The sequence below is a fragment of the Eupeodes corollae genome, unplaced genomic scaffold (genome assembly GCF_945859685.1).
Source record: "Eupeodes corollae unplaced genomic scaffold, idEupCoro1.1 scaffold_64, whole genome shotgun sequence".
NCBI lineage: Eukaryota > Metazoa > Arthropoda > Insecta > Diptera > Syrphidae > Eupeodes > Eupeodes corollae.
In genome coordinates, this window is record NW_026605252.1 from 69,123 (window position 1) to 141,211 (window position 72,089).

The window sequence follows — 72,089 nt, forward strand, 5'->3', positions numbered from 1 at the left end:
TTATAGATATAGATGAGTCATTTTGGAGCATCCTGAAGGATTTTTGATGTTCTAGACGAAAATCAAATCACACCCAAAACCATCACCTGATCCTTCCCAACCCCCAAAATCGATCAAGACTTCAAAATAGATACTTGACATGTACTAGAAAAAGATACTCCTAATCAAGATCTATCATTATAGATATAGATGAGTCATTTTGGAGCATCCTGAAGGATTTTTGATGTTCTAGACGAAAATCAAATCACACCCAAAACCATCACCTGATCCTTCCCAACCCCCAAAATCGATCAAGACTTCAAAATAGATACTTGACATGTACTAGAAAAAGATACTCCTAATCAAGATCTATCATTATAGATATAGATGAGTCATTTTGGAGCATCCTGAAGGATTTTTGATGTTCTAGACCAAAATCAAATCACACCCAAAACCATCACCTGATCCTTCCCAACCCCCAAAATTGATCAAGACTTCAAAATAGATACTTGACATGTACTAGAAAAAGATATTCCTAATCAAGATCTATCATTATAGATATAGATGAGTCATTTTGGAGCATCCTGAAGGATTTTTGATGTTCTAGACGAAAATCAAATCACACCCAAAACCATCACCTGATCCTTCCCAACCCCCAAAATCGATCAAGACTTCAAAAAAAATACTTGAAATGTACTAGAAAAAGATACTCCTAATCAAGATCTATCATTATAGATATAGATGAGTCATTTTGGAGCATCCTGAAGGATTTTTGATGTTCTAGACGAAAATCAAATCACACCCAAAACCATCACCTGATCCTTCCCAACCCTCAAAATCGATCAAGACTTCAAAATAGATACTTGACATGTACTAGAAAAAGATACTCCTAATCAAGATCTATCATTATAGATATAGATGAGTCATTTTGGAGCATCCTGAAGGATTTTTGATGTTCTAGACGAAAATCAAATCACACCCAAAACCATCACCTGATCCTTCCCAACCCCCAAAATCGATCAAGACTTCAAAATAGATACTTGACATGTACTAGAATAAGATACTCCTAATCAAGATCTATCATTATAGATATAGATGAGTCATTTTGGAGCATCCTGAAGGATTTTTGATGTTCTAGACGAAAATCAAATCACACCCAAAACCATCACCTGATCCTTCCCAACCCCCAAAATCGATCAAGACTTCAAAATAGATACTTGACATGTACTAGAAAAAGATACTCCTAATCAAGATCTATCATTATAGATATAGATGAGTCATTTTGGAGCATCCTGAAGGATTTTTGATGTTCTAGACGAAAATCAAATCACACCCAAAACCATCACCTGATCCTTCCCAACCCCCAAAATCGATCAAGACTTCAAAATAGATACTTGACATGTACTAGAAAAAGATATTCCTAATCAAGATCTATCATTATAGATATAGATGAGTCATTTTGGAGCATCCTGAAGGATTTTTGATGTTCTAGACGAAAATCAAATCACACCCAAAACCATCACCTGATCCTTCCCAACCCCCAAAATCGATCAAGACTTCAAAATAGATACTTGACATGTACTAGAAAAAGATACTCCTAATCAAGATCTATCATTATAGATATAGATGAGTCATTTTGGAGCATCCTGAAGGATTTTTGATGTTCTAGACGAAAATCAAATCACACCCAAAACCATCACCTGATCCTTCCCAACCCCCAAAATCGATCAAGACTTCAAAATAGATACTTGACATGTACTAGAAAAAGATACTCCTAATCAAGATCTATCATTATAGATATAGATGAGTCATTTTGGAGCATCCTGAAGGATTTTTGATGTTCTAGACGAAAATCAAATCACACCCAAAACCATCACCTGATCCTTCCCAACCCCCAAAATCGATCAAGACTTCAAAATAGATACTTGACATGTACTAGAAAAAGATACTCCTAATCAAGATCTATCATTATAGATATAGATGAGTCATTTTGGAGCATCCTGAAGGATTTTTGATGTTCTAGACGAAAATCAAATCACACCCAAAACCATCACCTGATCCTTCCCAACCCCCAAAATCGATCAAGACTTCAAAATAGATACTTGACATGTACTAGAAAAAGATACTCCTAATCAAGATCTATCATTATAGATATAGATGAGTCATTTTGGAGCATCCTGAAGGATTTTTGATGTTCTAGACGAAAATCAAATCACACCCAAAACCATCACCTGATCCTTCCCAACCCCCAAAATCGATCAAGACTTCAAAATAGATACTTGACATGTACTTGAAAAAGATACTCCTAATCAAGATCTATCATTATAGATATAGATGAGTCATTTTGGAGCATCCTGAAGGATTTTTGATGTTCTAGACGAAAATCAAATCACACCCAAAACCATCACCTGATCCTTCCCAACCCCCAAAATCGATCAAGACTTCAAAATAGATACTTGACATGTACTAGAAAAAGATACTCCTAATCAAGATCTATCATTATAGATATAGATGAGTCATTTTGGAGCATCCTGAAGGATTTTTGATGTTCTAGACGAAAATCAAATCACACCCAAAACCAACACCTGATCCTTCCCAACCCCCAAAATCGATCAAGACTTCAAAATAGATACTTGACATGTACTAGAAAAAGATACTCCTAATCAAGATCTATCATTATAGATATAGATGAGTCATTTTGGAGCATCCTGAAGGATTTTTGATGTTCTAGACGAAAATCAAATCACACCCAAAACCATCACCTGATCCTTCCCAACCCCCAAAATCGATCAAGACTTCAAAATAGATACTTGACATGTACTAGAAAAAGATACTCCTAATCAAGATCTATCATTATAGATATAGATGAGTCATTTTGGAGCATCCTGAAGGATTTTTGATGTTCTAGACGAAAATCAAATCACACCCAAAACCATCACCTGATCCTTCCCAACCCCCAAAATCGATCAAGACTTCAAAATAGATACTTGACATGTACTAGAAAAAGATACTCCTAATCAAGATCTATCATTATAGATATAGATGAGTCATTTTGGAGCATCCTGAAGGATTTTTGATGTTCTAGACGAAAATCAAATCACACCCAAAACCATAACCTGATCCTTCCCAACCCCCAAAATCGATCAAGACTTCAAAATAGATACTTGACATGTACTAGAAAAAGATACTCCTAATCAAGATCTATCATTATAGATATAGATGAGTCATTTTGGAGCATCCTGAAGGATTTTTGATGTTCTAGACGAAAATCAAATCACACCCAAAACCATCACCTGATCCTTCCCAACCCCCAAAATCGATCAAGACTTCAAAATAGATACTTGACATGTACTAGAAAAAGATACTCCTAATCAAGATCTATCATTATAGATATAGATGAGTCATTTTGGAGCATCCTGAAGGATTTTTGATGTTCTAGACGAAAATCAAATCACACCCAAAACCATCACCTGATCCTTCCCAACCCCCAAAATCGATCAAGACTTCAAAATAGATACTTGACATGTACTAGAAAAAGATACTCCTAATCAAGATCTATCATTATAGATATAGATGAGTCATTTTGGAGCATCCTGAAGGATTTTTGATGTTCTAGACGAAAATCAAATCACACCCAAAACCAACACCTGATCCTTCCCAACCCCCAAAATCGATCAAGACTTCAAAATAGATACTTGACATGTACTAGAAAAAGATACTCCTAATTAAGATCTATCATTATAGATATAGATGAGTCATTTTGGAGCATCCTGAAGGATTTTTGATGTTCTAGACGAAAATCAAATCACACCCAAAACCATCACCTGATCCTTCCCAACCCCCAAAATCGATCAAGACTTCAAAATAGATACTTGACATGTACTAGAAAAAGATACTCCTAATCAAGATCTATCATTATAGATATAGATGAGTCATTTTGGAGCATCCTGAAGGATTTTTGATGTTCTAGACGAAAATCAAATCACACCCAAAACCATCACCTGATCCTTCCCAACCCCTAAAATCGATCAAGACTTCAAAATAGATACTTGACATGTACTAGAAAAAGATACTCCTAATCAAGATCTATCATTATAGATATAGATGAGTCATTTTGGAGCATCCTGAAGGATTTTTGATGTTCTAGACGAAAATCAAATCACACCCAAAACCATCACCTGATCCTTCCCAACCCCCAAAATCGATCAAGACTTCAAAATAGATACTTGACATGTACTAGAAAAAGATACTCCTAATCAAGATCTATCATTATAGATATAGATGAGTCATTTTGGAGCATCCTGAAGGATTTTTGATGTTCTAGACGAAAATCAAATCACACCCAAAACCATCACCTGATCCTTCCCAACCCCCAAAATCGATCAAGACTTCAAAATAGATACTTGACATGTACTTGAAAAAGATACTCCTAATCAAGATCTATCATTATAGATATAGATGAGTCATTTTGGAGCATCCTGAAGGATTTTTGATGTTCTAGACGAAAATCAAATCACACCCAAAACCATCACCTGATCCTTCCCAACCCCCAAAATCGATCAAGACTTCAAAATAGATACTTGACATGTACTAGAAAAAGATACTCCTAATCAAGATCTATCATTATAGATATAGATGAGTCATTTTGGAGCATCCTGAAGGATTTTTGATGTTCTAGACGAAAATCAAATCACACCCAAAACCAACACCTGATCCTTCCCAACCCCCAAAATCGATCAAGACTTCAAAATAGATACTTGACATGTACTAGAAAAAGATACTCCTAATTAAGATCTATCATTATAGATATAGATGAGTCATTTTGGAGCATCCTGAAGGATTTTTGATGTTCTAGACGAAATCAAATCACACCCAAAACCATCACCTGATCCTTCCCAACCCCCAAAATCGATCAAGACTTCAAAATAGATACTTGACATGTACTAGAAAAAGATACTCCTAATCAAGATCTATCATTATAGATATAGATGAGTCATTTTGGAGCATCCTGAAGGATTTTTGATGTTCTAGACGAAAATCAAATCACACCCAAAACCATCACCTGATCCTTCCCAACCCCCAAAATCGATCAAGACTTCAAAATAGATACTTGACATGTACTAAAAAAAGATACTCCTAATCAAGATCTATCATTATAGATATAGATGAGTCATTTTTGGAGCATCCTGAAGGATTTTTGATGTTCTAGACGAAAATCAAATCACACCCAAAACCATCACCTGATCCTTCCCAACCCCCAAAATCGATCAAGACTTCAAAATAGATACTTGACATGTACTAGAAAAAGATACTCCTAATCAAGATCTATCATTATAGATATAGATGAGTCATTTTGGAGCATCCTGAAGGATTTTTGATGTTCTAGACGAAAATCAAATCACACCCAAAACCATCACCTGATCCTTCCCAACCCCCAAAATCGATCAAGACTTCAAAATAGATACTTGACATGTACTAGAAAAAGATACTCCTAATCAAGATCTATCATTATAGATATAGATGAGTCATTTTGGAGCATCCTGAAGGATTTTTGATGTTCTAGACGAAAATCAAATCACACCCAAAACCATAACCTGATCCTTCCCAACCCCCAAAATCGATCAAGACTTCAAAATAGATACTTGACATGTACTAGAAAAAGATACTCCTAATCAAGATCTATCATTATAGATATAGATGAGTCATTTTGGAGCATCCTGAAGGATTTTTGATGTTCTAGACGAAAATCAAATCACACCCAAAACCATCACCTGATCCTTCCCAACCCCCAAAATCGATCAAGACTTCAAAATAGATACTTGACATGTACTAGAAAAAGATACTCCTAATCAAGATCTATCATTATAGATATAGATGAGTCATTTTGGAGCATCCTGAAGGATTTTTGATGTTCTAGACGAAAATCAAATCACACCCAAAACCATCACCTGATCCTTCCCAACCCCCAAAATCGATCAAGACTTCAAAATAGATACTTGACATGTACTAGAAAAAGATACTCCTAATCAAGATCTATCATTATAGATATAGATGAGTCATTTTGGAGCATCCTGAAGGATTTTTGATGTTCTAGACGAAAATCAAATCACACCCAAAACCAACACCTGATCCTTCCCAACCCCCAAAAATCGATCAAGACTTCAAAATAGATACTTGACATTTACTAGAAAAAGATACTCCTAATCAAGATCTATCATTATAGATATAGATGAGTCATTTTGGAGCATCCTGAAGGATTTTTGATGTTCTAGACGAAAATCAAATCACACCCAAAACCATCACCTGATCCTTCCCAACCCCCAAAATCGATCAAGACTTCAAAATAGATACTTGACATGTGCTAGAAAAAGATACTCCTAATCAAGATCTATCATTATAGATATAGATGAGTCATTTTGGAGCATCCTGAAGGATTTTTGATGTTCTAGACGAAAATCAAATCACACCCAAAACCATCACCTGATCCTTCCCAACCCCCAAAATCGATCAAGACTTCAAAATAGATACTTGACATGTACTAGAAAAAGATACTCCTAATCAAGATCTATCATTATAGATATAGATGAGTCATTTTGGAGCATCCTGAAGGATTTTTGATGTTCTAGACGAAAATCAAATCACACCCAAAACCATCACCTGATCCTTCCCAACCCCCAAAATCGATCAAGACTTCAAAATAGATACTTGACATGTACTAGAAAAAGATACTCCTAATCAAGATCTATCATTATAGATATAGATGAGTCATTTTGGAGCATCCTGAAGGATTTTTGATGTTCTAGACGAAAATCAAATCACACCCAAAACCATCACCTGATCCTTCCCAACCCCCAAAATCGATCAAGACTTCAAAATAGATACTTGACATGTACTAGAAAAAGATACTCCTAATCAAGATCTATCATTATAGATATAGATGAGTCATTTTGGATCATCCTGAAGGATTTTTGATGTTCTAGACGAAAATCAAATCACACCCAAAACCATCACCTGATCCTTCCCAACCCCCAAAATCGATCAAGACTTCAAAATAGATACTTGACATGTACTAGAAAAAGATACTCCTAATCAAGATCTATCATTATAGATATAGATGAGTCATTTTGGAGCATCCTGAAGGATTTTTGATGTTCTAGACGAAAATCAAATCACACCCAAAACCATCACCTGATCCTTCCCAACCCCCAAAATCGATCAAGACTTCAAAATAGATACTTGACATGTACTAGAAAAAGATACTCCTAATCAAGATCTATCATTATAGATATAGATGAGTCATTTTGGAGCATCCTGAAGGATTTTTGATGTTCTAGACGAAAATCAAATCACACCCAAAACCATCACCTGATCCTTCCCAACCCCCAAAATCGATCAAGACTTCAAAATAGATACTTGACATGTACTAGAAAAAGATACTCCTAATCAAGATCTATCATTATAGATATAGATGAGTCATTTTGGAGCATCCTGAAGGATTTTTGATGTTCTAGACGAAAATCACACCCAAAACCATCACCTGATCCTTCAAAACCCCCAAAATCGATCAAGACTTCAAAATAGATACTTGACATGTACTAGAAAAAGATACTCCTAATCAAGATCTATCATTATAGATATAGATGAGTCATTTTGGAGCATCCTGAAGGATTTTTGATGTTCTAGACGAAAATCAAATCACACCCAAAACCATCACCTGATCCTTCCCAACCCCCAAAAATCGATCAAGACTTCAAAATAGATACTTGACATGTACTAGAAAAAGATACTCCTAATCAAGATCTATCATTATAGATATAGATGAGTCATTTTGGAGCATCCTGAAGGATTTTTGATGTTCTAGACGAAAATCAAATCACACCCAAAACCATCACCTGATCCTTCCCAACCCCCAAAATCGATCAAGACTTCAAAATAGATACTTGACATGTACTAGAAAAAGATACTCCTAATCAAGATCTATCATTATAGATATAGATGAGTCATTTTGGAGCATCCTGAAGGATTTTTGATGTTCTAGACGAAAATCAAATCACACCCAAAACCATCACCTGATCCTTCCCAACCCCCAAAATCGATCAAGACTTCAAAATAGATACTTGACATGTACTAGAAAAAGATACTCCTAATCAAGATCTATCATTATAGATATAGATGAGTCATTTTGGAGCATCCTGAAGGATTTTTGATGTTCTAGACGAAAATCAAATCACACCCAAAACCATCACCTGATCCTTCCCAACCCCCAAAATCGATCAAGACTTCAAAATAGATACTTGACATGTACTAGAAAAAGATACTCCTAATCAAGATCTATCATTATAGATATAGATGAGTCATTTTGGAGCATCCTGAAGGATTTTTGATGTTCTAGACGAAAATCAAATCACACCCAAAACCATCACCTGATCCTTCCCAACCCCCAAAATCGATCAAGACTTCAAAATAGATACTTGACATGTACTAGAAAAAGATACTCCTAATCAAGATCTATCATTATAGATATAGATGAGTCATTTTGGAGCATCCTGAAGGATTTTTGATGTTCTAGACGAAAATCAAATCACACCCAAAACCATCACCTGATCCTTCCCAACCCCCAAAATCGATCAAGACTTCAAAATAGATACTTGACATGTACTAGAAAAAGATACTCCTAATCAAGATCTATCATTATAGATATAGATGAGTCATTTTGGAGCATCCTGAAGGATTTTTGATGTTCTAGACGAAAATCAAATCACACCCAAAACCATCACCTGATCCTTCCCAACCCCCAAAATCGATCAAGACTTCAAAATAGATACTTGACATGTACTAGAAAAAGATACTCCTAATCAAGATCTATCATTATAGATATAGATGAGTCATTTTGGAGCATCCTGAAGGATTTTTGATGTTCTAGACGAAAATCAAATCACACCAAAACCATCACCTGATCCTTCCCAACCCCCAAAATCGATCAAGACTTCAAAATAGATACTTGACATGTACTAGAAAAAGATACTCCTAATCAAGATCTATCTTTATAGATATAGATGAGTCATTTTGGAGCATCCTGAAGGATTTTTTATGTTCTAGACGAAAATCAAATCACACCCAAAACCATCACCTGATCCTTCCCAACCCCCAAAATCGATCAAGACTTCAAAATAGATACTTGACATGTACTAGAAAAAGATACTCCTAATCAAGATCTATCATTATAGATATAGATGAGTCATTTTGGGAGCATCCTGAAGGATTTTTGATGTTCTAGACGAAAATCAAATCACACCCAAAACCATCACCTGATCCTTCCCAACCCCCAAAATCGATCAAAACTTCAAAATAGATACTTGACATGTACTAGAAAAAGATACTCCTAATCAAGATCTATCATTATAGATATATATGAGTCATTTTGGAGCATCCTGAAGGATTTTTGATGTTCTAGACGAAAATCAAATCACACCCAAAAACCATCACCTGATCCTTCCCAACCCCCAAAATCGATCAAGACTTCAAAATAGATACTTGACATGTACTAGAAAAAGATACTCCTAATCAAGATCTATCATTATAGATATAGATGAGTCATTTTGGAGCATCCTGAAGGATTTTTGATGTTCTAGACGAAAATCAAATCACACCCAAAACCATCACCTGATCCTTCCCAACCCCCAAAATCGATCAAGACTTCAAAATAGATACTTGACATGTACTAGAAAAAGATACTCCTAATCAAGATCTATCATTATAGATATAGATGAGTCATTTTGGAGCATCCTGAAGGATTTTTGATGTTCTAGACGAAAATCAAATCACACCCAAAACCATCACCTGATCCTTCCCAACCCCCAAAATCGATCAAGACTTCAAAATAGATACTTGACATGTACTAGAAAAAGATACTCCTAATCAAGATCTATCATTATAGATATAGATGAGTCATTTTGGAGCATCCTGAAGGATTTTTGATGTTCTAGACGAAAATCAAATCACACCCAAAACCATCACCTGATCCTTCCCAACCCCCAAAATCGATCAAGACTTCAAAATAGATACTTGACATGTACTAGAAAAAGATACTCCTAATCAAGATCTATCATTATAGATATAGATGAGTCATTTTGGAGCATCCTGAAGGATTTTTGATGTTCTAGACGAAAATCAAATCACACCCAAAACCATCACCTGATCCTTCCCAACCCCCAAAATCGATCAAAACTTCAAAATAGATACTTGACATGTACTAGAAAAAGATACTCCTAATCAAGATCTATCATTATAGATATATATGAGTCATTTTGGAGCATCCTGAAGGATTTTTGATGTTCTAGACGAAAATCAAATCACACCCAAAACCATCACCTGATCCTTCCCAACCCCCAAAATCGATCAAGACTTCAAAATAGATACTTGACATGTACTAGAAAAAGATACTCCTAATCAAGATCTATCATTATAGATATAGATGAGTCATTTTGGAGCATCCTGAAGGATTTTTGATGTTCTAGACGAAAATCAAATCACACCCAAAAGCATCACCTGATCCTTCCCAACCCCCAAAATCGATCAAGACTTCAAAATAGATACTTGACATGTACTAAGAAAAAGATACTCCTAATCAAGATCTATCATTATAGATATAGATGAGTCATTTTGGAGCATCCTGAAGGATTTTTGATGTTCTAGACGAAATCAAATCACACCCAAAACCATCACCTGATCCTTCCCAACCCCCAAAATCGATCAAGACTTCAAAATAGATACTTGACATGTACTAGAAAAAGATACTCCTAATCAAGATCTATCATTATAGATATAGATGAGTCATTTTGGAGCATCCTGAACGATTTTTGATGTACTAGACGAAAATCAAATCACACCCAAAACCATCACCTGATCCTTCCCAACCCCCCAAAATCGATCAAGACTTCAAAATAGATACTTGACATGTACTAGAAAAAGATACTCCTAATCAAGATCTATCATTATAGATATAGATGAGTCATTTTGGAGCATCCTGAAGGATTTTTGATGTTCTAGACGAAAATGAAATCACACCCAAAACCATCACCTGATCCTTCCCAACCCCCAAAATCGATCAAGACTTCAAAATAGATACTTGACATGTACTAGAAAAAGATACTCCTAATCAAGATCTATCATTATAGATATAGATGAGTCATTTTGGAGCATCCTGAACGATTTTTGATGTACTAGACGAAAATCAAATCACACCCAAAACCATCACCTGATCCTTCCCAACCCCAAAATCGATCAAGACTTCAAATAGATACTTGACATGTACTAGAAAAAGGTACTCCTAATCAAGATCTATCATTATAGATATAGATGAGTCATTTTGGAGCATCCTGAAGGATTTTTGATGTTCTAGACGAAAATCAAATCACACCCAAAACCATCATCTGATCCTTCCCAACCCCCAAAATCGATCAATACTTCAAAATAGATACTTGACATGTACTAGAAAAAGATACTCCTAATCAAGATCTATCATTATAGATATAGATGAGTCATTTTGGAGCATCCTGAAGGATTTTTGATGTTCTAGACGAAAATCAAATCACACCCAAAACCATCACCTGATCCTTCCCAACCCCCAAAATCGATCAAGACTTCAAAATAGATACTTGACATGTACTAGAAAAAGATACTCTTAATCAAGATCTATCATTATAGAATATAGATGAGTCATTTTGGAGCATCCTGAAGGATTTTTGATGTTCTAGACGAAAATCAAATCACACCCAAAACCATCACCTGATCCTTCCCAACCCCCAAAATCGATCAAGACTTCAAAATAGATACTTGAAATGTACTAGAAAAAGATACTCCTAATCAAGATCTATCATTATAGATATAGATGAGTCATTTTGGAGCATCCTGAAGGATTTTGATGTTCTAGACGAAAATCAAATCACACCCAAAAACCATCACCTGATCCTTCCCAACCCCCAAAATCGATCAAGACTTCAAAATAGATACTTGACATGTACTAGAAAAAGATACTCCTAATCAAGATCTATCATTATAGATATAGATGAGTCATTTTGGAGCATCCTGAAGGATTTTTGATGTTCTAGACGAAAATCAAATCACACCCAAAACCATCACCTGATCCTTCCCAACCCCCAAAATCGATCAAGACTTCAAAAAAGATACTTGACATGTACTAGAAAAAGATACTCCTAATCAAGATCTATCATTATAGATATAGATGAGTCATTTTGGAGCATCCTGAAGGATTTTTGATGTTCTAGACGAAAATCAAATCACACCCAAAACCATCACCTGATCCTTCCCAACCCCCAAAATCGATCAAGACTTCAAAATAAATACTTGACATGTACTAGAAAAAGATACTCCTAATCAAGATCTATCATTATAGATATAGATGAGTCATTTTGGAGCATCCTGAAGGATTTTTGATGTTCTAGACGAAAATCAAATCACACCCAAAACCATCACCTGATCCTTCCCAACCCCCAAAATCGATCAAGACTTCAAAATAGATACTTGACATGTACTAGAAAAAGATACTCCTAATCAAGATCTATCATTATAGATATAGATGAGTCATTTTGGAGCATCCTGAAGGATTTTTGATGTTCTAGACGAAAATCAAATCACACCCAAAAACCATCACCTGATCCTTCCCAACCCCCAAAATCGATCAAGACTCAAAATAGATACTTGACATGTACTAGAAAAAGATACTCCTAATCAAGATCTATCATTATAGATATAGATGAGTCATTTTGGAGCATCCTGAAGGATTTTTGATGTTGTAGACGAAAATCAAATCACACCCAAAACCATCACCTGATCCTTCCCAACCACCAAAATCGATCAAGACTTCAAAATAGATACTTGACATGTACTAGAAAAAGATACTCCTAATCAAGATCTATCATTATAGATATAGATGAGTCATTTTGGAGCATCCTGAAGGATTTTGATGTTCTAGACGAAAATCAAATCACACCCAAAACCATCACCTGATCCTTCCCAACCCCCAAAATCGATCAAGACTTCAAAATAGATACTTGACATGTACTAGAAAAAAGATACTCCTAATCAAGATCTATCATTATAGATATAGATGAGTCATTTTGGAGCATCCTGAAGGATTTTTGATGTTCTAGACGAAAATCAAATCACACCCAAAACCATCACCTGATCCTTCCCAACCCCCAAAATCGATCAAGACTTCAAAATAGATACTTGACATGTACTAGAAAAAGATACTCCTAATCAAGATCTATCATTATAGATATAGATGAGTCATTTTGGAGCATCCTGAAGGATTTTTGATGTTCTAGACGAAAATCAAATCACACCCGAAACCATCACCTGATCCTTCCCAACCCCCAAAATCGATCAAGACTTCAAAATAGATACTTGACATGTACTAGAAAAAGATACTCCTAATCAAAATCTATCATTATAGATATAGATGAGTCATTTTGGAGCATCCTGAAGGATTTTTGATGTTCTAGACGAAAATCAAATCACACCCAAAACCATCACCTGATCCTTCCCAACCCCCAAAATCGATCAAGACTTCAAATAGATACTTGACATGTACTAGAAAAAAGATACTCCTAATCAAGATCTATCATTATAGATATAGATGAGTCATTTTGGAGCATCCTGAAGGATTTTTGATGTTCTAGACGAAAATCAAATCACACCCAAAACCATCACCTGACCTTTTCCCAACCCCCAAAATCGATCAAGACTTCAAAATAGATACTTGACATGTACTAGAAAAAGATACTCCTAATCAAGATCTATCATTATAGATATAGATGAGTCATTTTGGAGCATCCTGAAGGATTTTTGATGTTCTAGACGAAAATCAAATCACACCCAAAACCATCACCTGATCCTTCCCAACCCCCAAAATCGATCAAGACTTCAAAATAGATACTTGACATGTACTAGAAAAAGATACTCCTAATCAAGATCTATCATTATAGATATAGATGAGTCATTTTGGAGCATCCTGAAGGACTTTTGATGTTCTAGACGAAAATCAAATCACACCCAAAACCATCACCTGATCCTTCCCAACCCCCAAAATCGATCAAGACTTCAAAATAGATACTTGACATGTACTAGAAAAAGATACTCCTAATCAAGATCTATCATTATAGATGTAGATGAGTCATTTTGGAGCATCCTGAAGGATTTTTGATGTTCTAGACGAAAATCAAATCACACCCAAAACCATCACCTGATCCTTCCCAACCCCCAAAATCGATCAAGACTTCAAAATAGATACTTGACATGTACTAGAAAAAGATACTCCTAATCAAGATCTATCATTATAGATATAGATGAGTCATTTTGGAGCATCCTGAAGGATTTTTGATGTTCTAGACGAAAATCAAAATCACACCCAAAACCATCACCTGATCCTTCCCAACCCCCAAAATCGATCAAGACTTCAAAATAGATACTTGACATGTACTAGAAAAAGATACTCCTAATCAAGATCTATCATTATAGATATAGATGAGTCATTTTGGAGCATCCTGAAGGATTTTTGATGTTCTAGACGAAAATCAAATCACACCCAAAACCATCACCTGACCTTTCCCAACCCCCAAAATCGATCAAGACTTCAAAATAGATACTTGACATGTACTAGAAAAAGATACTCCTAATCAAGATCTATCATTATAGATATAGATGAGTCATTTTGGAGCATCCTGAAGGATTTTTGATGTTCTAGACGAAAATCAAATCACACCCAAAACCATCACCTGATCCTTCCCAACCCCCAAAATCGATCAAGACTTCAAAATAGATACTTGACATGTACTGGAAAAAGATACTCCTAATCAAGATCTATCATTATAGATATAGATGAGTCATTTTGGAGCATCCTGAAGGATTTTTGATGTTCTAGACGAAAATCAAATCACACCCAAAACCATCACCTGATCCTTCCCAACCCCCAAAATCGATCAAGACTTCAAAATAGATACTTGACATGTACTAGAAAAAGATACTCCTAATCAAGATCTATCATTATAGATATAGATGAGTCATTTTGGAGCATCCTGAAGGATTTTTGATGTTCAAGACGAAAATCAAATCACACCCAAAACCATCACCTGATCCTTCCCAACCCCCAAAATCTATCAAGACTTCAAAAAAGATACTTGACATGTACTAGAAAAAGATACTCCTAATCAAGATCTATCATTATAGATATAGATGAGTCATTTTGGAGCATCCTGAAGGATTTTTGATGTTCTAGACGAAAATCAAATCACACCCAAAACCATCACCTGATCCTTCCCAACCCCCAAAATCGATCAAGACTTCAAAATAGATACTTGACATGTACTAGAAAAAGATACTCCTAATCAAGATCTATCATTATAGATATAGATGAGTCATTTTGGAGCATCCTGAAGGATTTTTGATGTTCTAGACGAAAATCAAATCACACCCAAAACCATCACCTGATCCTTCCCAACCCCCAAAATCGATCAAGACTTCAAAATAGATACTTGACATGTACTAGAAAAAGATACTCCTAATCAAGATCTATCATTTTAGATATAGATGAGTCATTTTGGAGCATCCTGAAGGATTTTTGATGTTCTAGACGAAAATCAAATCACACCCAAAACCATCACCTGATTCTTCCCAACCCCCAAAATCGATCAAGACTTCAAAATAGATACTTGACATGTACTAGAAAAAGATACTCCTAATCAAGATCTATCATTATAGATATAGATGAGTCATTTTGGAGCATCCTGAAGGATTTTTGATGTTCTAGACGAAAATCAAATCACACCCAAAACCATCACCTGATCCTTCCCAACCCCCAAAATCGATCAAGACTTCAAAATAGATACTTGACATGTACTAGAAAAAGATACTCCTAATCAAGATCTATCATTATAGATATAGATGAGTCATTTTGGAGCATCCTGAAGGATTTTTGATGTTCTAGACGAAAATCAAATCACACCCAAAACCATCACCTGATCCTTCCCAACCCCCAAAATCGATCAAGATTAAAATAGATACTTGACATGTACTAGAAAAAGATACTCCTAATCAAGATCTATCATTATAGATATAGATGAGTCATTTTGGAGCATCCTGAAGGATTTTTGATGTTCTAGACGAAAATCAAATCACACCCAAAACCATCACCTGATCCTTCCCAACCCCCAAAATCGATCAAGACTTCAAAATAGATACTTGACATGTACTAGAAAAAGATACTCCTAATCAAGATCTATCATTATAGATATAGATGAGTCATTTTGGAGCATCCTGAAGGATTTTTGATGTTCTAGACGAAAATCAAATCACACCCAAAACCATCACCTGATCCTTCCCAACCCCCAAAATCGATCAAGACTTCAAAATAGATACTTGACATGTACTAGAAAAAGATACTCCTAATCAAGATCTATCATTATAGATATAGATGATAGATAATCAAGATCTATCATTATAGATATAGATGAGTCATTTTGGAGCATCCTGAAGGATTTTTGATGTTCTAGACGAAAATCAAATCACACCCAAAACCATCACCTGATCCTTCCCAACCCCCAAAATCGATCAAGACTTCAAAATAGATACTTGACATGTACTAGAAAAAGATACTCCTAATCAAGATCTATCATTATAGATATAGATGAGTCATTTTGGAGCATCCTGAAGGATTTTTGATGTTCTAGACGAAAATCAAATCACACCCAAAACCATCACCTGATCCTTCCCAACCCCCAAAATCGATCAAGACTTCAAAATAGATACTTGACATGTACTAGAAAAAGATACTCCTAATCAAGATCTATCATTATAGATATAGATGAGTCATTTTGGAGCATCCTGAAGGATTTTTGATGTTCTAGATGAAAATCAAATCACACCCAAAACCATCACCTGATCCTTCCCAACCCCCAAAATCGATCAAGACTTCAAAATAGATACTTGACATGTACTAGAAAAAGATACTCCTAATCAAGATCTATCATTATAGATATAGATGAGTCATTTTGGAGCATCCTGAAGGATTTTTGATGTTCTAGACGAAAATCAAATCACACCCAAAACCATCACCTGATCCTTCCCAACCCCCAAAATCGATCAAGACTTCAAAATAGATACTTGACATGTACTAGAAAAAGATACTCCTAATCAAGATCTATCATTATAGATATAGATGAGTCATTTTGGAGCATCCTGAAGGATTTTTGATGTTCTAGACGAAAATCAAATCACACCCAAAACCATCACCTGATCCTTCCCAACCCCCAAAATCGATCAAGACTTCAAAATAGATACTTGACATGTACTTGAAAAAGATACTCCTAATCAAGATCTATCATTATAGATATAGATGAGTCATTTTGGAGCATCCTGAAGGATTTTTGATGTTCTAGACGAAAATCAAATCACACCCAAAACCATCACCTGATCCTTCCCAACCCCCAAAATCGATCAAGACTTCAAAATAGATACTTGACATGTACTAGAAAAAGATACTCCTTATCAAGATCTATCATTATAGATATAGATGAGTCATTTTGGAGCATCCTGAAGGATTTTTGATGTTCTAGACGAAAATCAAATCACACCCAAAACCAACACCTGATCCTTCCCAACCCCCAAAATCGATCAAGACTTCAAAATAGATACTTGACATGTACTAGAAAAAGATACTCCTAATTAAGATCTATCATTATAGATATAGATGAGTCATTTTGGAGCATCCTGAAGGATTTTTGATGTTCTAGACGAAAATCAAATCACACCCAAAACCATCACCTGATCCTTCCCAACCCCCAAAATCGATCAAGACTTCAAAATAGATACTTGACATGTACTAGAAAAAGATACTCCTAATCAAGATCTATCATTATAGATATAGATGAGTCATTTTGGAGCATCCTGAAGGATTTTTGATGTTCTAGACGAAAATCAAATCACACCCAAAACCATCACCTGATCCTTCCCAACCCCCAAAATCGATCAAGACTTCAAAATAGATACTTGACATGTACTAGAAAAAGATACTCCTAATCAAGATCTATCATTATAGATATAGATGAGTCATTTTGGAGCATCCTGAAGGATTTTTGATGTTCTAGACGAAAATCAAATCACACCCAAAACCATCACCTGATCCTTCCCAACCCCCAAAATCGATCAAGACTTCAAAATAGATACTTGACATGTACTAGAAAAAGATACTCCTAATCAAGATCTATCATTATAGATATAGATGAGTCATTTTGGAGCATCCTGAAGGATTTTTGATGTTCTAGACGAAAATCAAATCACACCCAAAACCATCACCTGATCCTTCCCAACCCCCAAAATCGATCAAGACTTCAAAATAGATACTTGACATGTACTAGAAAAAGATACTCCTAATCAAGATCTATCATTATAGATATAGATGAGTCATTTTGGAGCATCCTGAAGGATTTTTGATGTTCTAGACGAAAATCAAATCACACCCAAAACCATCACCTGATCCTTCCCAACCCCCAAAATCGATCAAGACTTCAAAATAGATACTTGACATGTACTAGAAAAAGATACTCCTAATCAAGATCTATCATTATAGATATAGATGAGTCATTTTGGAGCATCCTGAAGGATTTTTGATGTTCTAGACGAAAATCAAATCACACCCAAAACCATCACCTGATCCTTCCCAACCCCCAAAATCGATCAAGACTTCAAAATAGATACTTGACATGTACTAGAAAAAGATACTCCTAATCAAGATCTATCCTTATAGATATAGATGAGTCATTTTGGAGCATCCTGAAGGATTTTTGATGTTCTAGACGAAAATCAAATCACACCCAAAACCATCACCTGATCCTTCCCAACCCCCAAAATCGATCAAGACTTCAAAATAGATACTTGACATGTACTAGAAAAAGATACTCCTAATCAAGATCTATCATTATAGATATAGATGAGTCATTTTGGAGCATCCTGAAGGATTTTTGATGTTCTAGACGAAAATCAAATCACACCCAAAACCAACACCTGATCCTTCCCAACCCCCAAAATCGATCAAGACTTCAAAATAGATACTTGACATGTACTAGAAAAAGATACTCCTAATCAAGATCTATCATTATAGATATAGATGAGTCATTTTGGAGCATCCTGAAGGATTTTTGATGTTCTAGACGAAAATCAAATCACACCCAAAACCATCACCTGATCCTTCCCAACCCCCAAAATCGATCAAGACTTCAAAATAGATACTTGACATGTACTAGAAAAAGATACTCCTAATCAAGATCTATCATTATAGATATAGATGAGTCATTTTGGAGCATCCTGAAGGATTTTTGATGTTCTAGACGAAAATCAAATCACACCCAAAACCATCACCTGATCCTTCCCAACCCCCAAAATCGATCAAGACTTCAAAATAGATACTTGACATGTACTAGAAAAAGATACTCCTAATCAAGATCTATCATTATAGATATAGATGAGTCATTTTGGAGCATCCTGAAGGATTTTTGATGTTCTAGACGAAAATCAAATCACACCCAAAACCATCACCTGATCCTTCCCAACCCCCAAAATCGATCAAGACTTCAAAATAGATACTTGACATGTACTAGAAAAAGATACTCCTAATCAAGATCTATCATTATAGATATAGATGAGTCATTTTGGAGCATCCTGAAGGATTTTTGATGTTCTAGACGAAAATCAAATCACACCCAAAACCATCACCTGATCCTTCCCAACCCCCAAAATCGATCAAGACTTCAAAATAGATACTTGACATGTACTAGAAAAAGATACTCCTAATCAAGATCTATCATTATAGATATAGATGAGTCATTTTGGATCATCCTGAAGGATTTTTGATGTTCTAGACGAAAATCAAATCACACCCAAAACCATCACCTGATCCTTCCCAACCCCCAAAATCGATCAAGACTTCAAAATAGATACTTGACATGTACTAGAAAAAGATACTCCTAATCAAGATCTATCATTATAGATATAGATGAGTCATTTTGGAGCATCCTGAAGGATTTTTGATGTTCTAGACGAAAATCAAATCACACCCAAAACCATCACCTGATCCTTCCCAACCCCCAAAATCGATCAAGACTTCAAAATAGATACTTGACATGTACTAGAAAAAGATACTCCTAATCAAGATCTATCATTATAGATATAGATGAGTCATTTTGGAGCATCCTGAAGGATTTTTGATGTTCTAGACGAAAATCAAATCACACCCAAAACCATCACCTGATCCTTCCCAACCCCCAAAATCGATCAAGACTTCAAAATAGATACTTGACATGTACTAGAAAAAGATACTCCTAATCAAGATCTATCATTATAGATATAGATGAGTCATTTTGGAGCATCCTGAAGGATTTTTGATGTTCTAGACGAAAATCACACCCAAAACCATCACCTGATCCTTCAAAACCCCCAAAATCGATCAAGACTTCAAAAAAGATACTTGACATGTACTAGAAGATCTATCATTATAGATATAGATGAGTCATTTTGGAGCATCCTGAAGGATTTTTGATGTTCTAGACGAAAATCAAATCACACCCAAAACCATCACCTGATCCTTCCCAACCCCCAAAATCGATCAAGACTTCAAAATAGATACTTGACATGTACTAGAAAAAGATACTCCTAATCAAGATCTATCATTATAGATATAGATGAGTCATTTTGGAGCATCCTGAAGGATTTTTGATGTTCTAGACGAAAATCAAATCACACCCAAAACCATCACCTGATCCTTCCCAACCCCCAAAATCGATCAAGACTTCAAAATAGATACTTGACATGTACTAGAAAAAGATACTCCTAATCAAGATCTATCATTATAGATATAGATGAGTCATTTTGGAGCATCCTGAAGGATTTTTGATGTTCTAGACGAAAATCAAATCACACCCAAAACCATCACCTGATCCTTCCCAACCCCCAAAATCGATCAAGACTTCAAAATAGATACTTGACATGTACTAGAAAAAGATACTCCTAATCAAGATCTATCATTATAGATATAGATGAGTCATTTTGGAGCATCCTGAAGGATTTTTGATGTTCTAGACGAAAATCAAATCACACCCAAAACCATCACCTGATCCTTCCCAACCCCCAAAATCGATCAAGACTTCAAAATAGATACTTGACATGTACTAGAAAAAGATACTCCTAATCAAGATCTATCATTATAGATATAGATGAGTCATTTTGGAGCATCCTGAAGGATTTTTGATGTTCTAGACGAAAATCAAATCACACCCAAAACCATCACCTGATCCTTCCCAACCCCCAAAATCGATCAAGACTTCAAAATAGATACTTGACATGTACTAGAAAAAGATACTCCTAATCAAGATCTATCATTATAGATATAGATGAGTCATTTTGGAGCATCCTGAAGGATTTTTGATGTTCTAGACGAAAATCAAATCACACCCAAAACCATCACCTGATCCTTCCCAACCCCCAAAATCGATCAAGACTTCAAAATAGATACTTGACATGTACTAGAAAAAGATACTCCTAATCAAGATCTATCATTATAGATATAGATGAGTCATTTTGGAGCATCCTGAAGGATTTTTGATGTTCTAGACGAAAATCAAATCACACCCAAAACCATCACCTGATCCTTCCCAACCCCCAAAATCGATCAAGACTTCAAAATAGATACTTGACATGTACTAGAAAAAGATACTCCTAATCAAGATCTATCATTATAGATATAGATGAGTCATTTTGGAGCATCCTGAAGGATTTTTGATGTTCTAGACGAAAATCAAATCACACCCAAAACCATCACCTGATCCTTCCCAACCCCCAAAATCGATCAAGACTTCAAAATAGATACTTGACATGTACTAGAAAAAGATACTCCTAATCAAGATCTATCATTATAGATATAGATGAGTCATTTTGGAGCATCCTGAAGGATTTTTGATGTTCTAGACGAAAATCAAATCACACCCAAAACCATCACCTGATCCTTCCCAACCCCCAAAATCGATCAAGACTTCAAAATAGATACTTGACATGTACTAGAAAAAGATACTCCTAATCAAGATCTATCATTATAGATATAGATGAGTCATTTTGGAGCATCCTGAAGGATTTTTGATGTTCTAGACGAAAATCAAATCACACCCAAAACCATCACCTGATCCTTCCCAACCCCCAAAATCGATCAAGACTTCAAAATAGATACTTGACATGTACTAGAAAAAGATACTCCTAATCAAGATCTATCATTATAGATATATATGAGTCATTTTGGAGCATCCTGAAGGATTTTTGATGTTCTAGACGAAAATCAAATCACACCCAAAACCATCACCTGATCCTTCCCAACCCCCAAAATCGATCAAGACTTCAAAATAGATACTTGACATGTACTAGAAAAAGATACTCCTAATCAAGATCTATCATTATAGATATAGATGAGTCATTTTGGAGCATCCTGAAGGATTTTTGATGTTCTAGACGAAAATCAAATCACACCCAAAACCATCACCTGATCCTTCCCAACCCCCAAAATCGATCAAGACTTCAAAATGGATACTTGACATGTACTAGAAAAAGATACTCCTAATCAAGATCTATCATTATAGATATAGATGAGTCATTTTGGAGCATCCTGAAGGATTTTTGATGTTCTAGACGAAAATCAAATCACACCCAAAACCATCACCTGATCCTTCCCAACCCCCAAAATCGATCAAGACTTCAAAATAGATACTTGACATGTACTAGAAAAAGATACTCCTAATCAAGATCTATCATTATAGATATAGATGAGTCATTTTGGAGCATCCTGAACGATTTTTGATGTACTAGACGAAAATCAAATCACACCCAAAACCATCACCTGATCCTTCCCAACCCCCAAAATCGATCAAGACTTCAAAATAGATACTTGACATGTACTAGAAAAAGATACTCCTAATCAAGATCTATCATTATAGATATAGATGAGTCATTTTGGAGCATCCTGAAGGATTTTTGATGTTCTAGACGAAAATGAAATCACACCCAAAACCATCACCTGATCCTTCCCAACCCCCAAAATCGATCAAGACTTCAAAATAGATACTTGACATGTACTAGAAAAAGATACTCCTAATCAAGATCTATCATTATAGATATAGATGAGTCATTTTGGAGCATCCTGAACGATTTTTGATGTACTAGACGAAAATCAAATCACACCCAAAACCATCACCTGATCCTTCCCAACCCCCAAAATCGATCAAGACTTCAAAATAGATACTTGACATGTACTAGAAAAAGATACTCCTAATCAAGATCTATCATTATAGATATAGATGAGTCATTTTGGAGCATCCTGAAGGATTTTTGATGTTCTAGACGAAAATCAAATCACACCCAAAACCATCATCTGATCCTTCCCAACCCCCAAAATCGATCAATACTTCAAAATAGATACTTGACATGTACTAGAAAAAGATACTCCTAATCAAGATCTATCATTATAGATATAGATGAGTCATTTTGGAGCATCCTGAAGGATTTTTGATGTTCTAGACGAAAATCAAATCACACCCAAAACCATGGACTTCACAACTTATTTTGTTTTCAAAAAAAACATATCGAGGAACATTCAAATTTTGTAGTGAGTGAAGATCATTGATGAATTGACGCCATTCTGCTTCGATTGCTTCTGGAATGGAGTCATCCCAATCCAGCTTTTCTATCCAAAGCTGCTGGAGAACTATCTTTGCTCGAATGATGATGGGACTAAGCAAACCCATTGGATCAAAAAGTGAAGACGCAAGTGAGAGAATCGATCTTTTAGTATACCTCGTATATGTTTGGTTCGGTTTGTACGAAAAACTGAACTGATCAGTACTAGGATTCCAAGCTATACCTAAAGTACTTGTAAGGTTTGATTCGGTAAGCTTAAATTCTTTTCTTGTAGGTTCTTGAATCAAGGAACAATGATTGCTGTTCCATTTTGACAGCTCAAATCCAGCAGAATTCAAGATGGCGATTACTTCGTTCCTTTTGCGAGTTAACGTTTCTAAATCATCTGCCCCAGTTAGCATATCGTCCACATAAAAGTCTGTTCTAAGACATGAAGCACCTAAACTGAAGCGATCTTGGTTGGTATCTGCCAAGAATTTCAAGCAACGAATTGCCAGGAACGGAGCCGATGAAGTACCATATGTGATGGTGTTTAGTTGGTATGTTTTTATAGGAGTTTGTGGATTTTCTCTCCACAAAATGTATTGCAAACTTCTATGCGATGGATGAACCAAGACTTGTCGATACATTTTGACTATGTCTGCAGTCAAGGCATATCTGTATAATCGAAAACGAAGTAATGTGATGAGAAGTTCATCCTGTATTGTAGGACCGACCATGAGGATTCCGTTTAAGGAAATTTGCGAAGAAGTGCGACAAGACGCGTCGAAAACTACGCGTAATTTTGTAGACACGCTATCAGGACGTACTACACATTGATGTGGCAAATAATAATGAGTTTGTTCAAGATTTGGATTGGATACCAGCGACATATGACCTAAAGACTCATATTCTTTCATGAAGTCGACATATTGTGTTTTCAAAGCTGTATTTTTAGATAATCTGCGCTCAAGAGATAAAAACCTTCGAAATGCGATGTCATAAGAAGCTCCAAGACAAGAAGGATCTTTCTTCAAAGGCAGTTGAACCATAAGACGACCACTTGGAAGAACCTCCACAGTATTTCTGAAATGATATTCACATTCAGTTTGCTCCTCAGACCATTTGCATTTGAGATCCTGAATCTCTTCTAGTTCAAAGAATTTTTCAACGTATCTATGAAGTGAATCTTCTTTTGAATTGATGAAGCATGATTTTCTCTTGTTGTTGAGTTCTGTCCTGTATCTTCCCGATACAATCCATCCTAGAGCTGTTTTTTGCAATGACGGCAGTCCGTTGCCCAGTTTAACTTGACCTGATTCGAGTAATTCAAAAAATGCTTCTGCCCCTAACAACAAATCTATTTGACCAGGTTGATTAAAACTCTCATCGGCAAGCTCTGAGTTCAGCGGAAGATTCCAATTGCTAACATTAAGCGCTGCTTCAGGCTGATATCCAGTGATTGATGGGGCGACTAAAAATTCAAGAGTTATTTCAAAATTGGAATATCTTGAGCGAATTGTAGTTTGTGTTTGATGTTTTGTTTTTGTTTCTGTTGTACCAATTCCTATGATGTCCACTACCTTTTTGTCCTTTTGTAGTCCAAGTGAGTTAGCGAATTTCTCATTTATAAAATTTACCTGAGAACCTGAATCAAGTAGAGTCCTACCCAACTGAAAACCTCCTGATGCATCTTTTACGAGAACTAAAGCAGTTGCCAGTATGACTTGCCCTTCAGGAATACGCTCCCTTTCCAGTGCCGAGTGCACTGCAGCTGACGAAGTTGGCTGAGGTGTGTGTTGTTGAGCATCAGTACCAACAATAACAGGATCTGTTTTATTTCTATGTAAAAGACTATGATGTGGTTGTTTACAAACTTGACACTTAAAATGCGATGGACATCTAGAAACATTATGCCCTTTAACTAAGCAATTCAAACATAGACCTAATTTTTTGGATTTCCAAAAGCGATCCATGACCGACAGCTCGAGAAAAGTTTTACAACTTGTAATCGAATGGGTCTTGTCTCCGCAATGAGTGCAGGATCGTTGGCTAACAGCTAGCGAAGTTTGAGGTCGATGATGGTTCACGAAAGTTGGCCTTGATTTGATGGCTGGTTTTAAAGTTGAATCCGAACGACTTTGTTTACTATCTCTAGCCTCCAGGAACTGACACCGTTTGTTGAGCACGCTTGCACATTCCTTCCATTCAGGCAACTTCCTGTAGTCAAGTTGCTCATCCCATTTAGACTGTGTGTCTTGGTCCACCTTTGATATGGCAATGTGGATTATAATTGCATTGCATATATTTTCGTATGAACCTATCGAAAGCAAGGAACTGAATAGTGCAGAAATATCGTCCACTAAACTCCGTAACGAAACTGAAGAAGCCTTTGAAACCTTTGGTAATTCAATAAGTTGCGAAATGTATTCTAAGAAGATCAGACAGTCATTATCATAACGATCCTTTAAACTTTGAAGCGCTTTCGAATAATTATCTTCTGTAACTTGATAGGCCTTAACCGTACCAAGAGCTTGATCGGTCAGACACGACAACAAATAATTAAATTTCTCAATTTTTGTTAAACTTGAATCGTTTTCTACAAGATTGTTAAAAGAATTTATAAAGTTCTTGTAATCCGAATATTTCCCACTGAACCTTGGTAAACGTTGTTTCGGAAGATGGCTAGTTGAATGTGGAATACCTAAAGTCATATCTGCAACACTACTCCGCCTGTTTGTTCCCAAAAGTGAAAGAATTTTTGTTTTTGCTGTGATATATAAATCTTCTATTTCACCTCTACTAGTGTCATTAGGAACTAAAACTTCAATTTTTGTTTGATAAACCAAAATTTGTTTGAAATAGGATTCTAAAATCCCAAGGCGGCACTCCAACTCAGTTGCAGTTAAGACGTTTGAACTGGATTCCACGATATTTTTAATACCTGATCCTTCCCAACCCCCAAAATCGATCAAGACTTCAAAATAGATACTTGACATGTACTAGAAAAAGATACTCCTAATCAAGATCTATCATTATAGATATAGATGAGTCATTTTGGAGCATCCTGAAGGATTTTTGATGTTCTAGACGAAAATCAAATCACACCCAAAACCATCACCTGATCCTTCCCAACCCCCAAAATCGATCAAGACTTCAAAATAGATACTTGAAATGTACTAGAAAAAGATACTCCTAATCAAGATCTATCATTATAGATATAGATGAGTCATTTTGGAGCATCCTGAAGGATTTTTCATGTTCTAGACGAAAATCAAATCACACCCAAAACCATCACCTGATCCTTCCCAACCCCCAAAATCGATCAAGACTTCAAAATAGATACTTGACATGTACTAGAAAAAGATACTCCTAATCAAGATCTATCATTATAGATATAGATGAGTCATTTTGGAGCATCCTGAAGGATTTTTGATGTTCTAGACGAAAATCAAATCACACCCAAAACCATCACCTGATCCTTCCCAACCCCCAAAATCGATCAAGACTTCAAAAAAGATACTTGACATGTACTAGAAAAAGATACTCCTAATCAAGATCTATCATTATAGATATAGATGAGTCATTTTGGAGCATCATGAAGGATTTTTGATGTTCTAGACGAAAATCAAATCACACCCAAAACCATCACCTGATCCTTCCCAACCCCCAAAATCGATCAAGACTTCAAAATAGATACTTGACATGTACTAGAAAAAGATACTCCTAATCAAGATCTATCATTATAGATATAGATGAGTCATTTTGGAGCATCCTGAAGGATTTTTGATGTTCTAGACGAAAATCAAATCACACCCAAAACCATCACCTGATCCTTCCCAACCCCCAAAATCGATCAAGACTTCAAAATAGATACTTGACATGTACTAGAAAAAGATACTCCTAATCAAGATCTATCATTATAGATATAGATGAGTCATTTTGGAGCATCCTGAAGGATTTTTGATGTTCTAGACGAAAATCAAATCACACCCAAAACCATCACCTGATCCTTCCCAACCCCCAAAATCGATCAAGACTTCAAAATAGATACTTGACATGTACTAGAAAAAGATACTCCTAATCAAGATCTATCATTATAGATATAGATGAGTCATTTTGGAGCATCCTGAAGGATTTTTGATGTTGTAGACGAAAATCAAATCACACCCAAAACCATCACCTGATTCTTCCCAACCACCAAAATCGATCAAGACTTCAAAATAGATACTTGACATGTACTAGAAAAAGATACTCCTAATCAAGATCTATCATTATAGATATAGATGAGTCATTTTGGAGCATCCTGAAGGATTTTTGATGTTCTAGACGAAAATCAAATCACACCCAAAACCATCACCTGATCCTTCCCAACCCCCAAAATCGATCAAGACTTCAAAATAGATACTTGACATGTACTAGAAAAAGATACTCCTAATCAAGATCTATCATTATAGATATAGATGAGTCATTTTGGAGCATCCTGAAGGATTTTTGATGTTCTAGACGAAAATCAAATCACACCCAAAACCATCACCTGATCCTTCCCAACCCCCAAAATCGATCAAGACTTCAAAATAGATACTTGACATGTACTAGAAAAAGATACTCCTGATCAAGATCTATCATTATAGATATAGATGAGTCATTTTGGAGCATCCTGAAGGATTTTTGATGTTCTAGACGAAAATCAAATCACACCCAAAACCATCACCTGATCCTTCCCAACCCCCAAAATCGATCAAGACTTCAAAATAGATACTTGACATGTACTAGAAAAAGATACTCCTAATCAAGATCTATCATTATAGATATAAATGAGTCATTTTGGAGCATCCTGAAGGATTTTTGATGTTCTAGACGAAAATCAAATCACACCCAAAACCATCACCTGATCCTTCCCAACCCCCAAAATCGATCAAGACTTCAAAATAGATACTTGACATGTACTAGAAAAAGATACTCCTAATCAAGATCTATCATTATAGATATAGATGAGTCATTTTGGAGCATCCTGAAGGATTTTTGATGTTCTAGACGAAAATCAAATCACACCCAAAACCATCACCTGATCCTTCCCAACCCCCAAAATCGATCAAGACTTCAAAATAGATACTTGACATGTACTAGAAAAAGATACTCCTAATCAAGATCTATCATTATAGATATAGATGAGTCATTTTGGAGCATCCTGAAGGATTTTTGATGTTCTAGACGAAAATCAAATCACACCCAAAACCATCACCTGATCCTTCCCAACCCCCAAAATCGATCAAGACTTCAAAATAGATACTTGACATGTACTAGAAAAAGATACTCCTAATCAAGATCTATCATTATAGATATAGATGAGTCATTTTGTAGCATCCTGAAGGATTTTTGATGTTCTAGACGAAAATCAAATCACACCCAAAACCATCACCTGATCCTTCCCTACCCCCAAAATCGATCAAGACTTCAAAATAGATACTTGACATGTACTAGAAAAAGATACTCCTAATCAAGATCTATCATTATAGATATAGATGAGTCATTTTGGAGCATCCTGAAGGATTTTTGATGTTCTAGACGAAAATCAAATCACACCCAAAACCATCACCTGATCCTTCCCAACCCCCAAAATCGATCAAGACTTCAAAATAGATACTTGACATGTACTAGAAAAAGATACTCCTAATCAAGATCTATCATTATAGATATAGATGAGTCATTTTGGAGCATCCTGAAGGATTTTTGATGTTCTAGACGAAAATCAAATCACACCCAAAACCATCACCTGATCCTTCCCAACCCCCAAATCGATCAAGACTTCAAAATAGATACTTGACATGTACTAGAAAAAGATACTCCTAATCAAGATCTATCATTATAGATATAGATGAGTCATTTTGGAGCATCCTGAAGGATTTTTGATGTTCTAGACGAAAATAAAATCACACCCAAAACCATCACCTGATCCTTCCCAACCCCCAAAATCGATCAAGACTTCAAAATAGATACTTGACATGTACTAGAAAAAGATACTCCTAATCAAGATCTATCATTATAGATATAGATGAGTCATTTTGGAGCATCCTGAAGGATTTTTGATGTTCTAGACGAAAATCAAATCACACCCAAAACCATCACCTGATCCTTCCCAACCCCCAAAATCGATCAAGACTTCAAAATAGATACTTGACATGTACTAGAAAAAGATACTCCTAATCAAGATCTATCATTATAGATATAGATGAGTCATTTTGGAGCATCCTGAAGGATTTTTGATGTTCTAGACGAAAATCAAATCACACCCGAAACCATCACCTGATCCTTCCCAACCCCCAAAATCGATCAAGACTTCAAAATAGATACTTGACATGTACTAGAAAAAGATACTCCTAATCAAAATCTATCATTATAGATATAGATGAGTCATTTTGGAGCATCCTGAAGGATTTTTGATGTTCTAGACGAAAATCAAATCACACCCAAAACCATCACCTGATCCTTCCCAACCCCCAAAATCGATCAAGACTTCAAAATAGATACTTGACATGTACTAGAAAAAGATACTCCTAATCAAGATCTATCATTATAGATATAGATGAGTCATTTTGGAGCATCCTGAAGGATTTTTGATGTTCTAGACGAAAATCAAATCACACCCAAAACCATCACCTGACCTTTCCCAACCCCCAAAATCGATCAAGACTTCAAAATAGATACTTGACATGTACTAGAAAAAGATACTCCTAATCAAGATCTATCATTATAGATATAGATGAGTCATTTTGGAGCATCCTGAAGGATTTTTGATGTTCTAGACGAAAATCAAATCACACCCAAAACCATCACCTGATCCTTCCCAACCCCCAAAATCGATCAAGACTTCAAAATAGATACTTGACAAGTACTAGAAAAAGATACTCCTAATCAAGATCTATCATTATAGATATAGATGAGTCATTTTGGAGCATCCTGAAGGACTTTTGAGGTTCTAGACGAAAATCAAATCACACCCAAAACCATCACCTGATCCTTCCCAACCCCCAAAATCGATCAAGACTTCAAAATAGATACTTGACATGTACTAGAAAAAGATACTCCTAATCAAGATCTATCATTATAGATATAGATGAGTCATTTTGGAGCATCCTGAAGGATTTTTGATGTTCTAGACGAAAATCAAATCACACCCAAAACCATCACCTGATCCTTCCCAACCCCCAAAATCGATCAAGACTTCAAAATAGATACTTGACATGTACTAGAAAAAGATACTCCTAATCAAGATCTATCATTATAGATATAGATGAGTCATTTTGGAGCATCCTGAAGGATTTTTGATGTTCTAGACGAAAATCAAATCACACCCAAAACCATCACCTGATCCTTCCCAACCCCCAAAATCGATCAAGACTTCAAAATAGATACTTGACATGTACTAGAAAAAGATACTCCTAATCAAGATCTATCATTATAGATATAGATGAGTCATTTTGGAGCATCCTGAAGGATTTTTGATGTTCTAGACGAAAATCAAATCACACCCAAAACCATCACCTGACCTTTCCCAACCCCCAAAATCGATCAAGACTTCAAAATAGATACTTGACATGTACTAGAAAAAGATACTCCTAACCAAGATCTATCATTATAGATATAGATGAGTCATTTTGGAGCATCCTGAAGGATTTTTGATGTTCTAGACGAAAATCAAATCACACCCAAAACAATCACCTGATCCTTCCCAACCCCCAAAATCGATCAAGACTTCAAAATAGATACTTGACATGTACTAGAAAAAGATACTCCTAATCAAGATCTATCATTATAGATATAGATGAGTCATTTTGGAGCATCCTGAAGGATTTTTGATGTTCAAGACGAAAATCAAATCACACCCAAAACCATCACCTGATCCTTCCCAACCCCCAAAATCTATCAAGACTTCAAAATAGATACTTGACATGTACTAGAAAAAGATACTCCTAATCAAGATCTATCATTATAGATATAGATGAGTCATTTTGGAGCATCCTGAAGGATTTTTGATGTTCTAGACGAAAATCAAATCACACCCAAAACCATCACCTGATCCTTCCCAACCCCCAAAATCGATCAAGACTTCAAAATAGATACTTGACATGTACTAGAAAAAGATACTCCTAACCAAGATCTATCATTATAGATATAGATGAGTCATTTTGGAGCATCCTGAAGGATTTTTGATGTTCTAGACGAAAATCAAATCACACCCAAAACCATCACCTGATCCTTCCCAACCCCCAAAATCGATCAAGACTTCAAAATAGATACTTGACATGTACTAGAAAAAGATACTCCTAATCAAGATCTATCATTATAGATATAGATGAGTCATTTTGGAGCATCCTAAAGGATTTTTGATGTTCTAGACGAAAATCAAATCACACCCAAAACCATCACCTGATCCTTCCCAACCCCCAAAATCGATCAAGATTTCAAAATAGATACTTGACATGTACTAGAAAAAGATACTCCTAATCAAGATCTATCATTATAGATATAGATGAGTCATTTTGGAGCATCCTGAAGGATTTTTGATGTTCTAGACGAAAATCAAATCACACCCAAAACCATCACCTGATCCTTCCCAACCCCCAAAATCGATCAAGACTTCAAAATAGATACTTGACATGTACTAGAAAAAGATACTCCTAATCAAGATCTATCATTATAGATATAGATGAGTCATTTTGGAGCATCCTGAAGGATTTTTGATGTTCTAGACGAAAATCAAATCACACCCAAAACCATCACCTGATCCTTCCCAACCCCCAAAATCGATCAAGACTTCAAAATAGATACTTGACATGTACTAGAAAAAGATACTCCTAATCAAGATCTATCATTATAGATATAGATGAGTCATTTTGGAGCATCCTGAAGGATTTTTGATGTTCTAGACGAAAATCAAATCACACCCAAAACCATCACCTGATCCTTCCCAACCCCCAAAATCGATCAAGACTTCAAAATAGATACTTGACATGTACTAGAAAAAGATACTCCTAATCAAGATCTATCATTATAGATATAGATGAGTCATTTTGGAGCATCCTGAAGGATTTTTGATGTTCTAGACGAAAATCAAATCACACCCAAAACCATCACCTGATCCTTCCCAACCCCCAAAATCGATCAAGACTTCAAAAAAGATACTTGACATGTACTAGAAAAAGATACTCCTAATCAAGATCTATCATTATAGATATAGATGAGTCATTTTGGAGCATCCTGAAGGATTTTTGATGTTCTAGACGAAAATCAAATCACACCCAAAACCATCACCTGATCCTTCCCAACCCCCAAAATCGATCAAGACTTCAAAATAGATACTTGACATGTACTAGAAAAAGATACTCCTAATCAAGATCTATCATTATAGATATAGATGAGTCATTTTGGAGCATCCTGAAGGATTTTTGATGTTCTAGACGAAAATCAAATCACACCCAAAACCATCACCTGATCCTTCCCAACCCCCAAAATCGATCAAGACTTCAAAATAGATACTTGACATGTACTAGAAAAAGATACTCCTAATCAAGATCTATCATTATAGATATAGATGAGTCATTTTGGAGCATCCTGAAGGATTTTTGATGTTCTAGACGAAAATCAAATCACACCCAAAACCATCACCTGATCCTTCCCAACCCCCAAAATCGATCAAGACTTCAAAATAGATACTTGACATGTACTAGAAAAAGATACTCCTAATCAAGATCTATCATTATAGATATAGATGAGTCATTTTGGAGCATCCTGAAGGATTTTTGATGTTCTAGACGAAAATCAAATCACAACCCAAAACCATCACCTGATCCTTCCCAACCCCCAAAATCGATCAAGACTTCAAAAAAGATACTTGACATGTACTAGAAAAAGATACTCCTAATCAAGATCTATCATTATAGATATAGATGAGTCATTTTGGAGCATCCTGAAGGATTTTTGATGTTCTAGACGAAAATCAAATCACACCCAAAACCATCACCTGATCCTTCCCAACCCCCAAAATCGATCAAGACTTCAAAATAGATACTTGACATGTACTAGAAAAAGATACTCCTAATCAAGATCTATCATTATAGATATAGATGAGTCATTTTGGAGCATCCTGAAGGATTTTTGATGTTCTAGACGAAAATCAAATCACACCCAAAACCATCACCTGATCCTTCCCAACCCCCAAAATCGATCAAGACTTCAAAATAGATACTTGACATGTACTAGAAAAAGATACTCCTAATCAAGATCTATCATTATAGATATAGATGAGTCATTTTGGAGCATCCTGAAGGATTTTTGATGTTCTAGACGAAAATCAAATCACACCCAAAACCATCACCTGATCCTTCCCAACCCCCAAAATCGATCAAGACTTCAAAATAGATACTTGACATGTACTAGAAAAAGATACTCCTAATCAAGATCTATCATTATAGATATAGATGAATCATTTTGGAGCATCCTGAAGGATTTTTGATGTTCTAGACGAAAATCAAATCACACCCAAAACCATCACCTGATCCTTCCCAACCCCCAAAATCGATCAAGATTTCAAAATAGATACTTGACATGTACTAGAAAAAGATACTCCTAATCAAGATCTATCATTATAGATATAGATGAGTCATTTTGGAGCATCCTGAAGGATTTTTGATGTTCTAGACGAAAATCAAATCACACCCAAAACCATCACCTGATCCTTCCCAACCCCCAAAATCGATCAAGACTTCAAAATAGATACTTGACATGTACTAGAAAAAGATACTCCTAATCAAGATCTATCATTATAGATATAGATGAGTCATTTTGGAGCATCCTGAAGGATTTTTGATGTTCTAGACGAAAATCAAATCACACCCAAAACCATCACCTGATCCTTCCCAACCCCCAAAATCGATCAAGACTTCAAAATAGATACTTGACATGTACTAGAAAAAGATACTCCTAATCAAGATCTATCATTATAGATATAGATGAGTCATTTTGGAGCATCCTGAAGGATTTTTGATGTTCTAGACGAAAATCAAATCACACCCAAAACCATCACCTGATCCTTCCCAACCCCCAAAATCGATCAAGACTTCAAAATAGATACTTGACATGTACTAGAAAAAGATACTCCTAATCAAGATCTATCATTATAGATATAGATGAGTCATTTTGGAGCATCCTGAAGGATTTTTGATGTTCTAGACGAAAATCAAATCACACCCAAAACCATCACCTGATCCTTCCCAACCCCCAAAATCGATCAAGACTTCAAAAAGATACTTGACATGTACTAGAAAAAGATACTCCTAATCAAGATCTATCATTATAGATATAGATGAGTCATTTTGGAGCATCCTGAAGGATTTTTGATGTTCTAGACGAAAATCAAATCACACCCAAAACCATCACCTGATCCTTCCAACCCCCAAAATCGATCAAGACTTCAAAATAGATACTTGACATGTACTAGAAAAAGATACTCCTAATCAAGATCTATCATTATAGATATAGATGAGTCATTTTGGAGCATCCTGAAGGATTTTTGATGTTCTAGACGAAAATCAAATCACACCCAAAACCATCACCTGATCCTTCCCAACCCCCAAAATCGATCAAGACTTCAAAATAGATACTTGACATGTACTAGAAAAAGATACTCCTAATCAAGATCTATCATTATAGATATAGATGAGTCATTTTGGAGCATCCTGAAGGATTTTTGATGTTCTAGACGAAAATCAAATCACACCCAAAACCATCACCTGATCCTTCCCAACCCCCAAAATCGATCAAGACTTCAAAATAGATACTTGACATGTACTAGAAAAAGATACTCCTAATCAAGATCTATCATTATAGATATAGATGAGTCATTTTGGAGCATCCTGAAGGATTTTTGATGTTCTAGACGAAAATCAAATCACACCCAAAACCATCACCTGATCCTTCCCAACCCCCAAAATCGATCATCAAGACTTCAAAATAGATACTTGACATGTACTAGAAAAAGATACTCCTAATCAAGATCTATCATTATAGATATAGATGAGTCATTTTGGAGCATCCTGAAGGATTTTTGATGTTCTAGACGAAAATCAAATCACACCCAAAACCATCACCTGATCCTTCCCAACCCCCAAAATCGATCAAGACTTCAAAATAGATACTTGACATGTACTAGAAAAAGATACTCCTAATCAAGAACTATCATTATAGATATAGATGAGTCATTTTGGAGCATCCTGAAGGATTTTTGATGTTCTAGACGAAAATCAAATCACACCCAAAACCATCACCTGATCCTTCCCAACCCCCAAAATCGATCAAGACTTCAAAATAGATACTTGACATGTACTAGAAAAAGATACTCCTAATCAAGATCTATCATTATAGATATAGATGAGTCATTTTGGAGCATCCTGAAGGATTTTTGATGTTCTAGACGAAAATCAAATCACACCCAAAACCATCACCTGATCCTTCCCAACCCCCAAAATCGATCAAGACTTCAAAATAGATACTTGACATGTACTAGAAAAAGATACTCCTAATCAAGATCTATCATTATAGATATAGATGAGTCATTTTGGAGCATCCTGAAGGATTTTTGATGTTCTAGACGAAAATCAAATCACACCCAAAACCATCACCTGATCCTTCCCAACCCCCAAAATCGATCAAGACTTCAAAATAGATACTTGACATGTACTAGAAAAAGATACTCCTAATCAAGATCTATCATTATAGATATAGATGAGTCATTTTGGAGCATCCTGAAGGATTTTTGATGTTCTAGACGAAAATCAAATCACACCCAAAACCATCACCTGATCCTTCCCAACCCCCAAAATCGATCAAGACTTCAAAATAGATACTTGACATGTACTAGAAAAAGATACTCCTAATCAAGATCTATCATTATAGATATAGATGAGTCATTTTGGAGCATCCTGAAGGATTTTTGATGTTCTAGACGAAAATCAAATCACACCCAAAACCATCACCTGATCCTTCCCAACCCCCAAAATCGATCAAGACTTCAAAATAGATACTTGACATGTACTAGAAAAAGATACTCCTAATCAAGATCTATCATTATAGATATAGATGAGTCATTTTGGAGCATCCTGAAGGATTTTTGATGTTCTAGACGAAAATCAAATCACACCCAAAACCATCACCTGATCCTTCCCAACCCCCAAAATCGATCAAGACTTCAAAATAGATACTTGACATGTACTAGAAAAAGATACTCCTAATCAAGATCTATCATTATAGATATAGATGAGTCATTTTGGAGCATCCTGAAGGATTTTTGATGTTCTAGACGAAAATCAAATCACACCCAAAACCATCACCTGATCCTTCCCAACCCCCAAAATCGATCAAGACTTCAAAATAGATACTTGACATGTACTAGAAAAAGATACTCCTAATCAAGATCTATCATTATAGATATAGATGAGTCATTTTGGAGCATCCTGAAGGATTTTTGATGTTCTAGACGAAAATCAAATCACACCTAAAACCATCACCTGATCCTTCCCAACCCCCAAAATCGATCAAGACTTCAAAATAGATACTTGACATGTACTAGAAAAAGATACTCCTAATCAAGATCTATCATTATAGATATAGATGAGTCATTTTGGAGCATCCTGAAGGATTTTTGATGTTCTAGACGAAAATCAAATCACACCCAAAACCATCACCTGATCCTTCCCAACCCCCAAAATCGATCAAGACTTCAAAATAGATACCTGACATGTACTTGAAAAAGATACTCCTAATGAAGATCTATCATTATAGATATAGATGAGTCATTTTGGAGCATCCTGAAGGATTTTTGATGTTCTAGACGAAAATCAAATCACACCCAAAACCATCACCTGATCCTTCCCAACCCCCAAAATCGATCAAGACTTCAAAATAGATACTTGACATGTACTAGAAAAAGATACTCCCAATCAAGATCTATCATTATAGATATAGATGAGTCATTTTGGAGCATCCTGAAGGATTTTTGATGTACTAGACGAAAATCAAATCACACCCAAAACCATCACCTGATCCTTCCCAACCCCCAAAATCGATCAAGACTTCAAAATAGATACTTGACATGTACTAAAAAAAAAGATACTCCTAATCAAGATCTATCATTATAGATATAGATGAGTCATTTTGGAGCATCCTGAAGGATTTTTGATGTTCTAGACGAAAATCAAATCACACCCAAAACCATCACCTGAACCTTCCCAACCCCCAAAATCGATCAAGACTTCAAAATAGATACTTGACATGTACTAGAAAAAGATACTCCTAACCAAGATCTATCATTATAGATATAGATGAGTCATTTTGGAGCATCCTGAAGGATTTTTGATGTTCTAGACGAAAATCAAATCACACCCAAAACCATCACCTGATCCTTCCCAACCCCCAAAATCGATCAAGACTTCAAAATAGATACTTGACATGTACTAGAAAAAGATACTCCTAATCAAGATCTATCATTATAGATATAGATGAGTCATTTTGGAGCATCCTGAATTATTTTTGATGTTCTAGACGAAAATCAAATCACACCCAAAACCATCACCTGATCCTTCCCAACCCCCAAAATCGATCAAGACTTCAAAATAGATACTTGACATGTACTAGAAAAGGATACTCCTAATCAAGATCTATCATTATAGATATAGATGAGTCATTTTGGAGCATCCTGAAGGATTTTTGATGTTCTAGACGAAAATCAAATCACACCCAAAACCATCACCTGATCCTTCCCAACCCCCAAAATCGATCAAGACTTCAAAATAGATACTTGACATGTACTAGAAAAAGATACTCCTAATCAAGATCTATCATTATAGATATAGATGAGTCATTTTGGAGCATCCTGAAGGATTTTTGATGTTCTAGACGAAAATCAAATCACACCCAAAACCATCACCTGATCCTTCCCAACCCCCAAAATCGATCAAGACTTCAAAATAGATACTTGACATGTACTAGAAAAAGATACTCCTAATCAAGATCTATCATTATAGATATAGATGAGTCATTTTGGAGCATCCTGAAGGATTTTTGATGTTCTAGACGAAAATCAAATCACACCCAAAACCATCACCTGATCCTTCCCAACCCCCAAAATCGATCAAGACTTCAAAATAGATACTTGACATGTACTAGAAAAAGATACTCCTAATCAAGATCTATCATTATAGATATAGATGAGTCATTTTGGAGCATCCTGAAGGATTTTTGATGTTCTAGACGAAAATCAAATCACACCCAAAACCATCACCTGATCCTTCCCAACCCCCAAAATCGATCAAGACTTCAAAATAGATACTTGACATGTACTAGAAAAAGATACTTCTAATCAAGATCTATCATTATAGATATAGATGAGTCATTTTGGAGCATCCTGAAGGATTTTTGATGTTCTAGACGAAAATCAAATCACACCCAAAACCATCACCTGATCCTTCCCAACCCCCAAAATCGATCAAGACTTCAAAATAGATACTTGACATGTACTAGAAAAAGATACTCCTAATCAAGATCTATCATTATAGATATAGATGAGTCATTTTGGAGCATCCTGAAGGATTTTTGATGTTCTAGACGAAAATCAAATCACACCCAAAACCATCACCTGATCCTTCCCAACCCCCAAAATCGATCAAGACTTCAAAATAGATACTTGACATGTACTAGAAAAAGATACTCCTAATCAAGATCTATCATTATAGATATAGATGAGTCATTTTGGAGCATCCTGAAGGATTTTTGATGTTCTAGACGAAAATCAAATCACACCCAAAACCATCACCTGATCCTTCCCAACCCCCAAAATCGATCAAGACTTCAAAATAGATACTTGACATGTACTAGAAAAAGATACTCCTAATCAAGATCTATAATTATAGATATAGATGAGTCATTTTGGAGCATCCTGAAGGATTTTTGATGTTCTAGACGAAAATCAAATCACACCCAAAACCATCACCTGATCCTTCCCAACCCCCAAAATCGATCAAGACTTCAAAATAGATACTTGACATGTACTAGAAAAAGATACTCCTAATCAAGATCTATCATTATAGATATAGATGAGTCATTTTGGAGCATCCTGAAGGATTTTTGATGTTCTAGACGAAAATCAAATCACACCCAAAACCATCACCTGATCCTTCCCAACCCCCAAAATCGATCAAGACTTCAAAATAGATACTTGACATGTACTAGAAAAAGATACTCCTAATCAAGATCTATCATTATAGATATAGATGAGTCATTTTGGAGCATCCTGAAGGATTTTTGATGTTCTAGACGAAAATCAAATCACACCCAAAACCATCACCTGATCCTTCCCAACCCCCAAAATCGATCAAGACTTCAAAATAGATACTTGACATGTACTAGAAAAAGATACTCCTAATCAAGATCTATCATTATAAATATAGATGAGTCATTTTGGAGCATCCTGAAGGATTTTTGATGTTCTAGACGAAAATCAAATCACACCCAAAACCATCACCTGATCCTTCCCAACCCCCAAAATCGATCAAGACTTCAAAATAGATACTTGACATGTACTAGAAAAAGATACTCCTAATCAAGATCTATCATTATAGATTTAGATGAGTCATTTTGGAGCATCCTGAAGGATTTTTGATGTTCTAGACGAAAATCAAATCACACCCAAAACCATCACCTGATCCTTCCCAACCCCCAAAATCGATCAAGACTTCAAAATAGATACTTGACATGTACTAGAAAAAGATACTCCTAATCAAGATCTATCATTATAGATATAGATGAGTCATTTTGGAGCATCCTGAAGGATTTTTGATGTTCTAGACGAAAATCAAATCACACCCAAAACCATCACCTGATCCTTCCCAACCCCCAAAATCGATCAAGACTTCAAAATAGATACTTGACGTGTACTAGAAAAAGATACTCCTAATCAAGATCTATCATTATAGATATAGATGAGTCATTTTGGAGCATCCTGAAGGATTTTTGATGTTCTAGACGAAAATCAAATCACACCCAAAACCATCACCTGATCCTTCCCAACCCCCAAAATCGATCAAGACTTCAAAATAGATACTTGACATGTACTAGAAAAAGATACTCCTAATCAAGATCTATCATTATAGATATAGATGAGTCATTTTGGAGCATCCTGAAGGATTTTTGATGTTCTAGACGAAAATCAAATCACACCCAAAACCATCACCTGATCCTTCCCAACCCCCAAAATCGATCAAGACTTCAAAATAGATACTTGACATGTACTAGAAAAAGATACTCCTAATCAAGATCTATCATTATAGATATAGATGAGTCATTTTGGAGCATCCTGAAGGATTTTTGATGTTCTAGACGAAAATCAAATCACACCCAAAACCATCACCTGATCCTTCCCAACCCCCAAAATCGATCAAGACTTCAAAATAGATACTTGACATGTACTAGAAAAAGATACTCCTAATCAAGATCTATCATTATAGATATAGATGAGTCATTTTGGAGCATCCTGAAGGATTTTTGATGTTCTAGACGAAAATCAAATCACACCCAAAACCATCACCTGATCCTTCCCAACCCCCAAAATCGATCAAGACTTCAAAATAGATACTTGACATGTACTAGAAAAAGATACTCCTAATCAAGATCTATCATTATAGATATAGATGAGTCATTTTGGAGCATCCTGAAGGATTTTTGATGTTCTAGACGAAAATCAAATCACACCCAAAACCATCACCTGATCCTTCCCAACCCCCAAAATCGATCAAGACTTCAAAATAGATACTTGACATGTACTAGAAAAAGATACTCCTAATCAAGATCTATCATTATAGATATAGATGAGTCATTTTGGAGCATCCTGAAGGATTTTTGATGTTCTAGACGAAAATCAAATCACACCCAAAACCATCACCTGATCCTTCCCAACCCCCAAAATCGATCAAGACTTCAAAATAGATACTTGACATGTACTAGAAAAAGATACTCCTAATCAAGATCTATCATTATAGATATAGATGAGTCATTTTGGAGCATCCTGAAGGATTTTTGATGTTCTAGACGAAAATCAAATCACACCCAAAACCATCACCTGATCCTTCCCAACCCCCAAAATCGATCAAGACTTCAAAATAGATACTTGACATGTACTAGAAAAAGATACTCCTAATCAAGATCTATCATTATAGATATAGATGAGTCATTTTGGAGCATCCTGAAGGATTTTTGATGTTCTAGACGAAAATCAAATCACACCCAAAACCATCACCTGATCCTTCCCAACCCCCAAAATCGATCAAGACTTCAAAATAGATACTTGACATGTACTAGAAAAAGATACTCCTAATCAAGATCTATCATTATAGATATAGATGAGTCATTTTGGAGCATCCTGAAGGATTTTTGATGTTCTAGACGAAAATCAAATCACACCCAAAACCATCACCTGATCCTTCCCAACCCCCAAAATCGATCAAGACTTCAAAATAGATACTTGACATGTACTAGAAAAAGATACTCCTAATCAAGATCTATCATTATAGATACAGATGAGTCATTTTGGAGCATCCTGAAGGATTTTTGATGTTCTAGACGAAAATCAAATCACACCCAAAACCATCACCTGATCCTTCCCAACCCCCAAAATCGATCAAGACTTCAAAATAGATACTTGACATGTACTAGAAAAAGATACTCCTAATCAAGATCTATAATTATAGATATAGATGAGTCATTTTGGAGCATCCTGAAGGATTTTTGATGTTCTAGACGAAAATCAAATCACACCCAAAACCATCACCTGATCCTTCCCAACCCCCAAAATCGATCAAGACTTCAAAATAGATACTTGACATGTACTAGAAAAAGATACTCCTAATCAAGATCTATCATTATAGATATAGATGAGTCATTTTGGAGCATCCTGAAGGATTTTTGATGTTCTAGACGAAAATAAAATCACACCCAAAACCATCACCTGATCCTTCCCAACCCCCAAAATCGATCAAGACTTCAAAATAGATACTTGACATGTACTAGAAAAAGATACTTCTAATCAAGATCTATCATTATAGATATAGATGAGTCATTTTGGAGCATCCTGAAGGATTTTTGATGTTCTAGACGAAAATCAAATCACACCCAAAACCATCACCTGATCCTTCCCAACCCCCAAAATCGATCAAGACTTCAAAATAGATACTTGACATGTACTAGAAAAAGATACTCCTAATCAAGATCTATCATTATAGATTTAGATGAGTCATTTTGGAGCATCCTGAAGGATTTTTGATGTTCTAGACGAAAATCAAATCACACCCAAAACCATCACCTGATCCTTCCCAACCCCCAAAATCGATCAAGACTTCAAAATAGATACTTGACATGTACTAGAAAAAGATACTCCTAATCAAGATCTATCATTATAGATATAGATGAGTCATTTTGGAGCATCCTGAAGGATTTTTGATGTTCTAGACGAAAATCAAATCACACCCAAAACCATCACCTGATCCTTCCCAACCCCCAAAATCGATCAAGACTTCAAAATAGATACTTGACGTGTACTAGAAAAAGATACTCCTAATCAAGATCTATCATTATAGATATAGATGAGTCATTTTGGAGCATCCTGAAGGATTTTTGATGTTCTAGACGAAAATCAAATCACACCCAAAACCATCACCTGATCCTTCCCAACCCCCAAAATCGATCAAGACTTCAAAATAGATACTTGACATGTACTAGAAAAAGATACTCCTAATCAAGATCTATCATTATAGATATAGATGAGTCATTTTGGACCATCCTGAAGGATTTTTGATGTTCTAGACGAAAATCAAATCACACCCAAAACCATCACCTGATCCTTCCCAACCCCCAAAATCGATCAAGACTTCAAAATAGATACTTGACATGTACTAGAAAAAGATACTCCTAATCAAGATCTATCATTATAGATATAGATGAGTCATTTTGGAGCATCCTGAAGGATTTTTGATGTTCTAGACGAAAATCAAATCACACCCAAAACCATCACCTGATCCTTCCCAACCTCCAAAATCGATCAAGACTTCAAAATAGATACTTGACATGTACTAGAAAAAGATACTCCTAATCAAGATCTATCATTATAGATATAGATGAGTCATTTTGGAGCATCCTGAAGGATTTTTGATGTTCTAGACGAAAATCAAATCACACCCAAAACCATCACCTGATCCTTCCCAACCCCCAAAATCGATCAAGACTTCAAAATAGATACTTGACATGTACTAGAAAAAGATACTCCTAATCAAGATCTATCATTATAGATATAGATGAGTCATTTTGGAGCATCCTGAAGGATTTTTGATGTTCTAGACGAAAATCAAATCACACCCAAAACCATCACCTGATCCTTCCCAACCCCCAAAATCGATCAAGACTTCAAAATAGATACTTGACATGTACTAGAAAAAGATACTCCTAATCAAGATCTATCATTATAGATATAGATGAGTCATTTTGGAGCATCTTGAAGGATTTTTGATGTTCTAGACGAAAATCAAATCACACCCAAAACCATCACCTGATCCTTCCCAACCCCCAAAATCGATCAAGACTTCAAAATAGATACTTGACATGTACTAGAAAAAGATACTCCTAATCAAGATCTATCATTATAGATATAGATGAGTCATTTTGGAGCATCCTGAAGGATTTTTGATGTTCTAGACGAAAATCAAATCACACCCAAAACCATCACCTGATCCTTCCCAACCCCCAAAATCGATCAAGACTTCAAAATAGATACTTGACATGTACTAGAAAAAGATACTCCTAATCAAGATCTATCATTATAGATATAGATGAGTCATTTTGGAGCATCCTGAAGGATTTTTGATGTTCTAGACGAAAATCAAATCACACCCAAAACCATCACCTGATCCTTCCCAACCCCCAAAATCGATCAAGACTTCAAAATAGATACTTGACATGTACTAGAAAAAGATACTCCTAATCAAGATCTATCATTATAGATATAGATGAGTCATTTTGGGGCATCCTGAAGGATTTTTGATGTTCTAGACGAAAATCAAATCACACCCAAAACCATCACCTGATCCTTCCCAACCCCCAAAATCGATCAAGACTTCAAAATAGATACTTGGCATGTACTAGAAAAAGATACTCCTAATCAAGATCTATCATTATAGATATAGATGAGTCATTTTGGAGCATCCTGAAGGATTTTTGATGTTCTAGACGAAAATCAAATCATACCCAAAACCATCACCTGATCCTTCCCAACCCCCAAAATCGATCAAGACTTCAAAATAGATACTTGACATGTACTAGAAAAAGATACTCCTAATCAAGATCTATCATTATAGATATAGATGAGTCATTTTGGAGCATCCTGAAGGATTTTTGATGTTCTAGACGAAAATCAAATCACACCCAAAACCATCACCTGATCCTTCCCAACCCCCAAAATCGATCAAGACCTCAAAATAGATACTTGACATGTACTAGAAAAAGATACTCCTAATCAAGATCTATCATTATAGATATAGATGAGTCATTTTGGAGCATCCTGAAGGATTTTTGATGTTCTAGACGAAAATCAAATCACACCCAAAACCATCACCTGATCCTTCCCAACCCCCAAAATCGATCAAGACTTCAAAATAGATACTTGACATGTGCTAGAAAAAGATACTCCTAATCAAGATCTATCATTATAGATATAGATGAGTCATTTTGGAGCATCCTGAAGGATTTTTGATGTTCTAGACGAAAATCAAATCACACCCAAAACCATCACCTGATCCTTCCCAACCCCCAAAATCGATCAAGACTTCAAAATAGATACTTGACATGTACTAGAAAAAGATACTCCTAATCAAGATCTATCATTATAGATATAGATGAGTCATTTTGGAGCATCCTGAAGGATTTTTGATGTTCTAGACGAAAATCAAATCACACCCAAAACCATCACCTGATCCTTCCCAACCCCCAAAATCGATCAAGACTTCAAAATAGATACTTGACATGTACTAGAAAAAGATACTCCTAATCAAGATCTATCATTATAGATACAGATGAGTCATTTTGGAGCATCCTGAAGGATTTTTGATGTTCTAGACGAAAATCAAATCACACCCAAAACCATCACCTGATCCTTCCCAACCCCCAAAATCGATCAAGACTTCAAAATAGATACTTGACATGTACTAGAAAAAGATACTCCTAATCAAGATCTATAATTATAGATATAGATGAGTCATTTTGGAGCATCCTGAAGGATTTTTGATGTTCTAGACGAAAATCAAATCACACCCAAAACCATCACCTGATCCTTCCCAACCCCCAAAATCGATCAAGACTTCAAAATAGATACTTGACATGTACTAGAAAAAGATACTCCTAATCAAGATCTATCATTATAGATATAGATGAGTCATTTTGGAGCATCCTGAAGGATTTTTGATGTTCTAGACGAAAATCAAATCACACCCAAAACCATCACCTGATCCTTCCCAACCCCCAAAATCGATCAAGACTTCAAAATAGATACTTGACATGTACTAGAAAAAGATACTCCTAATCAAGATCTATCATTATAGATATAGATGAGTCATTTTGGAGCATCCTGAAGGATTTTTGATGTTCTAGACGAAAATCAAATCACACCCAAAACCATCACCTGATCCTTCCCAACCCCCAAAATCGATCAAGACTTCAAAATAGATACTTGACATGTACTAGAAAAAGATACTCCTAATCAAGATCTATCATTATAGATATAGATGAGTCATTTTGGAGCATCCTGAAGGATTTTTGATGTTCTAGACGAAAATCAAATCACACCCAAAACCATCACCTGATCCTTCCCAACCCCCAAAATCGATCAAGACTTCAAAATAGATACTTGACATGTACTAGAAAAAGATACTCCTAATCAAGATCTATCATTATAGATATAGATGAGTCATTTTGGAGCATCCTGAAGGATTTTTGATGTTCTAGACGAAAATCAAATCACACCCAAAACCATCACCTGATCCTTCCCAACCCCCAAAATCGATCAAGACTTCAAAATAGATACTTGACATGTGCTAGAAAAAGATACTCCTAATCAAGATCTATCATTATAGATATAGATGAGTCATTTTGGAGCATCCTGAAGGATTTTTGATGTTCTAGACGAAAATCAAATCACACCCAAAACCATCACCTGATCCTTCCCAACCCCCAAAATCGATCAAGACTTCAAAATAGATACTTGACATGTACTAGAAAAAGATACTCCTAATCAAGATCTATCATTATAGATATAGATGAGTCATTTTGGAGCATCCTGAAGGATTTTTGATGTTCTAGACGAAAATCAAATCACACCCAAAACCATCACCTGATCCTTCCCAACCCCCAAAATCGATCAAGACTTCAAAATAGATACTTGACATGTACTAGAAAAAGATACTCCTAATCAAGATCTATCATTATAGATACAGATGAGTCATTTTGGAGCATCCTGAAGGATTTTTGATGTTCTAGACGAAAATCAAATCACACCCAAAACCATCACCTGATCCTTCCCAACCCCCAAAATCGATCAAGACTTCAAAATAGATACTTGACATGTACTAGAAAAAGATACTCCTAATCAAGATCTATAATTATAGATGTAGATGAGTCATTTTGGAGCATCCTGAAGGATTTTTGATGTTCTAGACGAAAATCAAATCACACCCAAAACCATCACCTGATCCTTCCCAACCCCCAAAATCGATCAAGACTTCAAAATAGATACTTGACATGTACTAGAAAAAGATACTCCTAATCAAGATCTATCATTATAGATATAGATGAGTCATTTTGGAGCATCCTGAAGGATTTTTGATGTTCTAGACGAAAATCAAATCACACCCAAAACCATCACCTGATCCTTCCCAACCCCCAAAATCGATCAAGACTTCAAAATAGATACTTGACATGTACTAGAAAAAGATACTCCTAATCAAGATCTATCATTATAGATATAGATGAGTCATTTTGGAGCATCCTGAAGGATTTTTGATGTTCTAGACGAAAATCAAATCACACCCAAAACCATCACCTGATCCTTCCCAACCCCCAAAATCGATCAAGACTTCAAAATAGATACTTGACATGTACTAGAAAAAGATACTCCTAATCAAGATCTATCATTATAGATATAGATGAGTCATTTTGGAGCATCCTGAAGGATTTTTGATGTTCTAGACGAAAATCAAATCACACCCAAAACCATCACCTGATCCTTCCCAACCCCCAAAATCGATCAAGACTTCAAAATAGATACTTGACATGTACTAGAAAAAGATACTCCTAATCAAGATCTATCATTATAGATATAGATGAGTCATTTTGGAGCATCCTGAAGGATTTTTGATGTTCTAGACGAAAATCAAATCACACCCAAAACCATCACCTGATCCTTCCCAACCCCCAAAATCGATCAAGACTTCAAAATAGATACTTGACATGTACTAGAAAAAGATACTCCTAATCAAGATCTATCATTATAGATATAGATGAGTCATTTTGGAGCATCCTGAAGGATTTTTGATGTTCTAGACGAAAATCAAATCACACCCAAAACCATCACCTGATCCTTCCCAACCCCCAAAATCGATCAAGACTTCAAAATAGATACTTGACATGTACTAGAAAAAGATACTCCTAATCAAGATCTATCATTATAGATATAGATGAGCCATTTTGGAGCATCCTGAAGGATTTTTGATGTTCTAGACGAAAATCAAATCACACCCAAAACCATCACCTGATCCTTCCCAACCCCCAAAATCGATCAAGACTTCAAAATAGATACTTGACATGTACTAGAAAAAGATACTCCTAATCAAGATCTATCATTATAGAAATAGATGAGTCATTTTGGAGCATCCTGAAGGATTTTTGATGTTCTAGACGAAAATCAAATCACACCCAAAACCATCACCTGATCCTTCCCAACCCCCAAAATCGATCAAGACTTCAAAATAGATACTTGACATGTACTAGAAAAAGATACTCCTAATCAAGATCTATCATTATAGATATAGATGAGTCATTTTGGAGCATCCTGAAGGATTTTTGATGTTCTAGACGAAAATCAAATCACACCCAAAACCATCACCTGATCCTTCCCAACCCCCAAAATCGATCAAGACTTCAAAATAGATACTTGACATGTACTAGAAAAAGATACTCCTAATCAAGATCTATCATTATAGATATAGATGAGTCATTTTGGAGCATCCTGAAGGATTTTTGATGTTCTAGACGAAAATCAAATCACACCCAAAACCATCACCTGATCCTTCCCAACCCCCAAAATCGATCAAGACTTCAAAATAGATACTTGACATGTACTAGAAAAAGATACTCCTAATCAAGATCTATCATTATAGATATAGATGAGTCATTTTGGAGCATCCTGAAGGATTTTTGATGTTCTAGACGAAAATCAAATCACACCCAAAACCATCACCTGATCCTTCCCAACCCCCAAAATCGATCAAGACTTCAAAATAGATACTTGACATGCAATAGAAAAAGATACTCCTAATCAAGATCTATCATTATAGATATAGATGAGTCATTTTGGAGCATCCTGAAGGATTTTTGATGTTCTAGACGAAAATCAAATCACAACCAAAACCATCACCTGATCCTTCCCAACCCCCAAAATCGATCAAGACTTCAAAATAGATACTTGACATGTACTAGAAAAAGATACTCCTAATCAAGATCTATCATTATAGATATAGATGAGTCATTTTGGAGCATCCTGAAGGATTTTTGATGTTCTAGACGAAAATCAAATCACACCCAAAACCATCACCTGATCCTTCCCAACCCCCAAAATCGATCAAGACTTCAAAATAGATACTTGACATGTACTAGAAAAAGATACTCCTAATCAAGATCTATCATTATAGATATAGATGAGTCATTTTGGAGCATCCTGAAGGATTTTTGATGTTCTAGACGAAAATCAAATCACACCCAAAACCATCACCTGATCCTTCCCAACCCCCAAAATCGATCAAGACTTCAAAATAGATACTTGACATGTACTAGAAAAAGATACTCCTAATCAAGATCTATCATTATAGATATAGATGAGTCATTTTGGAGCATCCTGAAGGATTTTTGATGTTCTAGACGAAAATCAAATCACACCCAAAACCATCACCTGATCCTTCCCAACCCCCAAAATCGATCAAGACTTCAAAATAGATACTTGACATGTACTAGAAAAAGATACTCCTAATCAAGATCTATCATTATAGATATAGATGAGTCATTTTGGAGCATCCTGAAGGATTTTTGATGTTCTAGACGAAAATCAAATCACACCCAAAACCATCACCTGATCCTTCCCAACCCCCAAAATCGATCAAGACTTCAAAATAGATACTTGACATGTACTAGAAAAAGATACTCCTAATCAAGATCTATCATTATAGATATAGATGAGTCATTTTGGAGCATCCTGAAGGATTTTTGATGTTCTAGACGAAAATCAAATCACACCCAAAACCATCACCTGATCCTTCCCAACCCCCAAAATCGATCAAGACTTCAAAATAGATACTTGACATGTACTAGAAAAAGATACTCCTAATCAAGATCTATAATTATAGATATAGATGAGTCATTTTGGAGCATCCTGAAGGATTTTTGATGTTCTAGACGAAAATCAAATCACACCCAAAACCATCACCTGATCCTTCCCAACCCCCAAAATCGATCAAGACTTCGAAATAGATACTTGACATGTACTAGAAAAAGATACTCCTAATCAAGATCTATCATTATAGATATAGATGAGTCATTTTGGAGCATCCTGAAGGATTTTTGATGTTCTAGACGAAAATCAAATCACACCCAAAACCATCACCTGATCCTTCCCAACCCCCAAAATCGATCAAGACTTCAAAATAGATACTTGACATGTACTAGAAAAAGATACTCCTTATCAAGATCTATCATTATAGATATAGATGAGTCATTTTGGAGCATCCTGAAGGATTTTTGATGTTCTAGACGAAAATCAAATCACACCCAAAACCATCACCTGATCCTTCCCAACCCCCAAAATCGATCAAGACTTCAAAATAGATACTTGACATGTACTAGAAAAAGATACTCCTAATCAAGATCTATCATTATAGATATAGATGAGTCATTTTGGAGCATCCTGAAGGATTTTTGATGTTCTAGACGAAAATCAAATCACACCCAAAACCATCACCTGATCCTTCCCAACCCCCAAAATCGATCAAGACTTCAAAATAGATACTTGACATGTACTAGAAAAAGATACTCCTAATCAAGATCTATCATTATAGATATAGATGAGTCATTTTGGAGCATCCTGAAGGATTTTTGATGTTCTAGACGAAAATCAAATCACACCCAAAACCATCACCTGATCCTTCCCAACCCCCAAAATCGATCAAGACTTCAAAATAGATACTTGACATGTACTAGAAAAAGATACTCCTAATCAAGATCTATAATTATAGATATAGATGAGTCATTTTGGAGCATCCTGAAGGATTTTTGATGTTCTAGACGAAAATCAAATCACACCCAAAACCATCACCTGATCCTTCCCAACCCCCAAAATCGATCAAGACTTCAAAATAGATACTTGACATGTACTAGAAAAAGATACTCCTAATCAAGATCTATCATTATAGATATAGATGAGTCATTTTGGAGCATCCTGAAGGATTTTTGATGTTCTAGACGAAAATCAAATCACACCCAAAACCATCACCTGATCCTTCCCAACCCCCAAAATCGATCAAGACTTCAAAATAGATACTTGACATGTACTAGAAAAAGATACTCCTAATCAAGATCTATCATTATAGATATAGATGAGTCATTTTGGAGCATCCTGAAGGATTTTTGATGTTCTAGACGAAAATCAAATCACACCCAAAACCATCACCTGATCCTTCCCAACCCCCAAAATCGATCAAGACTTCAAAATAGATACTTGACATGTACTAGAAAAAGATACTCCTAATCAAGATCTATCATTATAGATATAGATGAGTCATTTTGGAGCATCCTGAAGGATTTTTGATGTTCTAGACGAAAATCAAATCACACCCAAAACCATCACCTGATCCTTCCCAACCCCCAAAATCGATCAAGACTTCAAAATAGATACTTGACATGTACTAGAAAAAGATACTCCTAATCAAGATCTATCATTATAGATATAGATGAGTCATTTTGGAGCATCCTGAAGGATTTTTGATGTTCTAGACGAAAATCAAATCACACCCAAAACCATCACCTGATCCTTCCCAACCCCCAAAATCGATCAAGACTTCAAAATAGATACTTGACATGTACTAGAAAAAGATACTCCTAATCAAGATCTATCATTATAGATATAGATGAGTCATTTTGGAGCATCCTGAAGGATTTTTGATGTTCTAGACGAAAATCAAATCACACCAAAAACCATCACCTGATCCTTCCCAACCCCCAAAATCGATCAAGACTTCAAAATAGATACTTGACATGTACTAGAAAAAGATACTCCTAATCAATATCTATCATTATAGAAATAGATGAGTCATTTTGGAGCATCCTGAAGGATTTTTGATGTTCTAGACGAAAATCAATTCACACCCAAAACCATCACCTGATCCTTCCCAACCCCCAAAATCGATCAAGACTTCAAAATAGATACTTGACATGTACTAAAAAAAGATACTCCTAATCAAGATCTATCATTATAGATATAGATGAGTCATTTTGGAGCATCCTGAAGGATTTTTGATGTTCTAGACGAAAATCAAATCACACCCAAAACCATCACCTGATCCTTCCCAACCCCCAAAATCGATCAAGACTTCAAAATAGATACTTGACATGTACTAGAAAAAGATACTCCTAATCAAGATCTATCATTATAGATATAGATGAGTCATTTTGGAGCATCCTGAAGGATTTTTGATGTTCTAGACGAAAATCAAATCACACCCAAAACCATCACCTGATCCTTCCCAACCCCCAAAATCGATCAAGACTTCAAAATAGATACTTGACATGTACTAGAAAAAGATACTCCTAATCAAGATCTATCATTATAGATATAGATGAGTCATTTTGGAGCATCCTGAAGGATTTTTGATGTTCTAGACGAAAATCAAATCACACCCAAAACCATCACCTGATCCTTCCCAACCCCCAAAATCGATCAAGACTTCAAAATAGATACTTGACATGTACTAGAAAAAGATACTCCTAATCAAGATCTATCATTATAGATATAGATGAGTCATTTTGGAGCATCCTGAAGGATTTTTGATGTTCTAGACGAAAATCAAATCACACCCAAAACCATCACCTGATCCTTCCCAACCCCCAAAATCGATCAAGACTTCAAAATAGATACTTGACATGTACAAGAAAAAGATACTCCTAATCAAGATCTATCATTATAGATATAGATGAGTCATTTTGGAGCATCCTGAAGGATTTTTGATGTTCTAGACGAAAATCAAATCACACCCAAAACCATCACCTGATCCTTCCCAACCCCCAAAATCGATCAAGACTTCAAAATAGATACTTGACATGTACTAGAAAAAGATACTCCTAATCAAGATCTATCATTATAGATATAGATGAGTCATTTTGGAGCATCCTGAAGGATTTTTGATGTTCTAGACGAAAATCAAATCACACCCAAAACCATCACCTGATCCTTCCCAACCCCCAAAATCGATCAAGACTTCCAAATAGATACTTGACATGTACTAGAAAAAGATACTCCTAATCAAGATCTATCATTATAGATATAGATGAGTCATTTTGGAGCATCCTGAAGGATTTTTGATGTTCTAGACGAAAATCAAATCACACCCAAAACCATCACCTGATCCTTCCCAACCCCCAAAATCGATCAAGACTTCAAAATAGATACTTGACATGTACTAGAAAAAGATACTCCTAATCAAGATCTATCATTATAGATATAGATGAGTCATTTTGGAGCATCCTGAAGGATTTTTGATGTTCTAGACGAAAATCAAATCACACCCAAAACCATCACCTGATCCTTCCCAACCCCCAAAATCGATCAAGACTTCAAAATAGATACTTGACATGTACTAGAAAAAGATACTCCTAATCAAGATCTATCATTATAGATATAGATGAGTCATTTTGGAGCATCCTGAAGGATTTTTGATGTTCTAGACGAAAATCAAATCACACCCAAAACCATCACCTGATCCTTCCCAACCCCCAAAATCGATCAAGACTTCAAAATAGATACTTGACATGTACTAGAAAAAGATACTCCTAATCAAGATCTATCATTATAGATATAGATGAGTCATTTTGGAGCATCCTGAAGGATTTTTGATGTTCTAGACGAAAATCAAATCACACCCAAAACCATCACCTGATCCTTCCCAACCCCCAAAATCGATCAAGACTTCAAAATAGATACTTGACATGTACTAGAAAAAGATACTCCTAATCAAGATCTATCATTATAGATATAGATGAGTCATTTTGGAGCATCCTGAAGGATTTTGGATGTTCTAGACGAAAATCAAATCACACCCAAAACCATCACCTGATCCTTCCCAACCCCCAAAATCGATCAAGACTTCAAAATAGATACTTGACATGTACTAGAAAAAGACACTCCTAATCAAGATCTATCATTATAGATATAGATGAGTCATTTTGGAGCATCCTGAAGGATTTTTGATGTTCTAGACGAAAATCAAATCACACCCAAAACCATCACCTGATCCTTCCCAACCCCCAAAATCGATCAAGACTTCAAAATAGATACTTGACATGTACAAGAAAAAGATACTCCTAATCAAGATCTATCATTATAGATATAGATGAGTCATTTTGGAGCATCCTGAAGGATTTTTGATGTTCTAGACGAAAATCAAATCACACCCAAAACCATCACCTGATCCTTCCCAACCCCCAAAATCGATCAAGACTTCAAAATAGATACTTGACATGTACTAGAAAAAGATACTCCTAATCAAGATCTATCATTATAGATATAGATGAGTCATTTTGGAGCATCCTGAAGGATTTTTGATGTTCTAGACGAAAATCAAATCACACCCAAAACCATCACCTGATCCTTCCCAACCGCCAAAATCGATCAAGACTTCAAAATAGATACTTAACATGTACTAGAAAAAGATACTCCTAATCAAGATCTATCATTTTAGATATAGATGAGTCATTTTGGAGCATCCTGAAGGATTTTTGATGTTCTAGACGAAAATCAAATCACACCCAATACCATCACCTGATCCTTCCCAACCCCCAAAATCGATCAAGACTTCAAAATAGATACTTGACATGTACTAGAAAAAGATACTCCTAATCAAGATCTATCATTATAGATATAGATGAGTCATTTTGGAGCATCCTGAAGGATTTTGGATGTTCTAGACGAAAATCAAATCACACCCAAAACCATCACCTGATCCTTCCCAACCCCCAAAATCGATCAAGACTTCAAAATAGATACTTGACATGTACTAGAAAAAGATACTCCTAATCAAGATCTATCATTATAGATATAGATGAGTCATTTTGGAGCATCCTGAAGGATTTTTGATGTTCTAGACGAAAATCAAATCACACCCAAAACCATCACCTGATCCTTCCCAACCCCCAAAATCGATCAAGACTTCAAAATAGATACTTGACATGTACAAGAAAAAGATACTCCTAATCAAGATCTATCATTATAGATATAGATGAGTCATTTTGGAGCATCCTGAAGGATTTTTGATGTTCTAGACGAAAATCAAATCACACCCAAAACCATCACCTGATCCTTCCCAACCCCCAAAATCGATCAAGACTTCAAAATAGATACTTGACATGTACTAGAAAAAGATACTCCTAATCAAGATCTATCATTATAGATATAGATGAGTCATTTTGGAGCATCCTGAAGGATTTTTGATGTTCTAGACGAAAATCAAATCACACCCAAAACCATCACCTGATCCTTCCCAACCCCCAAAATCGATCAAGACTTCAAAATAGATACTTGACATGTACTAGAAAAAGATACTCCTAATCAAGTTCTATCATTATAGATATAGATGAGCCATTTTGGAGCATCCTGAAGGATTTTTGATGTTCTAGACGAAAATCAAATCACACCCAAAACCATCACCTGATCCTTCCCAACCCCCAAAATCGATCAAGACTTCAAAATAGATACTTGACATGTACTAGAAAAAGATACTCCTAATCAAGATCTATAATTATAAATATAGATGAGTCATTTTGGAGCATCCTGAAGGATTTTTGATGTTCTAGACGAAAATCAAATCACACCCAAAACCATCACCTGATCCTTCCCAACCCCCAAAATCGATCAAGACTTCAAAATAGATACTTGACATGTACTAGAAAAAGATACTCCTAATCAAGATCTATCATTATAGATATAGATGAGTCATTTTGGAGCATCCTGAAGGATTTTTGATGTTCTAGACGAAAATCAAATCACACCCAAAACCATCACCTGATCCTTCCCAACCCCCAAAATCGATCAAGACTTCAAAATAGATACTTGACATGTACTAGAAAAAGATACTCCTAATCAAGATCTATCATTATAGATATAGATGAGTCATTTTGGAGCATCCTGAAGGATTTTTGATGTTCTAGACGAAAATCAAATCACACCCAAAACCATCACCTGATCCTTCCCAACCACCAAAATCGATCAAGACTTCAAAATAGATACTTGACATGTACTAGAAAAAGATACTCCTAATCAAGATCTATCATTATAGATATAGATGAGTCATTTTGGAGCATCCTGAAGGATTTTTGATGTTCTAGACGAAAATCAAATCACACCCAAAAAATTCACCTGATCCTTCCCAACCCCCAAAATCGATCAAGACTTCAAAATAGATACTTGACATGTACTAGAAAAAGATACTCCTAATCAAGATCTATCATTATAGATATAGATGAGTCATTTTGGAGCATCCTGAAGGATTTTTGATGTTCTAGACGAAAATCAAATCACACCCAAAACCATCACCTGATCCTTCCCAACCCCCAAAATCGATCAAGACTTCAAAATAGATACTTGACATGTACTAGAAAAAGATACTCCTAATGAAGATCTATCATTATAGATATAGATGAGTCATTTTGGAGCATCCTGAAGGATTTTTGATGTTCTAGACGAAAATCAAATCACACCCAAAACCATCACCTGATCCTTCCCAACCCCCAAAATCGATCAAGACTTCAAAATAGATACTTGACATGTACTAGAAAAAGATACTCCTAATCAAGATCTATCATTATAGATATAGATGAGTCATTTTGGAGCATCCTGAAGGATTTTTGATGTTCTAGACGAAAATCAAATCACACCCAAAACCATCACCTGATCCTTCCCAACCCCCAAAATCGATCAAGACTTCAAAATAGATACTTGACATGTACTAGAAAAAGATACTCCTAATCAAGATCTATCATTATAGATATAGATGAGTCATTTTGAAGCATCCTGAAGGATTTTTGATGTTCTAGACGAAAATCAAATCACACCCAAAACCATCACCTGATCCTTCCCAACCCCCAAAATCGATCAAGACTTCAAAATAGATACTTGACATGTACTAGAAAAAGATACTCCTAATCAAGATCTATCATTATAGATATAGATGAGTCATTTTGGAGCATCCTGAAGGATTTTTGATGTTCTAGACGAAAATCAAATCACACCCAAAACCATCACCTGATCCTTCCCAACCCCCAAAATCGATCAAGACTTCAAAATAGATACTTGACATGTACTAGAAAAAGATACTCCTAATGAAGATCTATCATTATAGATATAGATGAGTCATTTTGGAGCATCCTGAAGGATTTTTGATGTTCTAGACGAAAATCAAATCACACCCAAAACCATCACCTGATCCTTCCCAACCCCCAAAATCGATCAAGACTTCAAAATAGATACTTGACATGTACTAGAAAAAGATACTCCTAATCAAGATCTATCATTATAGATATAGATGAGTCATTTTGGAGCATCCTGAAGGATTTTTGATGTTCTAGACGAAAATCAAATCACACCCAAAACCATCACCTGATCCTTCCCAACCCCCAAAATCGATCAAGACTTCAAAATAGATACTTGACATGTACTAGAAAAAGATACTCCTAATCAAGATCTATCATTATAGATATAGATGAGTCATTTTGAAGCATCCTGAAGGATTTTTGATGTTCTAGACGAAAATCAAATCACACCCAAAACCATCACCTGATCCTTCCCAACCCCCAAAATCGATCAAGACTTCAAAATAGATACTTGACATGTACTAGAAAAAGATACTCCTAATCAAGATCTATCATTATAGATATAGATGAGTCATTTTGGAGCATCCTGAAGGATTTTTGATGTTCTAGACGAAAATCAAATCACACCCAAAACCATCACCTGATCCTTCCCAACCCCCAAAATCGATCAAGACTTCAAAATAGATACTTGACATGTACTAGAAAAAGATACTCCTAATCAAGATCTATCATTATAGATATAGATGAGTCATTTTGGAGCATCCTGAAGGATTTTTGATGTTCTAGACGAAAATCAAATCACACCCAAAACCATCACCTGATCCTTCCCAACCCCCAAAATCGATCAAGACTTCAAAATAGATACTTGACATGTACTAGAAAAAGATACTCCTAATCAAGATCTATCATTATAGATATAGATGAGTCATTTTGGAGCATCCTGAAGGATTTTTGATGTTCTGGACGAAAATCAAATCACACCCAAAACCATCACCTGATCCTTCCCAACCCCCAAAATCGATCAAGACTTCAAAATAGATACTTGACATGTACTAGAAAAAGATACTCCTAATCAAGATCTATCATTATAGATATAGATGAGTCATTTTGGAGCATCCTGAAGGATTTTTGATGTTCTAGACGAAAATCAAATCACACCCAAAACCATCACCTGATCCTTCCCAACCCCCAAAATCGATCAAGACTTCAAAATAGATACTTGACATGTACTAGAAAAAGATACTCCTAATCAAGATCTATCATTATAGATATAGATGAGTCTTTTTGGAGCATCCTGAAGGATTTTTGATGTTCTAGACGAAAATCAAATCACACCCAAAACCATCACCTGATCCTTCCCAACCCCCAAAATCGATCAAGACTTCAAAATAGATACTTGACATGTACTAGAAAAAGATACTCCTAATCCAGATCTATCATTATAGATATAGATGAGTCATTTTGGAGCATCCTGAAGGATTTTTGATGTTCTAGACGAAAATCAAATCACACCCAAAACCATCACCTGATCCTTCCCAACCCCCAAAATCGATCAAGACTTCAAAATAGATACTTGACATGTACTAGAAAAAGATACTCCTAATCAAGATCTATCATTATAGATATAGATGAGTCATTTTGGAGCATCCTGAAGGATTTTTGATGTTCTAGACGAAAATCAAATCACACCCAAAACCATCACCTGATCCTTCCCAACCCCCAAAATCGATCAAGACTTCAAAATAGATACTTGACATGTACTAGAAAAAGATACTCCTAATCAAGATCTATCATTATAGATATAGATGAGTCATTTTGGAGCATCCTGAAGGATTTTTGATGTTCTAGACGAAAATCAAATCACACCCAAAACCATCACCTGATCCTTCCCAACCCCCAAAATCGATCAAGACTTCAAAATAGATACTTGACATGTACTAGAAAAAGATACTCCTAATCAAGATCTATCATTATAGATATAGATGAGTCATTTTGGAGCATCCTGAAGGATTTTTGATGTTCTAGACGAAAATCAAATCACACCCAAAACCATCACCTGATCCTTCCCAACCCCCAAAATCGATCAAGACTTCAAAATAGATACTTGACATGTACTAGAAAAAGATACTCCTAATCAAGATCTATCATTATAGATATAGATGAGTCATTTTGGAGCATCCTGAAGGATTTTTGATGTTCTAGACGAAAATCAAATCACACCCAAAACCATCACCTGATCCTTCCCAACCCCCAAAATCGATCAAGACTTCAAAATAGATACTTGACATGTACTAGAAAAAGATACTCCTAATCAAGATCTATCATTATAGATATAGATGAGTCATTTTGGAGCATCCTGAAGGATTTTTGATGTTCTAGACGAAAATCAAATCACACCCAAAACCACCACCTGATCCTTCCCAACCCCCAAAATCGATCAAGACTTCAAAATAGATACTTGACATGTACTAGAAAAAGATACTCCTAATCAAGATCTATCATTATAGATATAGATGAGTCATTTTGGAGCATCCTGAAGGATTTTTGATGTTCTAGACGAAAATCAAATCACACCCAAAACAATCACCTGATCCTTCCCAACCCCCAAAATCGATCAAGACTTCAAAATAGATACTTGACATGTACTAGAAAAAGATACTCCTAATCAAGATCTATCATTATAGATATAGATGAGTCATTTTGGAGCATCCTGAAGGATTTTTGATGTTCTAGACGAAAATCAAATCACACCCAAAACCATCACCTGATCCTTCCCAACCCCCAAAATCGATCAAGACTTCAAAATAGATACTTGACATGTACTAGAAAAAGATACTCCTAATCAAGATCTATCATTATAGATATAGATGAGTCATTTTGGAGCATCCTGAAGGATTTTTGATGTTCTAGACGAAAATCAAATCACACCCAAAACCATCACCTGATCCTTCCCAACCCCCAAAATCGATCAAGACTTCAAAATAGATACTTGACATGTACTAGAAAAAGATACACCTAATCAAGATCTATCATTATAGATATAGATGAGTCATTTTGGAGCATCCTGAAGGATTTTTGATGTTCTAGACGAAAATCAAATCACACCCAAAACCATCACCTGATCCTTCCCAACCCCCAAAATCGATCAAGACTTCAAAATAGATACTTGACATGTACTAGAAAAAGATACTCCTAATCAAGATCTATCATTATAGATATAGATGAGTCATTTTGGAGCATCCTGAAGGATTTTTGATGTTCTAGACGAAAATCAAATCACACCCAAAACCATCACCTGATCCTTCCCAACCCCCAAAATCGATCAAGACTTCAAAATAGATACTTGACATGTACTAGAAAAAGATACTCCTAATCAAGATCTATCATTATAGATATAGATGAGTCATTTTGGAGCATCCTGAAGGATTTTTGATGTTCTAGACGAAAATCAAATCACACCCAAAACCATCACCTGATCCTTCCCAACCCCCAAAATCGATCAAGACTTCAAAATAGATACTTGACATGTACTAGAAAAAGATACTCCTAATCAAGATCTATCATTATAGATATAGATGAGTCATTTTGGAGCATCCTGAAGGATTTTTGATGTTCTAGACGAAAATCAAATCACACCCAAAACCATCACCTGATCCTTCCCAACCCCCAAAATCGATCAAGACTTCAAAATAGATACTTGACATGTACTAGAAAAAGATACTCCTAATCAAGATCTATCATTATAGATATAGATGAGTCATTTTGGAGCATCCTGAAGGATTTTTGATGTTCTAGACGAAAATCAAATCACACCCAAAACCATCACCTGATCCTTCCCAACCCCCAAAATCGATCAAGACTTCAAAATAGATACTTGACATGTACTAGAAAAAGATACTCCTAATCCAGATCTATCATTATAGATATAGATGAGTCATTTTGGAGCATCCTGAAGGATTTTTGATGTTCTAGACGAAAATCAAATCACACCCAAAACCATCACCTGATCCTTCCCAACCCCCAAAATCGATCAAGACTTCAAAATAGATACTTGACATGTACTAGAAAAAGATACTCCTAATCAAGATCTATCATTATAGATATAGATGAGTCATTTTGGAGCATCCTGAAGGATTTTTGATGTTCTAGACGAAAATCAAATCACACCCAAAACCATCACCTGATCCTTCCCAACCCCCAAAATCGATCAAGACTTCAAAATGGATACTTGACATGTACTAGAAAAAGATACTCCTAATCAAGATCTATCATTATAGATATAGATGAGTCATTTTGGAGCATCCTGAAGGATTTTTGATGTTCTAGACGAAAATCAAATCACACCCAAAACCATCACCTGATCCTTCCCAACCCCCAAAATCGATCAAGACTTCAAAATAGATACTTGACATGTACTAGAAAAAGATACTCCTAATCAAGATCTATCATTATAGATATAGATGAGTCATTTTGGAGCATCCTGAAGGATTTTTGATGTTCTAGACGAAAATCAAATCACACCCAAAACCATCACCTGATCCTTCCCAACCCCCAAAATCGATCAAGACTTCAAAATAGATACTTGACATGTACTAGAAAAAGATACTCCTAATCAAGATCTATCATTTTAGATATAGATGAGTCATTTTGGAGCATCCTGAAGGATTTTTGATGTTCTAGACGAAAATCAAATCACACCCAAAACCATCACCTGATCCTTCCCAACCCCCAAAATCGATCAAGACTTCAAAATAGATACTTGACATGTACTAGAAAAAGATACTCCTAATCAAGATCTATCATTATAGATATAGATGAGTCATTTTGGAGCATCCTGAAGGATTTTTGATGTTCTAGACGAAAATCAAATTACACCCAAAACCATCACCTGATCCTTCCCAACCCCCAAAATCGATCAAGACTTCAAAATAGATACTTGACATGTACTAGAAAAAGATACTCCTAATCAAGATCTATCATTATAGATATAGATGAGTCATTTTGGAGCATCCTGAAGGATTTTTGATGTTCTAGACGAAAATCAAATCACACCCAAAACCATCACCTGATCCTTCCCAACCCCCAAAATCGATCAAGACTTCAAAATAGATACTTGACATGTACTAGAAAAAGATACTCCTAATCAAGATCTATCATTATAGATATAGATGAGTCATTTTGGAGCATCCTGAAGGATTTTTGATGTTCTAGACGAAAATCAAATCACACCCAAAACCATCACCTGATCCTTCCCAACCCCCAAAATCGATCAAGACTTCAAAATAGATACTTGACATGTACTAGAAAAAGATACTCCTAATCAAGATCTATCATTATAGATATAGATGAGTCATTTTGGAGCATCCTGAAGGATTTTTGATGTTCTAGACGAAAATCAAATCACACCCAAAACCATCACCTGATCCTTCCCAACCCCCAAAATCGATCAAGACTTCAAAATAGATACTTGACATGTACTAGAAAAAGATACTCCTAATCAAGATCTATCATTATAGATATAGATGAGTCATTTTGAAGCATCCTGAAGGATTTTTGATGTTCTAGACGAAAATCAAATCACACCCAAAACCATCACCTGATCCTTCCCAACCCCCAAAATCGATCAAGACTTCAAAATAGATACTTGACATGTACTAGAAAAAGATACTCCTAATCAAGATCTATCATTATAGATATAGATGAGTCATTTTGGAGCATCCTGAAGGATTTTTGATGTTCTAGACGAAAATCAAATCACACCCAAAACCATCACCTGATCCTTCCCAACCCCCAAAATCGATCAAGACTTCAAAATAGATACTTGACATGTACTAGAAAAAGATACTCCTAATCAAGATCTATCATTATAGATATAGATGAGTCATTTTGGAGCATCCTGAAGGATTTTTGATGTTCTAGACGAAAATCAAATCACACCCAAAACCATCACCTGATCCTTCCCAACCCCCAAAATCGATCAAGACTTCAAAATAGATACTTGACATGTACTAGAAAAAGATACTCCTAATCAAGATCTATCATTATAGATATAGATGAGTCATTTTGGAGCATCCTGAAGGATTTTTGATGTTCTAGACGAAAATCAAATCACACCCAAAACCATCACCTGATCCTTCCCAACCCCCAAAATCGATCAAGACTTCAAAATAGATACTTGACATGTACTAGAAAAAGATACTCCTAATCAAGATCTATCATTATAGATATAGATGAGTCATTTTGGAGCATCCTGAAGGATTTTTGATGTTCTAGACGAAAATCAAATCACACCCAAAACCATCACCTGATCCTTCCCAACCCCCAAAATCGATCAAGACTTCAAAATAGATACTTGACATGTACTAGAAAAAGATACTCCTAATCAAGATCTATCATTATAGATATAGATGAGTCTTTTTGGAGCATCCTGAAGGATTTTTGATGTTCTAGACGAAAATCAAATCACACCCAAAACCATCACCTGATCCTTCCCAACCCCCAAAATCGATCAAGACTTCAAAATAGATACTTGACATGTACTAGAAAAAGATACTCCTAATCAAGATCTATCATTATAGATATAGATGAGTCATTTTGGAGCATCCTGAAGGATTTTTGATGTTCTAGACGAAAATCAAATCACACCCAAAACCATCACCTGATCCTTCCCAACCCCCAAAATCGATCAAGACTTCAAAATAGATACTTGACATGTACTAGAAAAAGATACTCCTAATCAAGATCTATCATTATAGATATAGATGAGTCATTTTGGAGCATCCTGAAGGATTTTTGATGTTCTAGACGAAAATCAAATCACACCCAAAACCATCACCTGATCCTTCCCAACCCCCAAAATCGATCAAGACTTCAAAATAGATACTTGACATGTACTAGAAAAAGATACTCCTAATCAAGATCTATCATTATAGATATAGATGAGTCATTTTGGAGCATCCTGAAGGATTTTTGATGCTCTAGACGAAAATCAAATCACACCCAAAACCATCACCTGATCCTTCCCAACCCCCAAAATCGATCAAGACTTCAAAATAGATACTTGACATGTACTAGAAAAAAATACTCCTAATCAAGATCTATCATCATAGATATAGATGAGTCATTTTGGAGCATCCTGAAGGATTTTTGATGTTCTAGACGAAAATCAAATCACACCCAAAACCATCACCTGATCCTTCCCAACCCCCAAAATCGATCAAGACTTCAAAATAGATACTTGACATGTACTAGAAAAAGATACTCCTAATCAAGATCTATCATTATAGATATAGATAAGTCATTTTGGAGCATCCTGAAGGATTTTTGATGTTCTAGACGAAAATCAAATCACACCCAAAACCATCACCTGATCCTTCCCAACCCCCAAAATCGATCAAGACTTCAAAATATATACTTGACATGTACTAGAAAAAGATACTCCTAATCAAGATCTATCATTATAGATATAGATGAGTCATTTTGGAGCATCCTGAAGGATTTTTGATGTTCTAGACGAAAATCAAATCACACCCAAAACCATCACCTGATCCTTCCCAACCCCCAAAATCGATCAAGACTTCAAAATAGATACTTGACATGTACTAGAAAAAGATACTCCTAATCAAGATCTATCATTATAGATATAGATGAGTCATTTTGGAGCATCCTGAAGGATTTTTGATGTTCTAGACGAAAATCAAATCACACCCAAAACCATCACCTGATCCTTCCCAACCCCCAAAATCGATCAAGACTTCAAAATAGATACTTGACATGTACTAGAAAAAGGTACTCCTAATCAAGATCTATCATTATAGATATAGATGAGTCATTTTGGAGCATCCTGAAGGATTTTTGATGTTCTAGACGAAAATCAAATCACACCCAAAACCATGACCTGATCCTTCCCAACCCCCAAAATCGATCAAGACTTCAAAATAGATACTTGACATGTACTAGAAAAAGATACTCCTAATCAAGATCTATCATTATAGATATAGATGAGTCATTTTGGAGCATCCTGAAGGATTTTTATGTTCTAGACGAAAATCAAATCACACCCAAAACCATCACCTGATCCTTCCCAACCCCCAAAATCGATCAAGACTTCAAAATAGATACTTGACATGTACTAGAAAAAGATACTCCTAATCAAGATCTATCATTATAGATATAGATGAGTCATTTTGGAGCATCCTGAAGGATTTTTGATGTTCTAGACGAAAATCAAATCACACCCAAAACCATCACCTGATCCTTCCCAACCCCCAAAATCGATCAAGACTTCAAAATAGATACTTGACATGTACTAGAAAAAGATACTCCTAATCAAGATCTATCATTATAGATATAGATGAGTCATTTTGGAGCATCCTGAAGGATTTTTGATGTTCTAGACGAAAATCAAATCACACCCAAAACCATCACCTGATCCTTCCCAACCCCCAAAATCGATCAAGACTTCAAAATAGATACTTGACATGTACTAGAAAAAGATACTCCTAATCAAGATCTATCATTATAGATATAGATGAGTCATTTTGGAGCATCCTGAAGGATTTTTGATGTTCTAGACGAAAATCAAATCACACCCAAAACCATCACCTGATCCTTCCCAACCCCCAAAATCGATCAAGACTTCAAAATAGATACTTGACATGTACTAGAAAAAGATACTCCTAATCAAGATCTATCATTATAGATATAGATGAGTCATTTTGGAGCATCCTGAAGGATTTTTGATGTTCTAGACGAAAATCAAATCACACCCAAAACCATCACCTGATCCTTCCCAACCCCCAAAATCGATCAAGACTTCAAAATAGATACTTGACATGTACTAGAAAAAGATACTCCTAATCAAGATCTATCATTATAGATATAGATGAGTCATTTTGGAGCATCCTGAAGGATTTTTGATGTTCTAGACGAAAATCAAATCACACCCAAAACCATCACCTGATCCTTCCCAACCCCCAAAATCGATCAAGACTTCAAAATAGATACTTGACATGTACTAGAAAAAGATACTCCTAATCCAGATCTATCATTATAGATATAGATGAGTCATTTTGGAGCATCCTGAAGGATTTTTGATGTTCTAGGACGAAAATCAAATCACACCCAAAACCATCACCTGATCCTTCCCAACCCCCAAAATCGATCAAGACTTCAAAATAGATACTTGACATGTACTAGAAAAAGATACTCCTAATCAAGATCTATCATTATAGATATAGATGAGTCATTTTGGAGCATCCTGAAGGATTTTTGATGTTCTAGACGAAAATCAAATCACACCCAAAACCACCACCTGATCCTTCCCAACCCCCAAAATCGATCAAGACTTCAAAATAGATACTTAACATGTACTAGAAAAAGATACTCCTAATCAAGATCTATCATTATAGATATAGATGAGTCATTTTGGAGCATCCTGAAGGATTTTTGATGTTCTAGACGAAAATCAAATCACACCCAAAACCATCACCTGATCCTTCCCAACCCCCAAAATCGATCAAGACTTCAAAATAGATACTTGACATGTACTAGAAAAAGATACTCCTAATCAAGATCTATCATTATAGATATAGATGAGTCATTTTGGAGCATCCTGAAGGATTTTTGATGTTCTAGACGAAAATCAAATCACACCCAAAACCATCACCTGATCCTTCCCAACCCCCAAAATCGATCAAGACTTCAAAATAGATACTTGACATGTACTAGAAAAAGATACTCCTAATCAAGATCTATCATTATAGATATAGATGAGTCATTTTGGAGCATCCTGAAGGATTTTTGATGTTCTAGACGAAAATCAAATCACACCCAAAACCATCATCTGATCCTTCCCAACCCCCAAAATCGATCAAGACTTCAAAATAGATACTTGACATGTACTAGAAAAAGATACTCCTAATCAAGATCTATCATTATAGATATAGATGAGTCATTTTGGAGCATCCTGAAGGATTTTTGATGTTCTAGACGAAAATCAAATCACACCCAAAACCATCACCTGATCCTTCCCAACCCCCAAAATCGATCAAGACTTCAAAATAGATACTTGACATGTACTAGAAAAAGATACTCCTAATCAAGATCTATCATTATAGATATAGATGAGTCATTTTGGAGCATCCTGAAGGATTTTTGATGTTCTAGACGAAAATCAAATCACACCCAAAACCATCACCTGATCCTTCCCAACCCCCAAAATCGATCAAGACTTCAAAATAGATACTTGACATGTACTAGAAAAAGATACTCCTAATCAAGATCTATCATTATAGATATAGATGAGTCATTTTGGAGCATCCTGAAGGATTTTTGATGTTCTAGACGAAAATCAAATCACACCCAAAACCATCACCTGATCCTTCCCAACCCCCAAAATCGATCAAGACTTCAAAATAGATACTTGACATGTACTAGAAAAAGATACTCCTAATCAAGATCTATCATTATAGATATAGATGAGTCATTTTGGAGCATCCTGAAGGATTTTTGATGTTCTAGACGAAAATCAAATCACACCAAAAACCATCACCTGATCCTTCCCAACCCCCAAAATCGATCAAGACTTCAAAATAGATATTTGACATGTACTAGAAAAAGATACTCCTAATCAAGATCTATCATTATAGATATAGATGAGTCATTTTGGAGCATCCTGAAGGATTTTTGATGTTCTAGACGAAAATCAAATCACACCCAAAACCATCACCTGATCCTTCCCAACCCCCAAAATCGATCAAGACTTCAAAATAGATACTTGACATGTACTAGAAAAAGATACTCCTAATCGAGATCTATCATTATAGATATAGATGAGTCATTTTGGAGCATCCTGAAGGATTTTTGATGTTCTAGACGAAAATCAAATCACACCCAAAACCATCACCTGATCCTTCCCAACCCCCAAAATCGATCAAGACTTCAAAATAGATACTTGACATGTACTAGAAAAAGATACTCCTAATCAAGATCTATAATTATAGATATAGATGAGTCATTTTGGAGCATCCTGAAGGATTTTTGATGTTCTAGACGAAAATCAAATCACACCCAAAACCATCACCTGATCCTTCCCAACCCCCAAAATCGATCAAGACTTCAAAATAGATACTTGACATGTACTAGAAAAAGATACTCCTAATCAAGATCTATCATTATAGATATAGATGAGTCATTTTGGAGCATCCTGAAGGATTTTTGATGTTCTAGACGAAAATCAAATCACACCCAAAACCATCACCTGATCCTTCCCAACCCCCAAAATCGATCAAGACTTCAAAATAGATACTTGACATGTACTAGAAAAAGATACTCCTAATCAAGATCTATCATTATAGATATAGATGAGTCATTTTGGAGCATCCTGAAGGATTTTTGATGTTCTAGACGAAAATCAAATCACACCCAAAACCATCACCTGATCCTTCCCAACCCCCAAAATCGATCAAGACTTCAAAATAGATACTTGACATGTACTAGAAAAAGATACTCCTAATCAAGATCTATCATTATAGATATAGATGAGTCATTTTGGAGCATCCTGAAGGATTTTTGATGTTCTAGACGAAAATCAAATCACACCCAAAACCATCACCTGATCCTTCCCAACCCCCAAAATCGATCAAGACTTCAAAATAGATACTTGACATGTACTAGAAAAAGATACTCCTAATCAAGATCTATCATTATAGATATAGATGAGTCATTTTGGAGCATCCTGAAGGATTTTTGATGTTCTAGACGAAAATCAAATCACACCCAAAACCATCACCTGATCCTTCCCAACCCCCAAAATCGATCAAGACTTCAAAATAGATACTTGACATGTACTAGAAAAAGATACTCCTAATCAAGATCTATCATTATAGATATAGATGAGTCATTTTGGAGCATCCTGAAGGATTTTTGATGTTCTAGACGAAAATCAAATCACACCCAAAACCATCACCTGATCTTTCCCAACCCCCAAAATCGATCAAGACTTCAAAATAGATACTTGACATGTACTAGAAAAAGATACTCCTAATCAAGATCTATCATTATAGATATAGATGAGTCATTTTGGAGCATCCTGAAGGATTTTTGATGTTCTAGACGAAAATCAAATCACACCCAAAACCATCACCTGATCCTTCCCAACCCCCAAAATCGATCAAGACTTCAAAATAGATACTTGACATGTACTAGAAAAAGATACTCCTAATCAAGATCTATCATTATAGATATAGATGAGTCATTTTGGAGCATCCTGAAGGATTTTTGATGTTCTAGACGAAAATCAAATCACACCCAAAACCATCACCTGATCCTTCCCAACCCCCAAAATCGATCAAGACTTCAAAATAGATACTTGACATGTACTAGAAAAAGATACTCCTAATCAAGATCTATCATTATAGATATAGATGAGTCATTTTGGAGCATCCTGAAGGATTTTTGATGTTCTAGACGAAAATCAAATCACACCCAAAACCATCACCTGATCCTTCCCAACCCCCAAAATCGATCAAGACTTCAAAATAGATACTTGACATGTACTAGAAAAAGATACTCCTAATCAAGATCTATCATTATAGATATAGATGAGTCATTTTGGAGCATCCTGAAGGATTTTTGATGTTCTAGACGAAAATCAAATCACACCCAAAACCATCACCTGATCCTTCCCAACCCCCAAAATCGATCAAGACTTCAAAATAGATACTTGACATGTACTAGAAAAAGATACTCCTAATCAAGATCTATCATTATAGATATAGATGAGTCATTTTGGAGCATCCTGAAGGATTTTTGATGTTCTAGACGAAAATCAAATCACACCCAAAACCATCACCTGATCCTTCCCAACCCCCAAAATCGATCAAGACTTCAAAATAGATACTTGACATGTACTAGAAAAAGATACTCCTAATCAAGATCTATCATTATAGATATAGATGAGTCATTTTGGAGCATCCTGAAGGATTTTTGATGTTCTAGACGAAAATCAAATCACACCCAAAACCATCACCTGATCCTTCCCAACCCCCAAAATCGATCAAGACTTCAAAATAGATACTTGACATGTACTAGAAAAAGATACTCCTAATCAAGATCTATCATTATAGATATAGATGAGTCATTTTGGAGCATCCTGAAGGATTTTTGATGTTCTAGACGAAAATCAAAGCACACCCAAAACCATCACCTGATCCTTCCCAACCCCCAAAATCGATCAAGATTTCAAAATAGATACTTGACATGTACTAGAAAAAGATACTCCTAATCAAGATCTATCATTATAGATATAGATGAGTCATTTTGGAGCATCCTGAAGGATTTTTGATGTTCTAGACGAAAATCAAATCACACCCAAAACCATCACCTGATCCTTCCCAACCCCCAAAATCGATCAAGACTTCAAAATAGATACTTGACATGTACTAGAAAAAGATACTCCTAATCAAGATCTATCATTATAGATATAGATGAGTCATTTTGGAGCATCCTGAAGGATTTTTGATGTTCTAGACGAAAATCAAATCACACCCAAAACCATCACCTGATCCTTCCCAACCCCCAAAATCGATCAAGACTTCAAAATAGATACTTGACATGTACTAGAAAAAGATACTCCTAATCAAGATCTATAATTATAGATATAGATGAGTCATTTTGGAGCATCCTGAAGGATTTTTGATGTTCTAGACGAAAATCAAATCACACCCAAAACCATCACCTGATCCTTCCCAACCCCCAAAATCGATCAAGACTTCAAAATAGATACTTGACATGTACTAGAAAAAGATACTCCTAATCAAGATCTATCATTATAGATATAGATGAGTCATTTTGGAGCATCCTGAAGGATTTTTGATGTTCTAGACGAAAATCAAATCACACCCAAAACCATCACCTGATCCTTCCCAACCCCCAAAATCGATCAAGACTTCAAAATAGATACTTGACATGTACTAGAAAAAGATACTCCTAATCAAGATCTATCATTATAGATATAGATGAGTCATTTTGGAGCATCCTGAAGGATTTTTGATGTTCTAGACGAAAATCAAATCACACCCAAAACCATCACCTGATCCTTCCCAACCCCCAAAATCGATCAAGACTTCAAAATAGATACTTGACATGTACTAGAAAAAGATACTCCTAATCAAGATCTATCATTATAGATATAGATGAGTCATTTTGGAGCATCCTGAAGGATTTTTGATGTTCTAGACGAAAATCAAATCACACCCAAAACCATCACCTGATCCTTCCCAACCCCCAAAATCGATCAAGACTTCAAAATAGATACTTGACATGTACTAGAAAAAGATACTCCTAATCAAGATCTATCATTATAGATATAGATGAGTCATTTTGGAGCATCC

General features: G+C 35.6%; 1 protein-coding gene across 1 annotated transcript; it reads right to left on the reverse strand.

Moving 5' to 3' along the window:
- Positions 1 to 23,681: 23,681 nt before the first annotated feature.
- LOC129953473 (uncharacterized) lies at positions 23,682 to 26,420 on the reverse strand (the record flags this gene model as incomplete). Its single annotated transcript, XM_056066723.1, has 1 exon — positions 23,682 to 26,420. A coding segment is annotated over exon 1 (2,739 nt), but the record flags the coding sequence as incomplete, so codon positions are not given.
- Between the last annotated feature and the right edge of the window lie 45,669 nt (positions 26,421 to 72,089).